This window comes from Molossus molossus, unplaced genomic scaffold (genome assembly GCF_014108415.1).
Source record: "Molossus molossus isolate mMolMol1 unplaced genomic scaffold, mMolMol1.p scaffold_m16_p_13, whole genome shotgun sequence".
Classification (NCBI taxonomy): Eukaryota; Metazoa; Chordata; class Mammalia; order Chiroptera; family Molossidae; genus Molossus; species Molossus molossus.
The window spans coordinates 90,306,979-90,371,177 of record NW_023425348.1 but is presented as its reverse complement, the minus strand read 5'-3'; the positions used below and the strand labels follow the sequence as shown (position 1 = coordinate 90,371,177).

Below are 64,199 nucleotides of genomic sequence, written 5' to 3'. Positions count from 1 at the left end.
GAGGCAATAGACAATGAGTCACTAGCCCCATTATACTGACAAGGAAACTGAGACCCAGAGAGGCAGAGTCACAGAAAGCCTCAGTGACAGGACTGGGCTTTGACCTCTGTCCACACACCTAGCTCTTTCCCTACCCACGTGTAGGTTGCATGGCCGAAAACAGGGGTCCTTCTTATTTTCTCTCTGTAGCCATTTATTGGACATTTACTGGCACTAGGCACTGTGCCAAATACTTGACATCGTTTCATTTGTTCCCCACAACATCCCTAGGAGGTGGGTTGGATTTTTTCCCACTTTAAAGATGAGGGAAATGGGGTCAAGAAAAACTAAAGCACCTGCCCAAGGTCACCGGCTTCTCAGAAGCAGATTGGAATTCAGTCTGGTGGTCTCAGCCCAAAGCCTGGTGGCCCCGCCCTGCCAGGAGGCTTCCAGACGGGGGTAGAGGGCTCATCTGCAATTCCTGGAAGAACTTCAGGGGTCCCTTGAAACCATTAAAGAGCATGTGGGCCCTGGACGGTTTGGCTCAGCAGTTAGAGTGTCGGCCTGCGGTCCAGAGAGATCCGGATTCAGTTCCCGCTAAGGGCAAGTACCTCAGTTGCAGTTTGTGGCCGGCCCCAGTTGGGGTCGTGTGGGTGGCAGCCACTCGATGTGTCTCTCTCACGTTGATGTTTCTCTCTCTTCCTCCCCCTCTCCCTCCCACTCTATCTGAAAATAAATGCAAAAATGTCCTTGGGTGGGGATTAAAAAAAAAAGAGCATGTGGGTGTCCATGTATGCACATGCGCACACACGTGTGCAAACATTAAGGAAAAGGGCATTGCTCTCAACAGCACTTCAAAGGAACTCGACTCAGAAAAGGCTCAGAACCACTGCTGCTGAGTAAAACCCTTGGCCTTCTGGGTCAGCGTTGCTGTGGCCTTGGGCAGGTCAGAACAGGAGGGTACATTTTTTTTGTTTTTTTCTTTATTGATTTGAGACATGAGAGGAAGGGAGGGAGAGAGATAGAAACATCGATGAGAGAGAACATCGATTGGCTGCCTCCTGCATGCCCCCCACTGGGGATCAGGCCCACAACCTGGGCATGTGCCCTGACCGGGAATTGAACTGGCAACCTCTTGGTGCATGGGTTGCGCTCAACCACTGAGCCACACCGACAGGGCCAGGAGGGTAAGTTTTATTTGAGAATGTGTTGGGTGGCTGTTTCAGGGTGGGTGGGTTGGTTAGTTGGTTTTTGTTTCTTTTTTTTTTTAATCCTCACCCGAGGATATTTTTCCATTTATCTTCAGATAGAGGGGGTGGGGGAGAGAGAGAGAGAAACATTGCGAGAGAGTCACATAGAAAGGTTGCCACCCACATGACCCCAACGAGGGCTGGGGACAAGCAGCAACCGAGGCACGTACCCTTGGCCGGAATTGAACCCGGGACTCTGGTCCACAGGCCGACTGACGCTCTAACCGCTGAGCCAAACCAGCCAGGGCTGGTTAATTGGTTTTAATGTTGGCTCTTTGGCCGTCAACAGCCCAGGAAGGTCATGCCCACTGCTCTGCCAGGCAGGCCCAGGCCTCCAGAGCCGACTGGTCCAGGCCTCCATGGCCTGGTGTCCCTTATCCACAGGCCTGAAACCTGACCTGTGTGCCAGGAGCTCTGCCACATTCTCTTGTCATGCAGTGGTTGATCTGGGGCCTTTCCACCCCTGGAGCAGCTCACAGGACACTCCCACCCCAGCAAGCTGAATCATATGGCCAGCAGCCAGGGCCAGCGAGGCCAAAGCCCCATCTCCACCCAAACCAACACCCATCCTGCTGTCCAAAGGGGCCGTCAGAGCACTGGGGCCCCCTCACCCCAGCCTAAAGGTCCAGCCAGCGGCAACAGAACCTTGGAGGGGACACGTCCTCTGAGGCCTCGCTGGGCCTCGGCCCACCCAGGTAAGAGGCCAGGAGTTGAGGAAACAGGTAGCTGAGTGGCAGAGGCGGACACTGGGCTTGCCCTGTGAGCAGGCAGCTGCCAGGGAGCACAGGTCTGCTGCAGGGAATGGGGGCACCCGTTGCCAACTCGGGCACTCTCCACCTGGAGTTCAAGACCACTCACTGGTGTGCACACAGCTGACTGCGGGGAGGGGGACACCATGTATCAGTTTCCTCATTTGTATGACAGGATTACTGAGAGATGGTGTCCAGGAAAGAAAGGGCCTTTCCACCAAGTCAAAGACAGCACTGGGGCCAGGAGAGGTGGTCAGCCCCCTGCCCTGCCCTAGCCCAGGCCCCTGAGGGGCAGCAGGGTATGGGAGAAAACTGAAGGGGCAAAGGTCAGGGGGCGGGCCCCCATGCTGAGTGCACCTTCCATGCTGAGTGCACCCCAACCTCCCAGCCCCTTACACCTTCAGCCGAGTGGCTCCCAGAACCCCCCTTCCTCCCAACACCCAACATGTGCCCATGTATCAGCCCCCACCTGCAGGACATCACCTGGTTGTCCTTTCCTTTCCTGCACTGCTCACCTGGTGCCCTCCCGGCCGCCCACTCACCCCACTCCAGCTCTGCCTCCACACAGGAGCCGCGACAACTGAACCCGCCCCTGCCCTGCAGGTACCCTTCACTGGCCTGAGGTGTTCGCAGGGGGCTTAAGAGACCCGCCGCCCTCCCAGTGTCTTCACTCAGCTGTGTTGTCTCTGACAGCAACTTGGGGCCACTCCACTTGCATGTCTATAGCCACACTGTCCCCTCTGCCAGAACCAATCCCATTGCCTCAAGGACTGTCCTCCAAAGGGCCTTTGCTTGACTTTCTCCCTGACCTCTCAGCGAGGGCAGGGAAGGTGCTCTGAGCCAGGGTGAGTAAAGTTGGATATACAGGCACACCTCATTTTATTGCCCTTCACAGGGGATCCATGTTTTTACAAATTGAAGACCCTCCACCAGCAACTCTAAAAAGATTAGGACTGCTTTATTAGGGTGGATATATCATGCTTTATTAGATATGGATATATCTCCGTATCTCCAAGGCACGCCAATACATCAAACCTTCAAATAACCCTCCGATCAGCCCCTGAAGGACCAAGGAAAGGATGTTCACATATCCAGACCACCTAGATCACCACTGCAGACCAATCCAGAGGCTAAGAATGCAGGACCAATTCTTCTCAAGAATACACTTTTTTTCTCACCTGAGGATATTTTTTTCATTTACTTTCAGACAGAATGGGAGAAGGAGAGAGCCCTGGCTGGTTTGGCTCAGCAGTTAGAGTATCAGCCCGAGGACCAAAGGGTCTTGGGTTCGAGTCCGGTCAAGGGCATGTACCTCAGTTGCAGTTTGGTCCCTGGCCCTGGTCGGGGTCTTGTGGGAAGCAAGGCAGTCGATGTGTCTCTCTCACATTGATGTTTCTGTTTCTCTCTCTCTCCCCCTCCCTCCCACTCTATCTGAATATAAATGGAAAAATATTCCAGGTGAGGATTAAAAAAAAAAAGAGGGAGAGAGAAAACACTGATGTGAGAGAGACACGTCGATTGGTTGCCCCCATACAACCCCAACCAAGGCCAGGGGCTGAACTGCAACTGAAGTACGTGCCCTTGACCAAAATTGAACCCTCGACTCCAACTGCTGAGCCAAACTGGCCAGGGCAAGAAGATACTTTTTATTATAAGAAATCACAAGAGGAGGGAGTGGGGGGAGGGATGAAATAAACCAAGAAACATATGCACCCGTATGTGTAACCAATGGACATAGACAACAATGTTGGGGGGAAGGAGGGTGTCAATGGGGGAAAAAGGAGAAACATTTGTAACAAAAATAAATTAATAAAAATTGCAGAAAGAAATCTCAGCTTTTCTTTCTTCTTCAGAACATTGTCTAGCTGTGTTTCTGGTTTGTAAACCCTAAGACCCTTGAATAAGTCTTCATCATTTCTAGCTAAAGCCTCTTGATTTCATCTACACTCGGTCAACATATCCCACAGAACTACGTTGAGGATTTTTATTACACCTGAAGCATCTGCCCCACCCCACCCTTAGTCTGTGAGCTCCTAACACAGCAGGGGCCTTATAATCACTGCTTGCTGCTTAGCACATGGCTTCCCAGAAACAAAAGGCAAAGGCCCAAGAGCAGGGCCTGCAGAAGGCAACAGCCCCCAGCCCCACATCCTGCTGGCTTCCCAGATCCCTGGCCACCCACAGTACACCCACCACTAGTCATGCCTTACCACCATCTTCTCCCCTCCACAGCTCAGCTAGCCTCTTCCAGGGAGCCCTCCTGGACTGAACCAGCACTGCCTCTACTGATGAAGCTCTTTTTGCCAATCAGATGGTCGCAAGGTGCCAGGGGCACTTCCTGGGAAGTGGGTGCTCCTGGGAAGAGCTCAACGGTCTGAAAAAATGCTGGGGCTGGGGCACAGCCTAGGTTAGGGGTTGCCTAGAGCCAAAGTTCTACCCTACAGTTTTTGGTCTAAATGAGATCAACCAGCACCCAGAGATCAAATGCAAAAGTCCTCAGTGTAAGCTAAGCTCTCATCTGCCTGGAGCCTTTCCAGACATGCTCCTTCTGCACAGACTGCCTTTCCCTTGCTCTTCAGACCACCGGCTCTTTCTTTGCTTTCAGACTGATGCTTCTAACACCTCCTTGAAGAGGCCTTTCCTGACTACCTCCTACATTTAATTAAGGTCCCTTATATTAATTAGTCCCACCTTCAGCCCCTACCCACTACCCTCACAGCTATGACTGTCATAACACCTGGGCCACAGCCAATCAGCAATTCAAAATTAAGGAGACAGACATGAACCAGAAGTGTTTATTGCAAAAATCTGGCCAAGGCTTCAACTGGGTGGCCCTGCTGGGGCTGGACTGGGTTCCTCTGCCCCTGGCTGAGCAGGTGTAACAGGAAAGGGTAGAAGGAGTATGTCTGGGCCCCGGGCCTCAGAGCTGCGAGAGGATGTTGGGAGCCAGGCTGCAGGTGAGGCCTGTGCCATCTGGCTCCACATTCAGGGACTTCACCACACCATCATCTATCACCATGGAGAACCTGCCAGAAAGAGGGCGGAGCCTTTACAACAGCCTTGGCTGGGAGGCTGGGAAAACAGAGGGTGGCAGGAGGATCCTCCCACTTTTACCTCTTGAGCCTTCGATTTCCAAAGAGGGACACCAACGAATCGTCCAGTAACAAATCTGTCTCCTAAGAAGAGAGGTAGAGAAAAGGGTCAGGAACCCCAAGGAAAGGCCAAGCTCCCCAGCTCCTCCCCACATTGGCCATGCCCCTCCTAATCCCTGCTTCCAAGGCCTGGCAAAGGGACCGCCCTGCAGGGTGGGGCTGGGGGTTGCACTCACCTTCCCAAAGGCCCCAGTGGGGTCAGCTAGGAGCCGAACCTAAAGAGAAAGTAAAAGTCACAAGAAACATCTCCTGCCTGGCCCCTGATCCCCTGCAGGATCCCCACCTCACCTTGCCTTCTGCGCTGTGGGCTCGTCCCCACTCTCCAGTCACAAAGACATCGTTAACACTCAGACATGCCACCACCTGGGCCCCCTTGGCCTTCAGAGCTCCAGCCTGCTCCACAAATCCTGGCAGGTGGGTCTGGAGGGAAAACCAAGAGTCAGCAAAGGGACAGATGCCTCTACCCCTCAGCCTGCCCTTCATCTCCAGGCTCTGCCCATTCCCCAGCTTTCCCGCCTTGCATCAGACCCCGAGAACTGTGCCCCCACAGCTCCTTTTTGCCTTGTTAGGGGTTGCCTAGAGCCAAAGTTCTACCCTAGGACTCATACTTAAGATTTCTGTGGTCAAGACCAGGAACTTCCGTAAGTATAATTATGTCTTATTTACCCAATTACCTTCCATAGTGCCTGTCAGCCAGCAGGATCAATAAGAGGTATCGGATTTCATTGTAATACCCTTTCTTCTACATTCCTTCTCACAACCTCTATTTGTTTTCTGAACACTCTGATATGCTTTTTTTTTCCTGTTAATCCTCACCCCAGGATATTTTTCCATTGCTTTTTAGAGAGGGGCGGGAGAGAAACATAGATGTGTGAGAGACACATCGATTGGTTGCCTCCTGAATGACCCCAATCAGGACCAGGGATCAAACCTACAATCCAGGGATATGCCCTTGGCCAGGAAATCGAACCCAGGACACTTCGGCCCATGGGTCAATGCTTTAACCGCTGAGCCAAATTGGCCAGGGCTCTGATATGCTTTTTTTTAAATTTTTTTCTTTATTGATTTTTAGAGAGAAGAAGGGAGAGGGAGAGAGGGACAGAAACATCAATGAAAAGAACACTGACCAGCCACCTCCTGCACACCCCGCACTGGAGACCGGGCCCACAACCTGGAACCACTGGGAACCGAACGCCCAAGCACTAAGCCATACGGGCTGGGATTTGATATGCTTTTTAACTGTCCTATCACCTGCATGCTATTGTTGCCAGCTGCCTCGAGACAACATGGAGGACTATTAATACAAACATGTACATAAGAACCCAACTGCTGAGCCCCAGAAGGGCAAGGCCTTACCTTGGAACAACCAGGGGTAAAGGCCCCTGGGACTCCAAACAGCACCCCCTTCTTGCCCTTGAACAGTTCTGCCAGGTTCACTTTGTTCCCAGGCTGCCCTTCAAACACCACCACAGATGGGATGGCATCTCCCACCTAGAGGCGAGGGCTCTGAGTTAAGGGTCAGGGAGTAGGGACAAGTAGGGAGCCAAGGGAAGGGCAGCAAACCAAGAGCCAGGGGGACAGAGGGCCTCTGGTAGCCGCCCAGTGAAACCAGAGTTGACACAAGGCAGGAAATCCAACCCTGTCAGACCTTCCAGAGGTCCCTCCCTGCTGCCTTCCCCTCTCCCCTCACTGCCTAGTTACCCCACATCCTCCAGGTTACAAGTTGGCCCCATTCCTCTTTGAGCCTGTTGGTGACAACAGAAAAAGGGAGAGAAGGCCTCCAAGGTGTTGCAAGGAGTTGAGTAACATGCTGAGTTACAGGAAAGAAGTGGGATAACTGGGCAGAAGGAGGGGAGTCAAGGGGAGGTGTAATTTGTGGGGGGGCCTGAAAAATGGAGGGAAAGGATCCTGGCCTGGTCTGTGTCCCACCCCCAAGATGAGAAAAAGGGAGGACAGCAGAAGGTGGGAAAGTTTTTTTGGGGGGAGGTGCAGGTCCCTACATCTGGGAAGTATAGAATAAAAGAAGGAATCTCTTGAGGGGGAAGGATCAAGTCCATCAGGGAGTGTGTGAGGGCCCCATGGGCAGGAGAAAGAGGAGGGAGAGTCAGGGGTGGGGGTGGAGGGTAGGATGAAGCAGCGGGAGGAGGTCTCAGAAGAGTGGGGGAGGGTAGTTCTATGGAGCTGGGGATGGTTCAAGATGAGAGGAGAGGAAGACTCAGCTAAAGGATGGGAATCAGCTGTGGGTGAAGTGGGACGGGGCTCTAAGACACAACACGTTCAGAAGATGGGGTGAGAGTGAGGCCCAATAACCTGACAAAAGCATGCAGGAGGGTACAGCGGGGATTCTGTATGGAGCCTGAAAAGGGGCCCTGGGGCAAAGGGGGGGAGCATGGTATTCAATTGCCTGAAAATGGTGGAGACCCCATCACAGGCTTTCGTAGTGAATGTTGGAAAGAAGGCTCGAAAGCCTCAGGGACCATCTCAGGAGAGGGTGCACGAAGCTCTTAAAACTGGCGAGAACGGTGGTGCAGCCACGGGTCTGTTGAGGGGATAAGGGGGACAGACGAGGAGAGGTGCATCTAGGGCGGCGGAGAGAGGTCCGCGGGGCAGGAAAAGGGGGAGACCAGGGGGGTTGGGGCTGGGAGCCAGTGCCTTCAGCAGGAGGGAGGGCATTGGAGAGATGAAGGGGGGGATCAAGAGGGAGTCAGGCCGGGCCGGACTGGGCCAGGGGTCACCTTGATCGGGGCCATAGCGACAGCGGCGCTTCTGAAACCGCGGGCTCTGCTGAGCGTCCACTCTAAGCCTTCCTCCAGGCACCCTCTGCCTCCCGCCGCTGCCGCACAACGGATGGAGGCCGCCCGAGCGAGTATCGAGCCGGATAGGCGGCCCAGGACGCACATCTCGGTCAGCCCCACACGACGTCTCCAGGCCACAGCCCCCGGCTCCGCCCCCGGCTCCGCCCCGCCCCCGTCGGAGGCGGGGCCTGGACCGCAGTGCCGCAGCGCTCCCCTGCAAAAGGCCGGGCCCAGCGGGCGCGGGGGCGGGCCGCTCCACCGTGCTCGATTTGCATTAGGGGCTGGGCAAGTGGGCGGTGCTTCCAGCCGCCGCACAGCTTATTAGCATACAAGGATGGGGTGCAGGTGTTTCGATGGGCCTACTTAACGGACTCCCGCAGTGTTACCGACCCTTAACCAAAAGCGACGGGCGGAAGACAAAGGATTCAGGCGCCTGCGTAGAAGTAAAACACGTTTATTTTACCTTCAACGAAGGCTCCTGCATTGCGGCTGTCTTACATACGATTCGCACTGTAAATGATTTGTAACGAGTGGGGGTTTGGCTCAGCCAAAACCACCGGGCCTGCACCGTAGCAACCTCCTGCCGAGATGCTTCCGGTAGCAACTCGTGATCCCACGAGGCGTCTGCGGAGTCTCCTTTCCCGGGAGCACCAGAAGTTCCAGCAAGTTCGCGGCTTCCGCTCCTCCCAGCCGTGCGATAGGAGAGCGCGGAGCGGCCCCGGAAGTGACGCAGCGGGGCGTCTGCTTTCTTCCGGTTCCGGCCGGGCGAAAGTGCTGTGGCGACATGAAGCTGCTCACCCACAATTTGCTGAGCTCGCACGTGCGAGGGGTGGGACCCCGTGGATTTCCCCTGCGCCTTGAGGTACCGCACCGCGACTCTCTGGCGCCCTTCCCCCGGGCGGGATAGGGGAACCAGGCGCCGGACCCTGCCTGACTAAACCCCTCCGCCCCGCAGGCCACCGAGGTCCGCATCATTCCTGTGGAGTTCAACCCCGACTTCGTGGCGCGTATGATACCCAAAGTGGAGTGGGCGGCGCTCCTGGAGGCGGCCGATAACGTGAGGACCCTCCCTCTGCCCGTGCACACTCTTCGGGGGGTGGTCCCACCACAGCCCTTTGCACCTGGCCAGGGTCGGGGATGCCCAGAGATTATTTAGGCCTCTTGCCCACAGTTGCGTCTGATCGAGGTGCCCAAAGGGCCGATTCAGGGATATGAAGAAGATGAGACATTTCTGAGGAAGATGCACCACGTGCTGCTGGAGGTGAGAACTGGCCTAGCACTTGCTTCAATGGCTAGCGGCCATCCTGGAGGCTGCCAGTGCTCAGCTGTTCCCCACTTCCCCGCAGGTGGAGGTGCTGGAGGGCACCCTGCAGTGCCCAGAGTCTGGACGTGTGTTCCCCATCACCCGCGGGATCCCCAATATGCTGCTGAATGATGAGGAAACCCAGACTTAATCGTGCAGGCGTCTGTTTTTCATACTGTGACCGTATCTTTGTTTATGTATATCCTGTCAGTTCTGTCACGTGTATCCCTAACTCTGGACCCAGTGACACGCCACACAGTGTTCTTGAGCTCGATATATTTTTTTTTCTCATTAAAGGTTTAAAACCAAAAGCGGTTTCTCTTTGCAACAAATATACATTAAAATAGAGTCTCTGTACAGCCAAGGGCTCTGGGCCCTGGCTTGCCCCATGTCCCTGCACCTCCCTGGCCAAACCCAAAAATAAATATAGTGTTATTGCTCTGCAGGGCATAGAGGCAGTGCTCTCCCTTCCCCCTGTGGAGGCTGGGTGGGAGCTGACGGGGACCCTGGCCACCCAGGGGTCCAGGGGCTGGAGCCTGCTTGGAGTTATTGCTTCAAGGGGGAGGCAGAATGCCCGATGCAAATGATGAGAGGAGCCAAGGGGGCAGGGGCCTTTGCTCTCCAAATTTCCCTCTGCTCTGGAGAGAGCGTCGGATTAAGCAGCAGCAAAAGCATCACCCACTGGGAGACTGTGGCCTCCGCTCCCTTCCCTCCCTGAGATCAGGCTTCTGCCCCCTTCCCCCACACATCCCCTGCAGCCCCCTATGGCTTCCGCAGCACCCCCTACACTCTGGGGGTACACTATGGCTTGCAAGGGGCAGCACTGTGCCCAGAGCCTGGACACACATTCCCAGCTTCTAACACCCCCAAGGAAGGGGGAGGGGAGGGCGTAGGGCCTGCTCCCAGGGGCTGATGGTATTGCCTAGGCCCTGCCAGCAGGCTGTGGCACTGCCCAGACCCCAGCTCTGCCCCCTTGGGGCTGACCCCATGCTTGATGGGTCCTGCTAGCACCCCCCACCTGTACCCACCCCTTGCCTCAGTCCATCATGGCCTCGAGCATTTCCAAGAACAACTTGTGCATGGGCACCTTGCCCTCCAGCTTCACCCCATAGAAATGGGCCAGCACTTTGCCCGCTGTCTGGCGAAGAAGTGGTAGTGTGAGCAGCAACCTGCCTGCCCGCCGCCTCTCAGCGCCCCCTCCGGGGCCTGCCCGGCCAGCTTCATACTCCAGCAGGGCCTCATGGAGAGCTTCTCGAAGCTGCTCCACAGCCTCAGCATCTTCTATGTGCACAGAGTCTGCAAAGAAGAGGGAGAGAACTGTAGACACGGGCCACCTCCAGAAAGAAGAGAGCCACATCTGCTTGGGCACTGAGGGTGGGGCCCAGAGGAGCCAGACACAAATTTGTTGATTGGCTGAAGCAGCACTCATTGTTCTGCTCATGAGCCAGGGCCTACCCTTTCGCAACTATGGTCCTCTCTGGTCCTCCCACCTTCCCTCCCACTAAATCGTCCACCTTTCCAGTAAGTATGGCTCTAGGGCTCAAAGTCATGTGCAGTCCCTGGGCCTACCCTCACCTTTGTGGCTTTAGGCAAGTCACAGTTCTTCCCTACATCTGTTTTCCATGTCTGCAAAATGGGACTGTGCCACCATCAGAGTTATAGAGGGCCTTCTCAAGACTTGTCAGGACCTACCCAGACTCACCTGAGTTGGCAAGGGCCAGGGCCTTCAGCAGGACATACTCCTCCCGCTCCAGTCGCAGGGCCTGCAGTCGCCGCACCAGCTGCAACAGGGCAGCCCCGAGTTCCCCCAGACCAGCTGCTCGTGCTCCCTCTTCATCCAGGACCAGGTCCTCAGCAAAGGCCAGCTCATCCTGCAGCGGCAGTGAGCGCTGGGCCACACCCAACACCAATACCTCCATCCATACGCTCTGCAGTACTGACATCTGGTCCGACAGTGACAGTGACGAGAAGCCTGGAGGACATTGGAAGCACACCTGGTTGAGGAGGTACCCTGGAGCCAGGCATGGCCTGGCCTACCCAGGGGAGCCCACATCACCTGGCCCTTTACCTGGGATGCTCTTGGCCCAGCTGATGGTGACCACAATCTCTCGGTCAAAGAGGTCACAGAGGGTAGCTACAGCTGGGAGGTGTCCATCAGGGCCCGCTGGGTCAGGCATGGCATACAGCTTCTCGGGCTCTACCACCAGCAGGTGGGACACCAGTGCATTCACTGGGGCTGCAGTGACAGTTGGAAGAAGCACTTGAATTCATCACCTTGCAGGCCCTTTGGGGTCAAACATCTTCCCAGAGTCAGCCCCCCGTGGCTTTCCTTACCAGCCACTGGTCAGCAAGCTCAGACAGCTTTCTCCGGGCAGGGCTCTCCCTATCGCCCAGGAGAAGCCAGTCTGCGAACAGGTTCCAAGTGTCAGAAAACCTTTCCCTGTTCCCAGCTGTACTACTCGGGGACTGACAGAAAAGGGTCTTTTCAAAAATGCTTTTTGGGGGAAATGGGTAAGTGAATAGATGGAAATTTGGGGCTCCAGTGCCCAAAATAACTGCCATCCTGGGTGAATGACACCAGACAGGCCTCTTGTGTCCTAGCCCAATCCCGACCCTCGAGCTCCAAGGACCCACAGCACTCACCTGTCTTCCGAGGGCCTCCAGCTACTGCCAGGGGTCCAGCAGGGAAGGGGCCTGGGAAGGGCAGTGGGTCCACCTCTGGTCGCCGCTTGTACTTCTGTCGCCCACCCCGGACACGGTCCAGACGTACCCCTTGAATTGTAGGACACGGCTGTGTCCTTGGGGCTGGGGGTGGCTGGCTTTACAGCCCAATCCATTCCACCAGAACGTCTCGGGCTTCACCCTCTCCAGCGCAACGCGCCCAGCTCCCCCAACCCTTGCCATGGCCCCTGCCTCGTACTCACCTTCTTTAAGCATGCCCACCCGCAGGCACTTGGTGAAGCGACAGGCCTGGCAGGCCTTGCGTCTCCTTTTGGTGATCTCACACTCATTGGAAGCAGGACAGCTGTACTCGATGCTCCCTGCCAGGAAGAGGCAGGGCTCCAGTGGCGGCCTCCCAGGGCCTGGAGGGGGCCCAGCAGACAGGAGAGCCCTGACTCGCCCCGGGCAAGCACAGGTCTGGGGAGAGCAGGAGGGCCGTGAGTGGGGCAGGGAAGCCCGGGGCAGTGAGGAGAATGGCTGCTGGGCTGGGGGCCCCTGTCTGGACGAAAGAAGGGCTGGGACCTGTAGAGTCAGGCTGCATCTGCCCCAATGGGCCTCTTATCAAGCCACATCTCTGGGCTCTACAGCCCTCATCTGCTCTTTTCAAGGGTTACAATGGCCTCTCTGATGCTACTCACAAAGGTCAATTCTCACCTTCATCTTATATGGCCGAAAGGAGCATCTAACACCATTGATCACATCCTACTCCCAGAAACACTAAAATACTTCTTTTGCTTTTAGGACACCTTCCTGGTTTTCCGCCCACCTCACTGGCCACTTTGTGGTTTCTGTGCATCTTCCTGTGCTCCTTCCAGTGAAGAACCTGGGCTGCCCTCGGTCCTCCTCTCCACTGACTCACTCCCATGGTGACTGCACCTAAGTCGTGGGCTGTCAAATGTATATCTCTTGCCTAGACCTGCCTGAACTTTAGACTCATATCCCGCTGCCTCCTCGACACTTTGCATGTCTGTCTAGAAGGCCTCAAATCTAACCTGTCCTAAATGGAGCCCGATCTACCCCTCCAAAACCCTCAATTCCATCCGTCCAGTTGCTCAAGCAGACATCAAGGAGACATCTTTGATTTTGTCTCACTCCCCAAATGCAACCCATCAACTGATCCTAGTGGGCTTTACCTTCTACTATGACCTCGTGCTCTGCCCTTGCCTATTTCAGTTCCTCTCCACACAGCAGCCAGAGGCATCCTATTAAACCTAAGTTAGATCCTGTCCCTCCCCTCCTCGAAACCCTGCAGTGATTTTCCTTCTCAGAGTAAAAGCCCAGTGAGCCCTGCGGCCTGAGGCCTGCACTCCTGCTCTTCACCCCTTTTGACCTCATCCTCCTTGCACTCTGCTCTGGCTCCAGGCTCCTAACGCAGGGCCCACGGCTCCCTTCCCTCCTTCAGATCTGTGCCTGTTGTCACCTCACGGAGGCTTCCCCAGCCACTCTGCAGTGATGAGAATGCCACATGGCCCCTCTGTGGACATCTCCAGCGCTTGCCCTGCTTGAGAGTTTCTCATCAGCTCCCAGCATCATCTAATATGCTATACAGGTACACATTTATCTTCTTTATTATCTGTCTCCTGGCTTGAGTGTTAGCTCCACGAGGGCCAGGACTGCCCCACTGTTTGAAACAAGACCTGGCTTGTAGTGGGCCCTCATAACTGGTGCATGGCAGCCCTCCCAGCCTCGCAGGGCTACTTCAAGGACTGAATGACACAACTAGCAGACATGCCCTCAGTGTGTTTCTCCTACACCCTACCCAGGTTTCCACACTCAGCTCAAGACACCTCCTCAGGGAAGCCCTCCAGAGCCCAGACCCAGCCAGGTTCCTTGGTACACACCCTGCTCCTCACCATCCAGCACGTTCACAGCTACACTATAACAATTGTGTGCAATTCATCGTTTTCTCTCTCCCCCCTCTGCTAGAATGTAAACTATTGGAGGACCAGAAGCCCTGCCTTAGTCCCCATGCCTGGAACAGTGGCCAAAGTTTGTGAAGTCTCTGGACGCTGCCTGGAGCCTATCCTGACACTTCTATACACCAACTGTGTGACCTTGAACAAGTCCCATTCCTAAGCCCTCAAACCCCAGGTTTTCTCATCTGTAAAAACATACTTCTTATAAAGGCAAGTTGTGAGAATTCAAAGGGGTAATTGAGGTAACACATAAATAACACCTAAATATACAATAAGTGATTACTATTTATGACTAGTGCTCAATCACTATCTGTCAAGTGAGTCAGCAGAGAATGAAGGACTCTAGGGTGGGCAGGAGACACCTGGATCTGAAGCTGTTGGCTCACTGGGCTTCAGAGACAGAAGGGAGCACAGAGGTTTCAGACCAGTGGGTCTTGGCAATGGCAAAGTCAAAACTCACTGGAATGTCACAATCATTCGTGAGGCACCTGTCCAAAGTTCAATTATTAGTAATAAGCAGAGATTGCAGCCTGGCATTTAAGAGCTCGACTCTGGACCTGAATTGACCCAAGTTCAAATCCTAGTTCTGCCATTTTCTACCTCTGGGACTTGGAAAAAGTTTTAAAACCTCTCTGAGCCCTGACCAGTTTTGCTCAATGGTTAGAATGTCAGCCCATGGACCGAAGGGTCGAGGGTTTGATTTCTAGTCAAGGGCACATACCTGGGTTGCAGGTTTGATCCCCAGCCCCAGCTGGGGTCGTTCGGGAGGCAACCAATCAATGTTTCTCTCTCACATCGATGTTTCTCTCTCCCTCCCTTACACTCTATCTAAAAATCAGTGGAGCTCTGACCAGTTTGCTCAATGGTTAGAGTGTCAGCCTGTGGACCAAAAGGTCTCGGGTTTAATTCCTGGTCAAGGGCACATGCCTGGGTTGCAGGTTCAATCCCTGGCCCCGGTCGGGGTTGTGCAGGAGGCAACCAATTGATGGGTCGCTCACATTGATGTTTCTCTCTTCCTCCTTCCTTCCCTCCCTCCCTTCCACTCTATCTAAAAAAAAATCAATGGAAAAATATCCTTGGGTGAGGACTAAATAAATAGAGAAAAATAAATAAAATCTCACTGGGCCTCAGTTATAACACTGCTGGCACCTTATAGGTTGCTGTGGGGATAACTGAGGTCATGAATGTAAAGGGGCACAGTGCCTGATAAGCATTCAAGGAACGTTCTAAAAAAGTATACATGGTATAGCCCCAAAGTAACCAGAGGTTTACATAAAAATATAAGTAACATGCACATTCCAAGTACTGCTTGTTACATCACCACTTTGCTCACTCACATTTTAATATGCTTTTCTGAGTGAGAAAAATTCCGAGTACTATTAGTAGGATGCCTAATAGTCATTTTAAAGTTAGGTGCTGAAATAGGATATAGCCCCTCTCAGCTATAAAACCCTACCCTGTGTGCTGGTGCTTTTTTGGGGAAATGAACATAAAGGGGAAGGGGGAGCTCTATGCTGGTGAAGGACCAGTAGCTGCCAGGAGCAAGAATAAAGTTTAGAAGCAGGCAGAGGCTGTCTTGAGTTTTTCAGAGCCACTGTGGAAGGTGCTGGGCCTGTCATACCCAGAAACTTAGGAGACTTCCCGGCTCCTCTCTCACATCCCATATCCAATCCATCAACACATCCTAGTGGCTCTATTTAACTTTTAAGAGAAAGAGCATTCCTTGGAGGTATGAGGGCCTGGGAACACCAGGCTGCCAACCCCAAGTGGTACTATGGCTGTCTGGGGTACTAGTGCCACTCAGCAGTGCACCAATTGGGTAGTGCCAGGCCCAGAGGGCAAAGGGCACAGAAGTGGGATAGGGGCTCACCCTGGATGGTCCTCTTGAAGAAGGCTTTGCAGGCCTCACAGGATGCCACACCATAGTGGTAGCCGGAGGCCACGTCCCCACAGACCAGGCAGAGGCGTTTAGGCAGGGAGCTGAGCACCAGCTTCCCACCACCCTGCTCACCAGGCCCAGCACCCTCCCCATCCTCCTCTTCCTTGTGGCCTGGGAGGTGGCGAGTGGGAGCTGGGCCAGGGGCCAGGGCTACAGGGGGCTCGGTCTCAGTCTCCGAGGAACCCTTTGGGCTGTCTGGGCTGGCTGGCTCTGCCTTGATGTAGAGAGGCTCAATGCCCACCACCTGGCTGGACATGGCGCTGGTCACCTGCGGGGAGAAACCTGTCAGGTCACGGAGGCGCTGGAATGGGGGATGGTGAGACACCCTGCCACCCTGGTTGCCCAACCCCAGGCCTAGGGCCAGGCTTTCAGTATCTGCAAGGGGGAAAGGAGGTACAGAGTCCAAGGAAGGGCTGCCCATGAAGAGGGCCACCCCCACAGTTGTTGCCATGGTAATAGAGTCTTCAGAGCCTCCAGGGTCAGTAACTGACAGCAAGTCTCCCACTTAGGAACCTGCAGGAGGCTTAGAAACCCTCTACTCCCACCCAGGGTAACCTTGGCCCCAGGCGACCTTCAACCCCATCTGGAATCCTCAATCAGAAATGATATACCTCTCAATTTTCTCCAGACAGGGACCTCAGTGATCTCCCTCTCACCTGGGAATCCTCCATTCAAGAGAGCAAACAGAGACACACAAACCCAAGGGCAGTTAATGTGCACACACACGTGTGTTCACACCCTCACACACTCCCACTCCCCTGGGTTCTCAGATGTCCTCAAATGCTCACTTTCACACATGGCCTTTACCAAACCCAATTCTTATCATGCTCACTCACTCCTCCCCAGTGCATACCCCCTAAACAAAGTCACACTCAAGACATAATCACACACTCACACTCTTACCATACCCCCCACCCTAATAGGCACAAACCCTTGTGGAAACACATTCAAAGCTTTCACACCTGACACACCGCTCTCTCCTGTCCCAGCAAACCCACTTCAAGGCACACAGACCCGCGCGGCACCACCTCCTTGCTCATCCCCCCTCACCCCACCGCCAACACATTCACTCTTACACTCCTGCTGCCGCAGTCCTCCACCTCCGGGGCGCCCCGCCCCCCCAACCCGCACACACCTACGGGAAGTTGCCTAAAGTTGCAGCGTTCTCCTCCCCCTCCGCCCGCGGGGGACCTCTATCAGGTTATCAGGAAGTAAATGGGGAGTGCCAAGGAGGAGGAAGTTCTCCCCTGCCGGTGCGATGACCTTTGACCCACAGACGAGGGTGGCCCTAGGCCCCATCGAGCGCCCCCACGTGGTCTTCAAAGCCCCTTCCTGGATGGGAACCCTCCCCGTCTTCCACCCCGGCCCGCCCCTGGGACTTCGGCAAGCTCCAGGTGCCGGATTGAACCCTGCCCTAGGGCTGGATCCGAGGCCCAAGACCGACCCTGGCTAGGATTTGCAGCCGGAGCCGAAGCCGGCCCCTGCCCCAGGCCGGCACACTAAGACCTGGACGCTGGATCCCACCCGGACCCTGACCTCGTCTGGCTCTCCACCGGGTCCCGGCCGTGACCCGGGCCGGTCCCGGAGCCGGACCCCGCTTGGAGCCCGCCCCCCGGCCGCCTCCCTGCCGCGCTCGCACATGGCCCCCGCCCCCTCCCGCCCACCTCCCCAGCGGCACTCCCCTCCGCCCCCGGACCTGGGGCTCCGGCAGGGCGGGCGGGCAGGCATGGGGGCCGAGCGGCCCAGAGCGCCGGGGTAAGCCGGGGGCCGCTGGCGGCCCCTCCTCCGCCGCCTCCTCGGGCCGCGCCGCCCCGCCGCGCCGCGTCCCTTCACTCGGAGGCGCCGCCGGCGGCTTGTAGGACACAAAAGGACATCGCAGCCGCTTCCTACTCTGCTTCCTCCAGCTGACAGCGGGGGCGGGGCCGGCCGTGCGCATGCAAAGCAGGGGGCGGGGCCAGGCGCCCTATGCTAATCAGACAAGTGGGACAGGCAGCGCTTGAAAGCCGGGACGAGTAGGGGAGGAGCAGGCGAAGCCAGCGGGCCGTCTTTCACGAAGGTCCCGCCCCGTCCCGCAAGCCACAGCGGCGCACTTGCGTACACGGCCGCCCAGGGGGCGTGATCAGAGGAGACGCCGAGAGGCTCCGAGAGGGGGTGGAGCCAAGAACGCTTTCACGTAACGAAGGAGGCGGGGCGCGCTGTGCGCGAGAGGAGTGGGCAAAGTCGCTCAGAGAGGCAGCAGACACATGTAAATGAGAGGGCCTGACTAGTGGAGAGGCTAATATATCTGCATTTGCATGAGGGGCGGAGCCTAGCATGCCCTAGCTGGAGGGCAAGTGCTGCCACTTTCCCTTTTTCCCTTTCGCCCAAGATAACACCATCGGGGGGATCTCGGACTGCAGACCCAATATCCCCACAAAGCTGCGAGATCCAGCATGGGAGAAGCAGACCTAAAATATGCAAGAAGTCCTGGATTTCGAGACCCGGGAAGGCGGAGCCGATAGAACCCCAACGGAAAACGCTCAAGGTCACTGCGGTGACCGAGTGAAGGTCACGGGGAAAGGCGGGGCCAGTGCGTCCCCCTCACGCAAACAGCCACGCACTGACTCACGGAGCTTGCACAGACTCTTTTATTTCTCTAGGGTTCAAATTCCACGTGGATAGGGTCGGGCTTGGTGGGGCAGGGCAGGGAGCGGGGCTGGAGTTGGGCAGTCACTCAAGCCTGAGGTGGTGCTCTCAGTCCAGGGACCTGTGTTGCCTCTTGTTCCGGCGCCCCTTGAGCCTTTCGATATATCGCTGCAGCTGCTTGGTCAGGATGTGATCCTTGCCTAGCCCTGACCGGTAGCCTGGAGGATAGAACTCCATTCAGGGCAGTTAGCTAGGGCATGGCCTCCCCAGCAGCAGATGCCACATGTGTGATTTGAGGAACCGGGGGTGGTTTGGGTTGGCAGGAGCTCTGAGGCTCGGAGCTGTGTTAGTTTGGTGAACTTTGGGTCTCCAAGATGCTGAGCCCTGCCAGTTTTGTTTCAGGTTATAGACCTGTGCCCCAAATAGATGGGGGATGCGGAGCAGGGCGGGATATTGAGATGGAGGATGAATGAAGGCAAAATTAAAGAAAATGTTGTGGGCCTGATCTAGGGCAGTGGTAGCGGGCAGCTTTTTGGCCACCTCATGAACCATTCATAATAAGCAGGACAAACCAGTGAAAGTTTACCCAAATAATCCACTGTCCAAAGGTTCTTTATATTATCCAGGGAAGGGGCCAAGGCCACACAAAGACTTGTTATCCCCATTGGGCAGATGGAGAAACAGCCTTAGAAAAGCCATTTCAGTTAGAGGCTACACTAAAGCTGGAGCCCAGGTCCCTCACATTTACCCCATGATCTGCCCACTGGGTCTCCCTTGTCCTATTCCCGAACTTTTTACTTTCTGTGGGGCACCTGGAATATTTGCATAGTAAGGGAATCTGACAAGGCAGACACATCCTGAAATTCCACTTGGCAGGGGCTCAAGCCCTGCAAAATCTCCCAAGATCTCCTGGGAGTTGGGGGAGGGACTCACTCCTGAGGGCTTTGGTGAGGATTTCCAGAGCTTCATTCTCCATGAGTTCCATCAGGGGCAGCGGCAGCTGAAGAGGCAGCAAGAGGCTCAGTTGTCCAAGGGACCCCAGCTCTGTCCACAGCTGAAATGCCTCACCTGCTGCCTCCAGCCCAAGACCCCCAACCAAACTACCTGCCCCTCCACCCTACAAACCACCCCATCCCCTTCATCCCTGAACCCCCGACTTGCCCATTCCCACCCCACTAAAATCCCCAGTCTTCCCGGGTGCCCCTAACCCTGTTCTGCTGCTCCACCCAGTAGGCTTGATGGGGCGTGCGCTTCAAGATACTGAGTGATGACATTGAGGAAGATATTTCTGGAAGAGAAAAGAGAGATCAGTCATCTGCAGACTGCTGGGCCTTTCCTGGAACAGAGATGTATGAGGTGGCATCTGGCAGGGAGAGTGGCCTTCAGAGAACAGCTCCAGATGCCACCTTAGTGGGAAACACTATGGGACAGTGGTTTACAACCCTGGGCTTTATTGTCTCACCCACCAAGGTTTTAGCTCTGACTGCCCCATTGTGAGAGACTTAGAGCCAGTGAGTGAAACTTTCTGACCGGCAGGTTCTTCATCTGTAAAATGAGGTAATAAGAATAACCCCTGGCCCTGGCAGGTAGCTCAGTTGGTTAGAGAGTCTTCCTGATACACCAAGGTTGCAGGTTCAATCCCTAGTTAGGGCACATACACGAATCAATCAATGAAACAACAAATTGATGTTTCTCCCTTCTTCACATTCTCTAAAATCAATAAAAAAAAATTTTAAAGAAAAAGAATAGACTCTGGCAGGTTTGGCTCAGCAGTTGGGGCATTGGCCTGCAGACCAGAGAGTCCTGGGTTCAGTTCCAGCTAGAGGCATGTACCAAAAAAAAAAAGAGAGAGAGAGAGAGAGAAAGAATAGCTCAGCCAGTGTGGCTCAGCAGTTGAACATCCACCCATGCAACCAAGAGGTCACCAGTTCAATTCCCGGTCAGGGTACATGCTTATGCAGTGGGCCCAGTCCTCAGTGGGGGGCATGCAGGAGGCAGCCAATCGATGTTCTCTCTTATCAATGTTTCTATCTCTCTCTCTCCCTCTTCCTTCCTCTCTAAAAATCAACAAAGAGCCCTGGCCGGTTTGGCTCAATGGTTAGAGCGTCAGCCCGCTGACCAATGAGTCTCGAGTTTGATTCTGGCGAAAAGCACGTACCTCAGTTGCAATTCGTTCCCAGCCCTGGATGGGGCAGCCACTCAGTGTGTCCCTTTCACGTCGATGTTTCTCTCTCTCTCTCTTCCTCTCTCTCCCTCCCACTCTATCTGAACAAAAATGGAAAAATGTCCTCATGTCAGGATAATCAATCAATCAATCAATCAACAAAGAAAAAAACTTTTAAAAAGAATTATCCCGTATGGAGGTTGTGAAGTTTATAAGCGATCATGCACCCTGGCCTGTTGACCTGGGTTGCAGGTTCAATCCCTGGCCCCAGTCTGGGTCATTTGGGAGGCAACCAATCGATGTGTCTCTCTCACATCAATGTTCCTCTCTCTCCCTCCCTCCCTCCTTTCCTCTCTCTCTCTGAAAACCAATGGAAAAACACCCTAGAGTGAGGATTAACAATAAATAAAGGTGTCCTGGCCGGTTTTTCTCAGTGGTTAGAGCGTCAGCCTGTGGTCCAGAGAGACCTGGGTTCAGTTCCCACTAAGGGCGCATACCTCGGTTGCAGTTTGTCCCCGGCCCTGGTTGGGTCATACTGGTGGCAACCACTCGATGTGTCCCTTTCACGTCCATGTTTCTCTCTCCCTCCCACTCTATCTGAACAAAAAATGGGAAAATGTCCTTGGGTGAGGATAAAAAAAAACAAATAAATAAAGGTGATCATGCAAGGTAAGCCCAGTGTCTAGCACACAGTAAGCACTCAATAAATGGCAGTTATTATATTGCTACCAGTTCCAATTATCTGATGAACAGCTGGAGGATAGGAAAAAGAGAGAGGAAAGTTCCAAAAAGTGCCCAGCATGAAGTAGGTACTTAACAACTGTCACCAACGACTGAATAAATGACAGACAGGCACCTCCTCAACCAGAGAAAACCAATCACAAGAAATTAACTCCTTCCTCTCAACCATCCATTAATGATTCCATTAATAGCACAGTCCAACTTTGTGGACTTTGAGCATTTTCCTGCTTGCCTCTCCAGGACCTGTGGTGCCCAGGCCACAGGACCTTGTATGACGCCTTCACGATAGGTGGCGCTCCAAGAATGTCTGGTTGATTTAAAGCATAAAAGACCAGCGCTGGGCGCCCCACCCAAGGAATCTGAGAAACTTGGATCCTACGACTCCCTGGCATTTTACACCAACAGAAATAGAGGCCCTGGCCAGCCCCTGCTCTGTGGGTGCCCACAGCCTAGTGAGGCCACACTGACCCATCTTGGTCCCAGGGAAATCCTCATCCCCTTCTAAATGTCTTCTTAGAGAGCTGCGAGGGCCGTCGTGGCGGTCTGGTTCCTCCTGCTTGGTGCAGACTTTGTCAATTCCGTCATTGCATTCTTCCCAGACGCCGTCAGAGTCGTGGCTGGTCTTCTGGTTGTACCACTGGCCAGTCTTGCTGTCTATGCTGCTGCTCTCTAGTTCAGAGTCCTCATAAACGCTAGTCAGCCGTGAGTTCAGCTTGGGCTGCGACAGCGTGGCTGTGCTCCACAGATTCCGGATATCACTCTTGGAGCTCGACTTGACTGAATCATGGCGGCCAGAAGACTTGTCAGATGCCTGTGGACCACATACAAGGAAAGCCCAGCGCACATGTCAGAATGGCTATCATCAATGAATCAACAAACAAGAGTTGGCAGAGAATGTGGAGAAAAGGAAGCCCTCGTGCACGGTTGGTGGGGATGCAGATTGGTGCAGCCACTGTGGAAAGCATTATGGAGTTACCTCAAAAAATTAAAAATGGAACTGCCTATGACCCAGTGATTCCACTTCTGGGAACATATTCAAAGAAACCCAAATCACTAATTCGAAAGAATACATACACCCCCATGTGCATTGCAGTGTTATTTACAATAGCCAAGATTTGGAAGCAGCCCAGGTGTCCAACAGTAGATGAGTGGATAAAAAAGCTGTAGTACATTTACATAATGGAATGCTACTTGGCTGAAGAAAGAAAGAAAGAAAGAAAGAAAGAAAGAAAGAAAGAAAGAAAGAAAGAAAGAAAGAAAGAAAGAAAGAAAGAAAGGAAGGAAGGAAGGAAGGAAGGAAGGAAGGAAGGAAGGGATCTTACCCTTTGTGACAACATGGATGGACCTGGAGAGCATTATGCTAAGTGAAATAAGCCATTCAGAGAAAGACAAGTACCATATGATTTCATTCATATGTGGAATCTAATAAACAAAATAAATTAACGAACAAAATAGAAACAGATTCACAGATAAAGAACAGACTGACAGTTGTCAGAGGGAAAGGGGGTTGCAGGGCTGGGTGAAAAATGTGAAGGGATTAAGGGAAAAAAACCTCTCAGACACCAGAACAGTCTGGTAATTACCAGAGGGAAAGGGGGGTGGGGGAGGTAGAAGAGGGTATAGGGGAGATAAATGGTGATGGAAGGAGACTTAATAAAAGTATATAGGTTTCAGGTGTACATATTATGCATTATAAAAGTGTATGCCTGAAACCTATATACTTTCATTAGCCAATATCACCCCCAATACATTCAATAAAAACAAAAACTAGGAAAGCCCAGGGTCTTGGGGAGTTGGGGAGGGGAGGAAGAGCAGGATGGGGAAGGGACGTGGGGACTGTTGGGAGCTGCCCCTAGTGGAGTGAATGACATGATAACTAAAGGCGCAGGTTGGATGAGTCTGGGGGCTGACAGGGTGAGGGGCTCAGGGAGAGTTCTTACTTTGAAAGGCGTTTCCTCCATGGTTCTGCCCCAACGGACTCAATCGCCACAGGCCTCGAGCAAGGAAGAGGGGGTCGCGTTCCAGGCAGGGGGAGGGGCAGGGTCCCGTTCCGGAATGGAGCTGAGAGTCTCGGGTAGGAAGAGTTCAACCTACAGCCCTCCACACTTGATACTATTATTTCTCCCTGCCCCCCTACCCCTTAATAGCTGTGCTGGGGTTGGAGACGCACAGCCCATCTGGGCAGATTCCTCGGCCGTAGCCTCCAAGCAGAGACGCAGGCCGATGACAGCCAAGAGGGCAGCGCCTCCACCGAACCGACGTGGGTGCAGAGGGAGTCGCGGCAGGTCCGCCGTCCCGGGACCGGCCTGACGCAAGCACCCCCACCCCTACTCGCGTCCTCGGAGCGCGCACGCCCGCAGCGGTACAGACTTTTTCGTTTATTGAGGCAGGCTTTGAGGCACAGTTGTGAGGGACAGGTCCAGCCGGGACAGCGAGACAGAAAGCCGTGGGGGTCTGGAGATGGATGGAGTGAGGAGAGGGCCAGGAGCTGGGGTGGCAGGCAAGCAACCTGGCCTGCTCCCCAGGCTCCAGTCCCATCGAAAAAGGGCTCTTTGGTCAATCAAGCAAAGCATGCAGGGGAGAGAGCAAGGAGGAAGCCCTCTGGGAGGCTGGGGCCGTGGTCCTTCCCCTACGCGGGCGCGTCTTTGTTGCGGAGGCGCCCGGGGCCCCGGGGCCGCGCGGGCTTCCTCGAGGGGTTGGGGGGTCGGCGGCGACCCCGTGGCGCGCGCGGCGGCGCGCAGCCGCGCTCGCTCTGCGTGTCCGAGGACTCGTCGATGAAGGCCAGGTTCTCGCTGGGGTAATCCAGCGCCGAGGCCGTGGGCGGGGTGGGCGGGGAGGGCGGCTCGGCCTTCTCCGGGGGCGCAGGGGATGGGGGCCTGCTGGCGGGCGGCGGTGGGGGCAAGAATGGCCGCTCCTTCTCGGGCGGCGGTGCTGCCGCGGTCCCGCCTCGCTGGGTCACCCGCGCGGTCACCGTGCCGGTCCAGCTGGCGGCCTGGGCCGTGAAGCCGCCCATCTGCGCGGGGAGGAAAAGCTGTCTTCGCCCAGTGGTCCTCGACCACCTCCGTAACCCCGGGAGCCTGCCCTTCGCCAGTCAAGCCTTGCTCCTCTTTCCCCTGATCTCCCGCCTCATCACCCAGCCTCACGATCCCCCCTTCTTCATCGCACAGAAGCGCCCTCTTCTCAGGGAGCTTTTCTAGAAAACCCGTTTTATTTCGGCTCTCCCTCCGGTGTCCCCAGAGACCTTGGAGCTCCCCGGCGGCGGTCGGGGTCGACGAGTGGGGTCACAAACTACAGATCATGCCATTAAATTTGAATTTCAGACAAACAACAAAAGTGTAGTATAAATATGTCCCATGCACTATCTGGGACATACTTATACTAAAATATTATTTGCTATTTATCTGAAATTCACATTTAACTGGGCTTCCTGCATTTTATTTGGTAAATCTGGCATCCCTATCCTTAAGAACAGAGAGGGAGTCCTCTGCAGACCTGTCTGAACTTATCCCTTTGTCCCTGGCTGGTGCATATTGTGGCTCACTCAGTCGCTGCCTGGAGGAGCCCACACTCTGGAAGGGAGGCAGGCTGGCCAAGCAACTACTTGGGTACAGCGCCTCAACGTCGCGGCACCGACCCAGGGGCGCCTACCTCTGCCCGAGTGCGGCGGGACACTACTCGCAGCCAGTTCCCAATGGTGGTGAGCACTGAAGCAAAGTAGGCAAGGCCCAGCAGGATCCAGAACCACACCAGCGGCTGATAGGCTGCAAAGTTCTGGTTCGGGTCGGCGCCTGGGATACCACCGGGGAGGGCAGAAAGAAGTTGTGGGACAAGCTTTGAGCCTGTAAGCCACTGTTTTACTGCCCCTCTTCCCAGCTCCCTGAAAGGATCCTCTCTCACCAGGACAAGGTATGCATCAGAGTGTGTGAATGTGTGCATAACTTGAAGGCCTACAAGATAAGCGCATGTGAATGGGAGTGCTCATGTGCAAGAATGTGAGCATGTATGAGGGGTGCACATTATTATATGTGTGAACATGCATGGAGGCACAGGCATGCAAGAATGTAAAGTGTGCGTGAGGTATTGCATCCATGCAAAAATGTGAGGGTCCATTCCGTGAGCAGATATAGGGTTGGAGCCATCTCGTTTGAGTGCACAAATGCCACCTGGAATTTGGAGGGAGAAGGAAAAGTACAGAGCCCCTGGGTAGGAATAAGGTGGGTAGGGAAATGCAGCACAAGAAAGGTGGCCTCACCAGCCACATAGTCCCCGAACCCCACCGTGGTGAGCGTCACTACGACAAAGTAGATGGCCTCGAGCTTGCTCCAGCCCTCCACATAGCAGAACACGAACGTGGGGGTGAGGACAAAGAGCAGGCATCCGATCAGCAGAAAGAGCACCGCCGATAAAACTCGCACCAGTTCCTTGGGCACGTGCCACTTCTGCAGGGAGGGGCAGTAGGCAGGACCCCAGAGTCGCCAAAACCTCCACTCTCACACCTCACACCCCTTCCTCTGGGAGCCTTGGGGAGGCTCCTGCAATTCAGGGCCCGCGCTCTCGTGCTGGGAGGGGACTTAGGAAAGGTATCCCAAGCCCAGGGAGGGGACATAGGAAAGGTATCCCAAGTCCAACACAAGGGCATGGAGCAGCTCACCAGGAAGATGGCTTCAATATGACCGATGCCTCGGCGCAGGGAGGAGCCCAGCCGGTCTCCGACCCCTGCCAGCAGGATCCCAAACAGAGGGATTCCCACCAGTGCATAAAAGATGCAGAAGAGGCGTCCAGTATCTGTGCGCAGGGCTGCATTGCCATAGCCTGGGCAGAAGGGCCGTGCAGGAGGTCTAGGGGCTACCCCGCATCTCCCTATCTCCCCCTGCACCTTCCCCCATAAGAGAGCCCAGCCACTCCTTGCCCCCCTCCACACGCCCAGTCCCCTCCCCCACCGATGGTGGTGATGATGGTGCCTGAGAAAAAGAATGCGCGGCCCAGGTCCCAGGCTGAGTAGTTGCTGTGACTGGTTGAGTTGATATCAGGGTTCGCACCCCCTCCCAGGGCATCAGCCACCTCCTGCAGGACAAGGCGCAGAAGGAGGAGCCTTAGTCCTTCCTCCAGTCCTGGCCAACCTCCTGGCCCTCCAATCTCCAGATGCTTCCCTTCCTACCCCTCCCAGCTCTACCCTTCTCTCTGGTCTTCCTGAAGGCAGTCCTTTTGAGCAGACATTGCAAATTGGGTGACCCAATTTTGCTTGATCTCCACGTTGTTTTAGAAACATGTATCTGCCCCCTAATCTCACACAACAGATTTCCAATTTTACAGTGGTCAGGAGCACAGACTCTGGGACCAGGCTATCTGGTTTCAAATCTTGGTGCTATGTGAACGTAGGCAAGTTAACTGCATCAACAAGCGGAGGTGATGACAGCAGACCTCACATGCTGAGTTGTTGTTAAAACACTCACAGCAAAGCAAGCACTGTGTATTTGCTGAATTAGTCCCCACGTAGTGACCATGCCTAGTGACTTCCAGCTTTCCACAGACCCACCACTCCCATTGCCCCATAGAAGCTGAATTTGCATCCCTTGCCTTCGAGAACATGATGAAAGTTAGGGACCCTCCCTCCAGGCAGTTTGATATACCATCAACATTTTCATCCAATATTTGTAGATTGGTAGACACACAAACCCCTGCCCACCCTGCTGAACCCTGCGCCACATAGTAGGTGCTCAGTAAACATGATTAAATTAGTGAAATGGACACATGTCTGCCCCTCTTGCCAGCCTGCAGGTCCCTCAGAGCAGGGTCTTTGTTTTGAAGTCAGAGCACAGTGAGGAGGGGGTGCAGTGGGGCCCTTCCCCAAAGAGCACTGAGTCAAGACACAAAGGCAGGGAGTGTGAGGGATTTACACCACACCTCTCTCTTCCTGCAGTCCTCATTGGCAAGACCCTTTCCAAAGTCCTGGTCCTAGGCAGGAGCCCCAAGTTCCCCATAGTCCCTGCTGTCTGCAGAATAGAATCCCAAATCCCCAGCCCGGGCTTTAAGCCCCTTTTCAATCTGGTCCCAACCTCCTCTTCCCGTTTTCTCTCCTGAATCTCTCATTTGAGAACCTAAGTTAAGGTGACCTTAGTCCCAGATTTCTGAGACAATCTCATTTCCTGTCATAACATTTTAAAAATAAAGCCAAGAAGTGAACTGTATGATTCAAAGTGACTGGATTTTGATTTTGCAACACTTCTCCAGTAAATTCACTACTTAAGGGGGAAAAAAATCCTTTGTCATTCTGTGTGTTCTAATTTTCCTTTCAAATGACTGGGCATCTGCAAAATTCGAGTTCTACAGCCATTTATTCATTTCTCCCTTCATTCCAGCTTCCACACTTTTGCCCATGTGTTCCTCTGCCTGTGGTTCTTGCAACCCAAGCACACCTCTCCAAATCCCACCCCTCTCTCCTGCCTCATTTCAATTCCCAGCTCTTCCCAAAGGCCCCTGGCACCTCCCTCCTTGCCCCCAGCACCTAGTCCACGGCCCAGTATACAACAAGCAGTTAGCAAAAAGGCAGTAAGGAAAGCTCCCTCCACTGAATTCTACAGCGATCTGTCCATGGATCTGTCCCTTTGCCCAAATGTGACACCCTCTAAGGCACAGCCTGCATCTGTCCCACCCCAACATCTATTTCCCTGCTCACCCTGCATTGTATGGCATAGCACCTAGTTCACAGTAGGTGCCTACTTGCTGTATGACTAATTGTGGGAGAGAAATAGAGCAGCTGTTGCCCATTCTCCTTCTAGTTTCTGCCCTTCCTTTTCTTCTTTTTTAACCAGGAAAAAAAAGGAACTCTATTGTGAAGATAAAATAGGTCGATTCCCTCCCTCCCTCTGCCCTGTGTTCTGGTCAGACACATTCTTCTGCCCTGGCCTCTCTGAGCCTCTCTCTCTCTCTCTCTCTCTCTCTCTCTCTCTCTCTCTCTGATTCTAGAAGTGTCTAGAGACAATATCAGGCTGCCTTGTGTCCTGGCCCCACACCATCCTCATCTCTGCTCTGGGTCCTGCCACAGTGGGAATCTGCTGGAACACAGGGGCCTCCATGCTGATGGCTCCTCCCTCCAAAAGAATAGACAGGGAAGGAGGAGTAATCTTTCCCAAAGTAATAAACACGCATTTATTGAAGTCAAATCTTAGGTTTTGAATATGACCATGACTCAGAAATCAGAGAAAGCCATAGCAGTGTGGACGGACAGTAACCCGGAAGACAAGCCCAGCACTTTCTTTAGTCAGTGGACCAAAGCTGAGCCTGTCTCTGACTTGCCCTCCCTCTAACCTCTACATCATAAGCATGTGTCCTGGGGCAAAAAGGTGCTTTACCTCACATTCATGATGGCATGTATAAGCTTAGGAGATCCTAGAACCCTTCAAAATCATCTGTATGTTTATATGTGCACTTTTCTGGGGTGAAGTGTGTTCACAGTGTTCCTGGGCTTCTCTAAGGTATATGTGACTCCAAGGAAGTATAGGAACCAGTGTAGGGTTGCCATATTAAAACAAAATTTTTTTTCCTTTATTGATTTTTAGAGAGAAAGAAAGGGAGAGAGAGAAAGAGAGAAACATCGATGAGAGAGAACATCGATTGGCTGCCTGTCCCCCTCCCCCCCCTCATGCCCACCACTGGGGATTTGGCCCACAACCCAGGCATGTGCCCTGACTGGGTCGAACTGGCAACCTTCAGGTACATGGGTCAATGCTCGACCAGTGAGCAACACCAGCTGGTATTGCCAGATTTAACAAATAAAAATGTTGCATGGGACACAGTTATATTTTAAAACTATTCATTGTCTAGCTGAAATTCACATTTAACTGGGTGTCCTGGATTTTGTCTGGTAACCCTAAACCAGTGAGTGAGACCTGTGAAAATGTAACACATCTCATGTGCTACAGCCATTTATTCATTTCTTCCTGCTTTCATTCCTTCAGCCACCCTCCACACTGAGGAGACCTTCCAGGAGCACAATCCAATGCCAGGCACAACAAGGAAAACCAGTGCCCCTGGGACACCATATTGAAAACAGAGACCTGATCCCACCCTCTGTCCTGCACCCCCAGTGGCACCCAGCCCTCAGGGGTGCCAGTCTGGAAGCAGCTCCCCAGCACATGGCCCCACAGGCATGCAGCTAGTGCCAGGGGGTCATGGGTGAGTGCTGAAGGGGCTCTTGCCCACCCACACACCTTGATGAAGAGCCCCAGGTCCTGGTCGCTCATACATGGATGGTCCCTCAGGAACTTCTCTCGGACCTCCCCCAGCGCCCTCTGGGCCTGCTGCTCCTGGGGCTGCTCCAGGGCCTGGAACACCAGGGCACCAGACACCAAGTAGAGCAGGACCAGTGCCAGCAGTGCCAGTAGTGTGGTGCTGCGCATGGCGTGCCCAGGGGCCTGGCCAACTCCACTGCCCACTTGGGGAGGCCGGGCAGGAGGCTCCTGGAGGGCTGCGGTCACTGTGGGCAGAACCAGGGATGCTTGGATCAATAACCTGGCCAAATACCCCTATACCCTCTTCCAACCCTACCAGCCCAATGATCCTTGGAGCCTCCAGCCCTACTGCCCACAGATACCCTCTCCTCACATCCCTCCGGCTGGACACTTGGTACCAGGACACACCCAGTCCTCCCCCCACTTCGGTCCTCCCCCTTACCTCCACTGCCCGGCCCTCAGCCCCTGTCGGGGACTCCAGGGTGTGAGAAGAGAAGAGGGCACCGGGGAGGGAAAGGGAGGAGAGTGGAAGAGGGAGAGACTGAGCCTGCTGAAGAAGAGGCAGGGCGAGCAGGGAGAAGCCGGCTGGCAGGGGCTGGGGAGCCGGCCTCCCGGGAGGAGGCTGAGTGGGCCCAGAGGCACTCAACAGAAAAGCGGGAGGAAAGGCGGGATTGCACAGGGTGGGGACAGGGATGGCTGGTCCCGGTTCTTCCGCTGCTGCTGCTGCTGCTGCTGCTGCCGCCGCCGCCGCAGCACCTTCGTGACTTCTCCCTCTCCTCCCGCCTCTGCTGGCATCGCTGCTAGCGTGATGGGCTGGGCAGGGAGCCTCCAGGGTCCCCCAGCATCCCCCGGGCTTTCGAGGAACCCAGGGATGGGTCCGGTCCCTGCGCAGATGCGAGGCAGGGGAGGGGTAGGGAAGGGAGGGTACGGGGTTCCGGGAAGGAGCAGGGCGGGGGCAATACGCCGGACCAGTGCAGCATCCCCCGGGGCGGCTGTCAGCCCCAGGACGGCGGGCAGCGGTGCCCAAATGCAAACACGCTGCACAAAGCCCGGCGCGCCCACGCTCCGCCCTGCAGCTCCGGCCACCCGGCTGCTCGGGCTGCACGCACACGCTCCACCTGCCCTCTCCCCAGGCTGGCCGGCGCACCCGGTAGCAGGGGCAGACGCACAGGCCGAGGCTCCGCAGAGGGCCACTCAGACGTGTGCCCATACTCGAGAACGCACCTCAGACCCGGGGCCCCAGGCAGCGGCCCGCTGCCGACACACGACACACGACACACTGCACACCCACCACTCACTCCCGCCGCCTCCCGCGTCTTCATGCTGACGCCTCGGAGCGTGGGAGCGGCTGGACGCGCGGCCCTCCCGATTCTCGGAGACGCCCACGCGTGTACAGGAGGCGGCGCCCCACCCTGAGGGTCACCTCCTGCTCGCCCTGCCCCGAAGTCTTGCCCGCACTGCCCCCGCACCCCTCCGCCCCATACTCACTGTTGGCCCGGTTGCGGCTGAGGCTGCAACCCGGGCTCCACGCGCAGCCTCGCGGGTGCCGGGTGCCGGCTGGGCCGCGGAGGCAGCAGCGAGGCAGAGGCAGGCGGCCGCTGGGGCTGGGACCCCGCTCCTGCCCGCCTGAAGCCCCCCTCCTACAGCGTTTAACCCCTCCAGCGCCGCGCCTCCCTTTGGCCGCGCCCTTGCTGCAGCGTCGGAAGCCCCTAACCTGTGGCTGCCCTGTGCCCTAATTCCACCGGGTCCCTGGAGACGAGTGGCAAAGGAGCCCGATAGGAGTTGCTGCTGGGTCCGGCCTGGAGTGTCAGAAGAGAGCCCTGGTACTGCCCCGCCAGCAAGCCATTGTGGGCAGCAGCACCGCCCTGGTCTGGACAGCATCCTGCTCACCTCTCTGGCCAAGCGCCACACCCATCTCCCAGGCTCACTGTAGAATAGGAAGGGCCCTCATCTCCCCGCCCCTAAACACTTCTGAGGGAGGGGATCCTGCCAAAGGGTGAGGGATCCACTCAGGCAAGTTGGAGTTGGCCCAGGCAGTGGGGCCATTCTGGAAAGTCATGTTGGGGTACCTCCTGTCCTTGTTCCTGTACCCCGTCCCTTGGTCCTCACCTCATGCCATCCCAGCATGGACCGGTGCCAGCACTCCCTCCCCCGCTGCTTCAACTGCAGGGCTCCTCTCTACTCTTACCCACCTTACAATCCCCATCTCTCCAAAGACCTTGCCCTTGCCTGGGGTCCTCAGGCCTCAGGGTGGGTGGTTAAAGCATGAGCTCTAAGGCTGACCACCCTCTACCAGTGGGGGTGGTGGGAGGGGCTAGACATGTTACTAAACTCTGGAGCGGGCAGGTCCCCACTTACAGAAAAGTGATGTTAATTCTCACCTAAGGGTGCTATTCTGAGCATTAAAGAGGTCAGTATTTGTAAGCCAGGCACACACAACAAAGTGCCCTACAAATGTCAGCAATTTTCTGTTCAACAAAAAGTGATTGTGCCCTCTCCAGAAGCCTGAAAGCCTGGTGTCCAGGACAGACCCAAGTGAAGGGTTCCGAGACAGGCTTAGTGCTAGGCCCCAGGGACTCCAAGGAGCTGCAACAGTCAGGTCTGTGTGCAGGAGACAGACCCTCCTATAAACAACTCCCAGACGTGGGACAAACTTGCCAAGGCTATGGCAGCAGAGGGTAGTGACTGTGCTATTAGGGGCGGCCAGAGAAGGGGACCCCAGGACCACCAGGAAGACTGTGTGGGGGCAGCCCATCCTACCAGCCAAATCCACATCTGGTAGGGAAATAGGAACTGCTCAGTTATGGGCCAACTCTTCCTTCACAGGCCCCGGAGTAACCCCTGGACCTGAAGGCCAGGTCGGATGTGATGACAGGGAAGTAGGGTCTCCAGAAATCCCGATCCACTTGGGGATGAGAAGCATAATAGCCACATAATCACAGTGCCATGGGACCCAAGAGGGGACAAGGTTCCCTGACCTAGAGAGGGGAGGCTTCTAAAAAGAACTGACATTTGAAGCAGATCTTAAGGAAAGAGTAGAAATTATTCAAGTAGGGAGGGGACTGGACTAAGAGCAGGGGTCTGCTGTCTCCCTTCCCCTCAGACTGCAGGCTCTTCCTTTCTGTGTCCTTCAGCCTGGGGAGGCAAGCGGCTCCTGCCAGTCCAGCAGCCCCCTTCAAGGGCCAGTGTCTGATCAGCCTTCGGCCAAACAGACAAGGTTCGCGGAGCACAAATAACTGGCAGATAGTGGACGGCCATGGGGCACAGACACTTTATTGAGTGGCAGACACAGGAGAGGTAGCTGGCTCCAGCATAGAAGCGGAGGTGGCAGGTCATGCCAGGGTGCTGTGCGCATCTGGCAGTCAGGGCCATGCCCCCATCCTAGGGGACGGCACAAACTCACTACAAGAGAAGTAGCAAGGAGCCGGCCAGGGGAGGAGGTGGCCACAGCCCCTGGGATCCTGGGCAAGAAGCAGCAGATAAACTTGGCACAGGGGCCTGGGGTGGGAGGGATTGGGGTCTGAGTGTTTGGGGAGAGGTGGAGGGCGATCACGTCTGTGGAGTGGAATAGAGGCTGTGGTGGTGGCTGCCTGCGCCCAGCACCTGGGAGAAGAGCAGAGGAGTGGTCCGCGTCTGGCTGCCCCCATACCAGCCTGGCTCCCGCCCGATGGCGCCATACCAGCTGCCTGAGCTGAGGCTGCCTGACATGCTGCAGACAGAGAAAAAGGGTCAGTTCCACGGCAGTGACCAGGGCCATATTCACAAGAGTTGGGGTAGGGAGAGAGGCTTGGAACAGAGCCAGTGACCCAGACATTCCAGGAACCAGAGCTTGAGCACTGCAGACTGTAGCAAACTGCATCCTCAGAGCAAGGGGTGGGGGGCAGAGGGGCCCCCACCTAGTACAGACAGAAACAAAGGCCACAGTAGGTGCTGGGGCTGGATGACAAGACCTGGCTCTACGTCCCCATGGCTCCACAGAGCACGCCAGGAGCTCAGGGGTCCTGAGGTGAGGCTGAGGCTCCTACCTGGTGCTCTCCCCCCGGCCATGGCCATGCTCCCAGGAGCAGCTCTCTTCCTCGCAGTGCCCCGCCCGGTCAAAGAAGTAGGAACGGGAGCCAAAGACCTGCCCATTGAGGATGCGGCTGGTGCTCTGAGGGAGGAAGCAGCCATTGATGCTCTGTTCTGCCCCCACTGGCCTCCCACAACCATCCCAGGCCCCAGCCCAGGGTGTCCCAGTATTACCCCCTACACTGGCCCTCACCAGGTCCTGTGGAGGCCGGTGCACCCGGAAGAAGCCCACCAGCAGGGTAGTGGGCAGCAGCTCCCAAACAAAGAGGATGAGGCCAAACACCAGGTAGCCTTTGTTCCCCAGGTCATTCACCAAGTCTGCCTGTGGTAAAGCAGGAGCTTATGCCAATCTGCAATTGTGCCAGTGGGGCACCTGGACAGGGCCCAGGAGCCATGGCTGGCTACTAAGGAGGCAGTAGACATGCCGAATGCCCACCTGATCAGAGACGTTGTACCAGTCATAATCGAAGGCATCCAGCCGGCTCTGGGGAGCCAAGGCCAGGGCCGCCAGGTTGTAGCAGGCCCGACTCGCATAGAGAAGGACCATGGCACCACCCATTGCAGCTGCCTGGCACACACTGGTCCCCTAGCACAGATGACAACAGGGGACCCTCAGGGAGGGGAAGCTCCAGCTTCCCCTCTACCCTGAAGACCAATGCCCAAGACACCCCAAAAATGCCAGGCATTAGGATTATGACCCTACCTTGGCCTCCAGGTAGATGCTGGTGGAGGGTGCCCGCCGGGCAACAAGGCAGAGACAGGCAGCAAGAGAGAGAGCGCAGATAACAAACAGGGAGTCGCTCACCAGGACACGCACCAGCAGAAGGGCCCAGGGTTGTGCCCGGCGCCTCCGGGACAGCACAGCACACAGCACATTCACCAGCAGAAAGAGCAGCGAGGCCCCCACGAAGGCCCCTCGGACAGCCAGCCTGCAGCCCACAGCACAGTCAGCCCCAGGTCACTGCCCTTGGTGCTCATCCACCACCCAACCTCCCCCTGGAGACCACAGGATCAATCAGAACCTCAGGTCTTCCAGTCTGAACCTTGTTCCTCCAGTTTTACAGATGGAGAAACTGAGGCCCAAGGAGGCCAGAAGGTAACTGACAGCTGTGGCACAGTGAAAGGAACACTAACTTGGGTATCAGAAATCTGGGCTTAAACCCTGGTTCTGCCTCCCGTCATATCTATGACCTTGAACATGTTGCATTATCTTTCTAGGCCTCGGTTTCTTCATCTCTCAAGTGGAGGTAATAACAGTCTCACATATAAGTTGTAAAAACTAAAGACGTCTGTGAAAGTTGTTAATAAACGAAGATGTGGTATAAACGACAGGAGTATCACCACCCAAAGTCACCCAGAAATGGTTTGGCTTCGGAGCTTCCAAAGGCTGGAGCCTCCAGCTCTTCCTCTGTCATGGATGACACGGGTACCCTCTGCCCTAACTGCTTCTATTATTGTTGCCCTTCACATATGCAACACCTCTGCTGAGACATCTGTGCTAGGTGCTCCACTTTTCCATGCTCTTTCACAAACATTCCCTGAGTTGTCCTCACCTTAGCCCTGCCATGGGGGAAGGGATAGACACCAGGCTGCTCCTGGCCTGGAGGTTGAGCCCACCAGTGTCCTGAGTACTTACAAGCCTCGGCTCATCTCTGGCCGACGCTTCGCCTTGGCCTTGAACACCACCTGGGAGCAGAGATGCCCATCATTCCTTTGGGCCCTTGAGGCTTGCCACCCCACAGCCCACCCCCACCCAGTTACCATGGTTACCTGGGCAAAGTAGAGATTCATAAGCGTCAGTGTGAAGAACTGCAGGCAGACAGGGCAACAGTAGAGAAGCCAAAAGGGCAGAGGCCCCAGATGGTTGGCTCGGGGGGTATCTCGGAAGTAGAAGGAGAAGAGGGTGGTACGCAAGGCAGCCCAGAGCAGACAGAGCGCCAGGAACACCGTCTGATAGCTGAGACGCTTGTGCCCGTACAGGAGCACCAGCCAGAGCTGGGCATAGACGGAAAAGAACAGCAGGGCATACAGAGTGGTGTAGGCCGCGGTCAGCCCCAGGGTCACGGCCGGTGGCAGCGCAGGCACCAGACCAGCAGCAGGCACCAGGCCAGACAGGTTACTCTCCATGTCAGGGAGGGAGGCCTGAATCCTGAGAGAAATGGAGGGGCTGGCAGGAGGCCAGGGAAATAAAAATAAATATGGAGGGGTGGGAGTTGCAGGGTGCAGAGACAGAGATGGGGAGTTCAGATGGAAAGAAGTTGTGGCCAGGCCCTTCCCTGAAACAGAGGGACACTCGCCCTTGCAGCGGGGCACTGGCGGCCTGGGGCCTGGGCCTGGGCCCTTCACTCAGGAGCGTGGAAGGAGTCTCTCTTCTCCAGGGCTGGGGGTGGAGGTGGGGAGTGTCGCCTCCCTGGGCCAGTCCCAGAGCCAGGAGCTTGGGGGTGCAGAGGCTGAAGGAGAGGGGTCCTTGGCTTTGGTCGCTCCAGACGTCCCGGCAGGAGGGGGAGAGCCGACCGACGCCTGTTGGCTCTGGACAGCGGCCGCTGTGTGGGGCGCTGAACAACCGGCTCTCCCCCTCCTCAAAATGCGGGCTCTCTCCCCTCCAATAATCCGGATGGGGTTGGGGGGGGCTCTGCCTTCAGTCCTCGGGATTCCGTACGCTGCCTCCGACCCACCCCCCACTGCGTCCACTCTGCAGCCGCGGGAGGCGGGAGGAGGTCGACGCCAGGCCCTCAGTCCGCCTCAGGGGGAGCCGGCTCCGGTCGCTGGGACCTGGGGCTCCCGGGCTCCGGCTCCCCGGCTCCTGCGGCTCCGCCCCCTCCTGCGCCTGCGCGGGCGCCGTTCGCTACGCAAATTGCGCAGGGTCTAACCCCGGCTCCGCAACCTCACGCTGCGCCCGGCGCGTAGTCCTTCCAGAATGGGTGCGGGCTACGCCGCCGGCGGGCGCCAAGGGTTACGAGAGGCGGCGGGCGGCGGCGGTGCTGGGGCAGCACTGCGTTCAGCCGGGGTGTGCCATGCCCGTGGCCAGCCGCCCTTGCTTGTTTACGGGGCCGCCTGTTCCGACGCTTCTCTTCCCCATTCCCAAACCGAGATTGCGCCGCCAGGCCGAGGGCGGCAACGGCCTCCCCCCGCCCGGTCTCTGAAGAAAACTTCCGCCCACAGCCAAGATGGCCGCCAGGCCCCGCCCTCTGGGCCTGAACGCGCCAGGCCCCGCAGCCCCCGGGAGGCCCGCCTGCTCTGCGCCCTCGCCGGCCGCGGTTCCGCTCACCTGGCCCGCCGCTGCCAGGCGCCAAGTCCCCGCGAGTCCTACGGCCACCCTCACAGGGGCCCTTATCCCTTCTGCGCCGGGACAGTCATCCTGCCTGGGAGGAGGCTCCTCGCTTATCTCGAGTGCTCCCCAGATGCGCGGGGAGTGGTGCCCCTGATGCGTGCGGTGTGAGCTGTCCACAGTGGGGAGGAGGAGGGACAACAGCACCAACAGTGTGTCCTACGCTGAACCTCAGTTATGGCTTTGCTAAGTGCTTTCACCCACAGTGGTCACCACTCGGTTTACAAAGTTCACTGGACCCTTGAGGGAGGTGTCATTATCCCCATTTTACAGGGGCGGATACTAAAGCCAAGAGGGGCTGAGGAACTTGTCAACAGAAGCTAGCCCCAGGTCCCAGATTCTCTGGGGACCCCAGATAACCCCTCATCTGCTCCCACGCACGCCCAGGTACGAGGAAGTCCGGAGCAGAGCATCGGAGACCAGGAAGAGGAGGAAGGCGGTGGGCGGGGAGCGGGTCCGGCCGCATGGGCGGGGCCCGAGCCAACAGTGGCTCCGCCTCTGGGCCGGCCTTGGTGACATTGCGATCGCTGATTGGGTCTGGTCGGTGACAGTTCCCGTTGCCTAGGCAACTAGAGCCGGGCTCCCTCAGTGCTAGAGGTAGGCGCAGGCTCGGGTCAGGGGCCTCGAGATCGGGCTTGGGGTGAGTCTTGCGTGCCCCCTTCACGGCGGGTCGAGTCTAGGCCTGGGTAGGGGTCTGGGGCTCCACAGCATCAGGGTTCCGGTAGAAGATTTAGGTCCTGGGTGGACAGGCTGAGCTCCTTGCCCAGCCGCACTCGGAGGACAGAGGGGGGGCTGGGAGGTAGGGCGGACCTGGGTTTCTAAGGTGGGAGAGAGAACCAGGGGCTCCTGCTTCCCCACCCCTGCCAGCCACTGTTTGCCCCAGCTGTGCCATAACTGCCTACCATCCTTGCCCCTACAGCCCAGAGCATGTTCCAGATCCCAGAGTTTGAGCAGAGTGAGCAGGAAGACTCCAGCTCTGAAGATAGGGGCCTGGGCCCCAGGCCCAGAGGGGACCAGTCCCCAGGCCCCAGCAAGCACGAGAGTACGGCCCCAGGCCCCCTGGGGGAAGCTGGTCACCAGCAGGGCCAGCCTGCCAGCGGCAGCCACCATGGAGGTAGGCACCCCCCTCCTCAACCACCTGCCTGTCCACTTTGCCTCCACCCCAGTAGCTCCCTGCACTTCAGCCTCACCCCTACTCAACTGGGTGGCCTTGAGTGAGTCCCTAACCTCTCTGGCGCCTCAGCTTTCCTCTACTGTAAAACAGCAATTAATCACCACCATTGCAGAGCTGTTAGGATGATTAGCAGAACATATAGGAAGCACTTAATTATAGTGCTGGTGCTTAGGAAATGCTTAAAGAATGTAACTGTTAGTGTAAGACCACAACAGAAATCACTGAGAGGCAGGCAGTGAAGCAGAAAGGGGAAATGACTTGCCTAAGGTCACAGTTGTTTGCTGGTTCCTTTGGGTAAAGTAGGGCTTAAGCCTCTGGGGTGCCTGCCCCACACTTTGAGCCCCCAGGTCTATTATTTCTCACCATGTGGCTAATACCCACACCAAGGTTATCCTTGCCAGTTGCAAGGGGCGAGTGACCCCAAGGGGCAGACAGCCATCCAAGGCAGCTGGTCTGGTGGGGGTGGGGAAGCATAGGCTGGATGGAAGGGTGGGCACTGGAGGGCAGTGGCCATTTCTCAGTCTCCACATCCCAGGGCCCAGCACAGGCCTTGGCACCTCAAAAAACCACTGAGATCTTCTGAAAACAAAAACCATGTCCCCCTAGTCCTGGCCAGTGTGGCTCTGATGGTTGGAATGTGGTCTGGTGTACCAAAAGGTGGTTCAGGCCGCGAGCGGGAGGCTACCAATCAATGATCGATGTTTCTCTCTCTCCCTCCCTTCCTCTCTAAAAGAATCCCTTGCCTGCTGAAGCCTAAATGACACTCTTCCCATTTTCAGGAGCAAAAAGGCTTCTTCAGGCCTCTTCCTTGGCCCTTTCTCTCTCCCTCTCTCTCTCTCTCTCTCTCTCTCTCTCTCTCCCACACACACACACACACACACACACACACGCTGTCAAAGTGAACTCCACACTTTGTTTAACTTCCAGATCTTTGCACTTGCTGTATTTCTGCTCACAACAGCTTTCCACTCCCACCTGGCTGTTTCTCCTCTCTATCAGGTATTTAATCTGTGCCCTGTGCTGTCCCAGCTGCCAGGGGCACATCAGTGAACAGAAGAGATAAAAGTCCCTGCCCCTGTGGACCTATATTCTAGTCAGTGGGGGAGACAAGCCATAAACAAACAAGTAGATGATATAGTGAGCTAGAAGATGACTGCTGCCCATTGTGAAACAGTTTTTTCTTTCTTCGGATCAGGAGTACTGGGGGCCAGGGGAGTGATTTGAATTGAGGTGGCCTTGGTGAGAAGCACCATTTGAGCAAAGGGATGAGGCGTGAACCATGGGCTCTCTGTGGAGAGATCCTGAAGGGATGGGCTGGGTGAATGCAAAGGCCCTGAGGCCAGTGTGGCCTGAGGGGACAGAGTGAGAGGAGGGAATTGGAGAGGTAGAAATTAAAGGAGGGGGAAGGGCAACTGGGCAGGGCCTTGAAGGCAATGTAAGGGCTTTGGCTTTTCCTTTGAATGAAAACATGGGAGGGCTTTGAGTGGAGCCAAGTGATTTCATTTAGGCATCAAGAGGGTCACCAGGAGCTGGTTAGGAGGTGGTGGTGAGCTGTGGGCGGCTTGGGACAGAGTTATTGATGATGACCTGGTTTAGGTAATGGGAGTGAGGGGAGGGGTGGAGAAGGTCAAGGAATGGCTAGGAAGTGTGAAGGACCACTTCTGCTCTGTGAATGAAGAGCAGAGTGGCAAAGGAGAGCTAGGGTAACCTCCTGTACAAACTAGGGGTGTGACCGGGGCAGGGGATGCCTGAGGCCTGGAAGGGAATGCTGGCACATGCTGAGAAATTAGATTTAGTGAGGAGGGCATGAGAATGGTCTGAAGCAGCAAAAAGGAACCAAGGGGATGCCAGGGCCAGCCATGAGGGGGGCTGCCCAGGAGAAAACAGAAACCACTGAAGAGGACTGCACAGGATTCCTTAAACTTTTGACCTATTTTTCAATGTCTAAAAAGTAAGTGATTTTTCCATAAAAGATCCCCAAGTGCCAAAGACCTGCCAGAGCCACTGCCCTCCTCTAGGTGGGCAGGGTCCCTTTACTTTTCATGCTCCCCGCCACCTGGTCCCTGCTGGACTGTGTCCCCAGGGCAGGGACTTCAGCCACCGTGTGCTGTGAAGGGCTGGTGCGTGGTGAGCTGTGGGTGTGTGGATGGTGGAGAGGGAAGGAAAGACACCCAGTGGGAGAGAAAGCTCAGCAATAGGCACCAGGGCCAGATGCAGGGTTGAAACACAGCTTTACCTTTTATTAGCAGGTTGGGCTTGAACAGGATAGTTAACTCACTCTGCCTCAGTTTCCTTATCTGTTAAATGTGAATAGAATCAGTCATAGGGTTGCAGTGAGGATCTGATGAGTTAATACAGGAAAAGTGCTTTGAAACAGTGCCTGGAACAAAGGAGTGTATGCTGTTCTTACTATTATTGTGATCATTGTTATTATTGTTACTACCAGTTGGCCCATGCTCTGAGCAGACTGAGGGTTGCCATTCATTCAGCAGAGAGGTCGACATGAGTAACCAATACCGCCCCCTGCCCCAGTGGCAGACAAGTGAAGTATAGGTTAGAACCAGAATGTAAGGGCTTAAAAGCCATGCCAAGGTGTTTGGACTTTATCTCATAAGCAATAGGGAGCCATTGAAGGTTTCAGGCAGAGGATAGACATAGCTGGGTTTAGAGCAGAGGTTGACAAACCATAGCCACAGGTTAAATCCCTCTTTTTAGACCATGAGCTAAGAATGGTTAGGGTTGGTTTTTTAGACCATGAGCTAAGAATGGTTAGGGTTGGTTTTTTCCCAAGAATGGTTTTTGTATTTGTAAACAGTTAGCAACAATCCAAGAACAAGATTTCATAACATGAAAATAGTATGAAATTCCAGTTTTCATGTTCATAAATAAAATACAGTGTTAGTGGAGTACAGCACTTCACAGTCGTTTACAGAGTGTTTATGGCTCTTTCAAGCACGACCACAAAGCTGTGTAGTGGCACAGACTGTGGTGTGCAGTGCCCCAAATATTTCCTCTCTGACCCTTACAGAAAACATCTGCCAGCCCTTGCTTTCTGATTTCTTCAGCTCTGAGCAAGGTGGGGGGTATATGTTCTTTCCAGACCAATAAGGGGCTTAGGTACCCCACATGGCTTTAGGATACACAGGAGGCCGGCTGGGGCCTGCTAGAAGCTACGTGAGCTATGTGCTGCTCTGCCGGCAGGCAGTAGAGAGCAGGATCCAAACTCCTAATGGCAGAGTTTCACTGCCTCGCCGTGCGCAGGCCACTGTTAAATTAGGTCTGCGAGGATGCTCACAGAAGCCTGACCCGGGATGTGTTCAATCCTACCCACTTATCTGGAAGCCCAACGGGGTAAATAACTTAAAGCTTTGCTGGGGCATCGGGGATCTCCAGTCACAGGCCCCTCCCACTACCCCACACCAGCCCCAGACTTACTCTGGAAGGATGGTGTGAGTGGGCAGGCCTACGCAGCCACCCATGCTCCCACCCAGACAGGAGCCATGCCCCCTCACTTTTCCTCACCTTAGGAAGTGGGAAGAGGCCACCTCTGCCCTGCCCAGGGGTGTGTAGGGGTGAGTTGATTAAGGGTGTGGTGGTTCAGATGGCATGTTCCCTCCCCACAGGTTCACAAAAATCCCCCAGTTTTTTTCCAGTAAATAGAATACTCTTGAAAATCCCAGTGTGTCATTCTGACAATGGCTGGTTTGGCATTGCTAAACCCACTGCTTTGGTGAAAATCCTCCACCCCATAGGCTAGGCTCCAGGTAGAGCCGACACAAGCGGAAAGCCCAGGGCACATTTCCCAACCTGGGCCCCCAGTGGGGAGCCTGAGGCATGAGAATGAAAGATACAGGCCCTGAAGCCAGACTCATTAGGTTTGGATTTCTGCTCTGCTACCTACTGGCTGAGTGACCTTGGGCAAGTTGCTTACCCTCTCTGTGCCTTAGTTTTCTCCTCTGTCAAATGGGGGTAGTGAGTAATCTCCCTGCTAGGTTGTGATAAGGGCATAATGAATGAATGCACATGAAGCACTTCCAAGTGACACTCCCAAGTGTTCTGCTGTGATTCCTGCGTCAGGAGGCAGTGCCCAGACTAAATGCCCATCTGCAAATCACTCACCTTCCTTCTCTCAGGGCTGGTCTGTCAAGTGTGGTGGCTGTTTGGGTTCTTAGAGCTAGTAAAAGACAATAACAGCTGATATTTCCTGAGCACTAAAATGGCCACCTTGGCACTTCAGACAAGTTCCCAACGTCTAGGTACCTTCATTTCCTCATCTGTGAAAGAGGGAGAATTGGCATCTACCTCACGGGGAAAGCGGGAGGCTTCCGGATGTGAAAGCAGGAATGTGGTTGAGCTGGGACCCACCTGGCTACTGCCCTTGTCTCACTGCTCACGTCCCACGGAACTGGAAAGTAGTCTGCAGATGGGCCTGATCCTATCAGGGGTCTGTTCCCAGCTCCTCTGGTCCCTATCCCCAGCCCCCACTCCTGATTTAGCTGCCTGTTCCCCACTGCCACTTCAATCCTCAAAGGCTTTGTGGTGTCCCTACCTGACCTCAGGCCTGGGCTTTGGTGAAGCTCAGAACAGCCGGGCACTCTGACCTTACCCTCTTGGCCTACGCCTTTCTGGATCCAGCCCTCTGTTCCCTTCTTGGCTTTCTCAGCTATATATCTAAAGCTGGGACCCTTGGAGGTCCTGCAGTCCCTGGAGCTGACCCACAGGGGTCTGGCTGAAGGTATTCTGGAGGGAGGACAAGATACTGTTATTCCCTGGCTTCACAGCCTGGCCTAAATCTTGCTTCCTTCAAAATGCTGCCTCTGACAGACATGCCTGCCATGGACGCTGGACACATTCTCCACACCTGTTCCAGGACTCTCTTCCACTCCATTACTTAGGTCTGGATTTTTGCTCCTGGGAGAGATTTTATTGGTCTGGATATGGGAGTGGGGTTGGCAGGAGTGGGGGGATGGCACATAGTACACAAGTCAAACTCCCAACTCAGTAGAATAATGACCCACTGAATAATGACCCATCATATACTTTCAGCTCACAAAGCACTTTCAGGCTCCATTGTTTGTGACCTTTACACAGTCAGTGGTAGTAAAGGTTAGGTTTATCCCCGCAAGGAGGTGAAGACACAGGTTCAGAGAGCTGAAGGGTGGTTGGACAAGGGAAGACATGAAGCCCAAGGGATAAACATTGGACTTTGGATTCCAACAAACCTCTAGGCACTTCCTCAGAACTTCACAGCTATGTGACCCTGGGCGAGTCCTGACCTCTGTAAGCCTGTTTTCTGTAGAACACAGGCAATGTTATTGCTCACTTCCCAGAATGGCTAGGACAATGAGGCAATGCCCAGGGCCTAGCACACAGTAAGTTCTCCATAAATATTACCTAAAAAAGTCAACAGACCGGTCAAGACATTTTCTCCAAAGCAGGTGCTGTGGGCGGTACACTAGCTACTGAGGCTTCTGGTTCTCCAGGGTTTCCTGGAGGCCACAGCAGTGAAACATGAGCGCCAGCAGGTCGCTTGCAGAGCTAGAATTCAGCCTTGCCTGGCCGGGGCAGGATACCTCCTCATGCAGGGGACTGGTCTCCTCTGCTGGAGGATGGAGATGATTCAAGAGCTAACAACCCATGGGCTTACTACAGGCCCCCATGGCCTTGCACTAATAACTATAACTTACTATTTATTATGCCCTTATTTTGTGTCAGGCACAAAGAAAAGTCCTTTTATACACTAAGGCCCTAACCCATTATTGGGGCTCAATTAAGATTTGTGGAGTTAATGAGAAGTTAATTCAAATCTTCACAAAAGCCCCAGGAGCTTCCCTCGATTTACATGAGGGAACTGGAGCTCTGAAAGGTATAATCTGATGTGCACACAAGTACATCAGGGGGCCAGTGGAACTAAGGCTGGGGGCGCAGAGGAGTCGAGATTCACGTCATCCCCGCCCCGTCGACCCTCTGCAGGCGCTGGGTCTGCGGAGCCCCGGAGTCGCCACAGTTCCTACCCCACGGGGGCCGAGGAGGATGATGAGACGGAGGAGGAGGAGCCCAGCCCCTTCCGTGGCCGCTCACGCTCAGCGCCTCCCAACCTCTGGGCTGCACAGCGCTACGGCCGCGAGCTCCGGAGAATGAGCGACGAATTCCAGGGTTCCTTTAAGGTGAGCGCGGCGCGGGCAAAGGGGGGGACCGGTGCCGGAGCGTGCGGGGAGCTGTACTTCCAGGTTACCTCCCGCGGGGCTGTGCCGTCCGAATCCCAGGGCATGCTGGCATCTGTAGTCCTGGGCCCCCCCCCCCCACACACACACCTGGTTTTCCTGAGCCCCAAAGCATGCCGGGATCTGTAGTCCAGGCCCCCTCCAGAAGGCCGGGATCTGGAGTCCCCAAATCCATGGGACGGAATGCATGCGGGCATCAGTGTTCCCAACCGGCCCCCTCCAGGCGTCCGTGTTCTTTCCTTCAACTTCGGACCACTTCTTTAATCCTTGCGGTCCCGCCTTCCAGATGGTCGATCCCCGGCTCTCGCGCTCACACACGGGGTCTTAGGCGCCCACTCTCCCCGCCCCCAGCACGGAGCGTGCCTTACCCGTCCCCTTCCTAAGGGCCCAGACCAGCGGCCTCTCGGCTTAGGAAAGTGGCCTGGAGACCCCTCGGCACGGGGATGCCGGAGTGTGGTCTTTATCTTCTCCCGACTCGGGCCGGTAATTCGTGTAACCCTTTCCTCCCTCCCGAAGGGCCTTCCTCGCCCGAAGAGCGCGGGCACAGCAACGCAGATGCGGCAGAACTCCAGCTGGACGCGCTTCTTCCAGTGGTGGAATCGGAACTCGGGGAGGGGAGGCTCGGCCTCCTCGCAGTGACCTCCCTGACCGCAGCCGAGGCCCGCCCCGCGCGCCGCCCCGGCCGCCATCTTGGGTGCGGGCGGAAGTCGCCCCGCAGACCTATGCAGAAGGGGTCCGGTCTCTCCCTTCGGGAGGAGGCGCTGACCCAGAGCCGATTCCCTTCCGGTGTGTGCGGGACCACCGGGGGTTTGTTCTCATCGGCAGTTTTGAGGTTTTTCCGCCCCAAGCCGCTGGAAGTGGGCTGCTCCGGGCGCCTGCGCCAGGTAGCTGGTCGGGATAACTTCACCGGAACCCTGTCCTCCGCGGTGACCCCGCGGGCGGACGCTCGCCACGAAATGTACCAATAAAGCCCACATCTGTGCCGCCAGTCTCCTGTCAACCGGTGGCTTCGCCAGCATTGACAATTTCAGAAGATGCCAGTTTTATATACAGTATAAGGGAAACTTGGGCTCTGAGTGACTTATCCTGGGGCCGAGACCGGGAAGGGGTCAGGGCGGCGAGCAGAGCCAGGGCGCCTTGGCTCCCGGGAAGCGGAGCGCAGTCGGCCCCAGGGACCTCCAGGCCCTTATCTCTAATCTGATAATTGGGAACCGCAGGCCCAGCGGCCGCAGGAATTCCGTGCTCTGCAAACCGTGCCGCCGTTCTCCAGGGAGGGTCATTTGTTCTTATTTGGGTCAGTCCTTTAGAACAGCTACTGTGTGGCCGGCCTGGGGCCAGCGCTGCTAAGGAGCCAGCTGGGCGCGCAGGACGCGGGAGGGGGCGGCGGAAGGCTCGGCCAAGGGCTGTGAATAGAGTAGTAACTAGGGACCCAGAGAAGCTTCACCAGGACCTGGGAGCAGAGCTCTGAGCTCAATTCCAGATTTATTTGCGCCCCCTATAGATCAGCCAGTGGTTTGTGCTGGGTATACAGAGATGAATTAAGACACAGCCGGTGAGTTGGAGCTGGGACTTGAAGGGAGATGGGAAGGGCGCTGTTATGGGCAGAGGAAAGAATGGACCCATGGAAGGATGGGGCGGCCGCAGAGGCCAGACTTCTGGGGGCTCATATGTCAAACTCAGGAGTTTGGAATTTAGCCTGGTCTTGGAGGACCACGGACTGACCTGTAGTGTTTCTGTAAGTGAAGGCAAGCCAAAAAGATAAGGGTTGGCTGCTGAGGGGCCTGGACACACAATGCAGTGGGCATATTTGGGGATAGGACAAGGACTGACCGCAGAAGCAGGGAAGGCCTGGGCAATGGTATTGACTCTGAGGGCCCCGGGCTCAGAGTAGAGGTCCCCTGCCCTAGGAGAGCCCTACTCTGGAAGTCCTGTTTCTCTGGCCTCCCCACCCCACCTGTTTGCCCGAGGCTGCAGCAAAAACAAACGAAGAAAACACTCAATTGGCAGGAGATAAGCCCAGATAAGAGGCTGCCTTCCTCTGTAGGAGGGAGGCAGTCAGCCTGGGAAGCTCCGCCAGGAAGCTGGGAGAGGCCTTGAAGGAGTGCCAGCCTGACCCTGCTGCAGAGCCCAGCCGCACCCTTGCTGCCCGGTCTCTGCCAGTCCACGCTGTCCCGAGACAGGAAGGGGAGGCATGGAGCAGGTCCTCCAGGCTCACTGTAGACCATCTGCCATAGAGGATTCAGACCTGCCCTGCCTCCAGGTCAGGATGTCTTGAGTTGGCCTGGCACACGTGACTTCTTTCTGGGCCTCAGTTTCCTCATCTGTAAAACAGGCATAACATCTCCCTCACAGGGATGAGGGGGTGCTGGGTCTCCCAGCCCGTGTCTGTGACTGCCAGCTTCCCATCTCCCAAGGGTCACTGCCAGGCCCACCCACTTCCACCTATCGCTGCCCAGCTCCTCCAATGTTGGACAGGTCCAGAGCTGCCCAGTTCCACCCCTAGTCCATCTCCCAACACAGCCAACTGCCTGCATGGAGCCCAGAACAGCCTCAGGGGAAGATGCTGGGCCCTTGGGTCATATCAGGCAAAGGGAAGGGGGGCAGGGAAGGCTTCCTGAAGCCAAGGCCTGAGCCTCCATGAAGAGAGGACAAGAGCTTAGAAGGGAGAAAAGGTCCAGGAACAGAGGGCACAAAGGCAAAAAAGCCAAAGGGAGGCCACAGGGCCTCTGGTGTCAGGTTATTGGGAAGGTCTGCAGGCCCCGAGCCAGGAGGTCTCAGATTCAAACCCAGCAACCCGTCACTAGGGCCTGACCTCAAGCCCACAGTGCCCACAAGCCCATTTTATAGATCAGAAAACAGGCCCCCAGGAGAAGTGGCCCAGGACTCAGGGTCCTCTCTAGCACTGCCCCAGCCCAAACCACGCTGCACACAGGGTCCCTGAAATCCACTTTTATTCATGTAAAAAAAGTCCCCAGAGAATAGAGAAAGAATGTGACCCCTACTTCCCAGAGCTCTAGGTCTCCACACGGTGTTCCCAAGGGAAGTGGGGGAGATAATTCCCACTCTGGGGTGTGGGTGTCATGGGGGGCGAGGGTCCTACCCAAGCTCTTTTGGCCCCAAGTGACCCAGTACCTTCTCTAGGACTAAGGGCAGGAAGGAGGGGCTAGGGACTAATGGGGCCCCAAGAGGGTGAAGGAAGGAAGTTAGTGTGGGGTGCTCGCCTCAGTTTAAAAAAATAAAATTTCTAAAGATAAAAAGTTTTTTTAAAAAGGCATTAGTGTCTTAGCTTCCGGCCCTCCTCCCAGTGCCCACCCTGGCCCTGTGGCCACCTCTTGCTCAGCCAGTTCAGAGCTTCGTATTCTCCTCTTGGCTCTCCGAGTCAGCGCCGGATAGGTGCCCACTGCTCCCAGGCGCATGACCATTGCTGGCACAGGCCACCAGATGTCCGTCCCCCAGCCCCTCCGGCGTCTCGCCCAGCAGGCTCCGGCGGATCTCCTGGGGCAGCCTGGCCCGCTGCTCCTGACATTCCTGGGCTAGCTGAGCCAGCAGCTGTGGGAGGAGGAGGAGACTCACAGGACAGGCCACCTAGCATGCTGCCTGCCATCCAAGTGCCCACCTCACCAAGGACTCACCTTGGGTTCCTCTTCCACCAGCTGCTGTAGGACCTGCTGCTGCCCAGCCATGAGGCGTTCATGCCGCTGCTTCTGGGCCTCCTCCAGCTGTCAGTGGGGGGACAAGAGCTCAGCTGAGGGTCTCTAAGGGAGGGGCCAGGCTCCTAGGGTTGTGTGGCCTGGGTTCTGAGACACCAATCCTTATGGCAAATGCTCTAGGCCCAGACTCCAAAGCAATGGAGCACTGTTCTAGACAGTTGGCTTTGGAGATGGTGCAGGCTTGAGGGGCTGTGAGGTCCAGAGGCAAAGGTTCTCAAAACCCCTCTTGGGCACTGCCCCAAGGAGATGGGTTTCTGATGACTGAAGGAAGAGGGGTGGGCTAGAGCAGCAGCTGAGCCTTACCCGACGGATAGAGTTGACCGACTCAGTGATATGGCGACGGTTAATCTCTGTCAGTTCCCTGTACAGGAGCAAGGCAGGATGTGTTCAGTGCCAGGCACCCAGCCCTGCCTGCCCCGCACCCAGTGGCTCCCGGCCTCGATGCCCTTACGCCTCCTTCTTATGTTTCTCCCTTGTCTTGGCCTCCGAGATACTATTGTGGCGTTTCCTATCCAGGATCTTCTGCAGCTCCTTCTTCTCCCTGGAGGAGCCAGTGGGGGAGGGGAGGCTCAGTGGCAGGACTGGGGCTCTGCCCTCATCCTGGCACCAGGGAGTACGCTGCCCCACCCACACAAGGTCCTCTGCCTTCACCTGTCGTTCATCTCCTTCAGCCTCTTGACCTGAGTCGTGTGAGCATCCAGGACAATCTCCCTGAGCCGCTGCAGAGCCTGTGGACACAGGTGAGACAGGCTGATGACATGTGCGTCCAAGAAGCAGGCACTCGCTTACCACCACGAACCCCTCACCTGTCTCAGGTGCTCCATCCTCCGCTCCGCTTCGGCATCCGCCTGGGCCTCCCGCAGCTCCAGCAGACTCTGCACCTGTCGCTTCTGGAACTCTCGATACCGCTTCATCTCCTCCTCCTCCTCCCTCTCATCCTCCCTGCCTCTGTGTGAAGAACGCCGCTGGGTGATGCTCAGTCATCACATGAACTTGGGCTGGGAGGGCGGAGGGTGGCATGGCATACCCCAGCCAGCCGTGAGGGGTACCAGCCCCGGGGCAGGGTTTATTATGCCAGTGAGGGGCCCATTCCCTTCACCCAAATAATGGGAGCCTGGGGCAAGTCTCTCAAAACATGCTCCTCAGGGGTATCCTCCAGTGAGGTACTATTGCTCCCATGTGGGAACAGGGTGGAACTGAGCAAGGGAAGCCTCCTCTCTTCGTTGCACCAAACCCTCCTGGGGGTCAAGGAGAAGCCCTCGGCCATCTTCCGAGCCCAGCTAGTGCAGGAGAAACTCTCGTGCACCCCACCGCCCACAGGCGGACCGGACACTCACAGGACTCCTGGCCGATGCCGGCACCTGTTCTCCGCCTGGGCCTGAGCCAAGCTGTCCAGTAACCGGCGAGTGAGAGCAAATGCCTTGCGCTGATGCTTCTTGTGCAGCTCCCTCAGGTCCCGCTCTTGCCGGCTCCGGAGCTTCACCAGAGCCTTGTGGCCTCGAAGCTCGTCCAACGGGGCCACAACCACCTCTGTGAGCAGCAGAGCAAAGGCTGGCTGGGCTGGGGCCAGGTCAACCCTACAGGAGCCCCGCACACCCTCCAGGAGTGGTCCTGCCTCCTTGGGTAGCTCCACCCCAGAACAGGGCCCACCTCCTTGGACAGTCCCAGCACCCTAAGGCCAGCCCCTACCTGACAGGATACTGGCAATGAGATCATCCCGCTGACCTGGAGAGCAGAGGCCGCACGGTGAGAAGCGAGAGAGGACAGTGGGGCTGCTCCCCTCAGGCCACCCCAGACTCAGGCTGCCCCTTACCTGGGCTGCTAAGGGAAGGGCTGGTGGGGGAGGTGACAGGGCCTGGGGGCCGGCGGGGAGAGGTGTCTAGTGGGCTGGGTGTGGGGTTTGGGGTCAGCTGGGAGCCCTGCTGCTGACACTGGGTCTCCTGGCATGTCTCCGGGCCAGCCTGAGCCTGTGGGGAGAAAGCAGAATGCTCTTTCCAGAAACGCTGTTCTCTCCATGCCCTTCACAACCTCCTGGGGCTGCCCACTGCCCCTGGTCTGCCTGCCCCTGCCCGGCTGGCCCTGGATTCCTCCTCTGTAACATACAGCTGTTAAGACAACTACACGAGAATCAAGACATGTAAGACAAGCATGTCTAAGCCCCTTTTTACATGGGTTGGGGAAGGTCATGTGAGATGGTGTCTCTAGGATGCTGGGCCCCACTGCATGTACTCAGGAACTCCCAGACTGTTCTGGAAAGCCTTGGCCCAGCCCCAAGTCTCCTTATGTCTCCAAGTCCCCCTCCACCCTTGCCCGCAGCAGCTCATCTTCCTAGCTGCTTAGCTTCTGATTAAATCAACGAAGGAAGTGAGTGCAGAGTGGGCACCAGCCTCTGGCTAACAGCTTCAAGAAGCTGCCTCTCCCCTGCCTGCTGCAGGCCCCATGGGGCTGGATCGAGCTGTGCGGGCGAGCTTCTGCTCCTGACCGCTCCCCACAGAAGCCTCTGACATTTCATGGCTCATAGGACCCATTTTAAAAGCTTCTGTGACTTCTGACTGCCCTGGTGAAGCGGCAGAACCCCGCAGCCCAGCTCTGACCCTGCGTGCAGCTGGAGGAATCTGGCCCGGGTTTGTCCCGAAGGCCTCTCCCATGCAGAAGGGTTGGCTTCCACCTCCTTAAGCTGCGGAGCGCACCCCAGGGCCACCGAGCTGACGGAGCAGCCCCACGCTGTGCAGCTTGGCGGAAAGGCCAAGGCTCGGAGGCCCAGGCCAGGGCTTTTTGACCCAGAGCCTCAGTGTCTCCATCTCTTCCCTGGGGACGGCAAGCTCAGGAGGCAGGAGGGTTATGAGCCAAGTTGGTGAAAAGAGCTCACACCTGGCCCGGCGTGAGCTGCTGCTCAGCATTCACTTGGCTTTATTTTCTGGTTTGGGTGAGAGAAGAATTCAGAAAGGGGACCAGGCCTTCCAGGTAGAGGGAAGGGGATGGGTAAATAACACTGACGTTGCTGTCGGGCGATGAACAGTCCCGCTCCCTCTTGGGAAAGGAGCCAGGTCACCCGCTGGGAGTGGGGTGCCAGTGGAAGGGGTTGGCACCAGCGGAGGAGAGCAGGGAAGGCTGTAGGTGCCTCTCCCCCGGGGCCGGCCCAGTTCAGCCTTCACCACAACCACCACCCACCCCACCCCAGCAGACCCCACGGTCCAGAGTCTGAGCCCAGTTGCCTCCCTCCTACCCCTAGCCTGCCCTGGCTCACCTCCCTCTCGCCAATGAGGGCAGCCAGCTGCTTGGCCCTCTGGTCCATCAGGCTGACGTGCTTAATCGGATTGATCAGGGCCTCTGCGTAGTCTGCGTAGGGGCAGAGGCAAAGGATCTTAGAGTCAGAACCCCAGGGCCACCCCCTCCCACCAGCTCTGGTCTCATGGAGGAACTGCAGAACCCACCGTCAATTGGGGCCACTCAGCCCAGCCATTCTCAGACCCAGGGGGCGCCCTTGTCCCCCACACCATCTGGCCGGCCCCTGCAGCTCACCCTGGTGGTCGTCAGGGATGTAGTCGGAGGCCTCCGTGTAGATGAGCAGGGCCGGCAGGCACAGTGGCTGGTTGGCCTCGTTTCTTAGGCAGATGTAGTGGTATCCTGGGGGGTGGGAGGGCAAGGTGAATGGGCCCCAATAGGTCCCCACACACACTGCCCCCAGGGCTGCCCAGAGCCCAAATGGCCTCACCTGAGCGGATGGCAGAGACAGGCAGGATCCGGTGCCCCACGAATTTGCCACCCTCCTCAAAGGCCGCGATGCGCAGCGAAGCCAGAGTGGGCAGCACCACCTGAGGGCCCAGACTGGTGCTAAGCCACGGAGCTGATCCATGGCCAACAGTCAGCCACAGCTGACCACAGCCACCAAGGCCAACACTCAGAGGGGATCCTCAGACGAGCTGCCCCAATGACTAACCATCAGTCACCATCAATACCAAGTCAGTGGTACACCCACACCTCCATGGCAAGGCCAGATGGACAGTCAGCAGCCATCAGAATCCTGAGCCAAGAGAACAGGCTGACCCACCACTCCCAGCACCACTAGGGGGGGACAGGTCAGGTCTGGTGATCACCAGCTTAGGACCTGTAGAGTAAGCCAGGAGTCTGGGATGGAGGCCGTACCCCACCCCCGCTGGACACTGAGTTCAGTCCATTTGGGAGGCCGGGAGGAGCAGGTGTGAGCCTGTGGCTGATCTCGGGCAAGTCCTTCTGCCCAGAAGATGGGGCAAGCTGTGCCCACTCCTCTTGGGAGGCCGTGAGACCTCCTGCTATCTCACCTTCCTGTCCTCTTCACTCACCGCAGAGGACAGGGAGCCCAAGCCTGACCCTGGGACATGCAAGACCTTCCCCACCTTCCACCCCTGACTGCCACCAGTGCACCTGGTTCCTGTCCCCTCCCCCCAGGAGAGCCCAGCAGGTCTGGGCGGGTGCCAGGCTCACCTTGGGGAAGTCAAAGGGCTCCTCATCCCACACGGGGTTGAAAGAGTTCCCCTGAGAGGTCCGAGTTCGGAACTTGCGACGCGTGTCGACGGGGAGGCCGAACATATCCACCTCCACGTAGATGCTCACCTTCCTGTCGGACAGGAACTGTCCGGAGATCACCTGGGGGAGCCAGGAGGGTGAGGCAGCTGCTGGGAGTCCCAACCCCAGGACACCCTGGCCCGAGCCCTCCCTGGTTCCACCTTGACCCGCAAGGCATTGGCCACGATGCCGTCCACGATGACCTCGGTGAAGGGGTCAAAAGACTTGTCTGGCCGCCTCATGAACTCAGGCTTGAGCAGGTAGCCACTGCGCCCATTGTACTCGAACACGCCTGCGTTGAGCTGCATCGCCACATCTGGGGGCGACACAGGGAGGGGGAGGGTCAGCAGGTCAGGGGTCAAGAGTCAGGAAGGACAGTGTCATGCAGAAGGGGATCAGTGATCATTAGGGTCAGAGCAAATGGTTTCCGGGCCCACAATTAGGAAAGATCAGACAGAGGGAAGGATCTAGGGTCCACCAGGGTCAGGAGTTGAGGTTAGCCAAGATCTTAGTTCTGTTTGGGAATCTGGGATTAGTCAGAGGTCCGTTCAGACAAAATTAGCAGGATCATGGGGCAGAGATCAAGGGTCAAGGTGGGCCAGTGCGTACCCAGGGTCTGAAAGTTGAGTGCCACGAGCTGGCAGCCCACATTCCAGAAGAGCTGGGGCATGTAGTTCGATGAGTCCACACGGGTGCCCTTGGGGTAGATGCGGCTGAGCTGCTGCTTGTTGTATCTGAGGTGGGCAGTTAAGGGCCATGCTGTGCACTCGCCCACCTCCGGCCTCCAGCCCAGTGCTGTGGGCCCCGCCCTGGCTCCTGTGAACCCACCTCCCGGCCTGGGCTCAAGGTGCCCCCTTGGGCCTCCACTTCTCAGCCTAGCCCCTGAGCAGTCTCCCAGACTCCCCCCAAACCCAGACGGGACTGCTGGAGCATCAGAACCCTGTGCGGGTGGCACAGCAGGCTCAGAGAATCTGAGCCAGCCTCTGAGTGCCCTCAGCCTGGCGCAATGGCCCCAATGCCACCAAAGGATACTCCACAAACTCCATAGGGCTCTTGGTCAGCTGTTCCATGGCCTTGGTCTCCACGAAGGATGACATCTCGAAGCACTTGTTCCTCTCTGGGGATGGGTAACGGGAGGGGGTCAGGCCTGGCAGGGCCAAGCTGGATCCCACTTCGACCATCTCCCACCCCACTTACTTCGAGCAGCCTCAAAGGACTTGAACTTGACAGGCTCGATGTAGTTGACGAGTGTTGACATTTCCTCAGTAGCATTGACCTCACTGCTAGCAGTACCCTGTGACCCCCAAACGCAGGTTCAGCAGTGTCATGTCCCCCAGCCACCAGCTGAAAGTTCCCTCACCTGCCCTGCACCATGAAGGAGGCTCTGACCCTCTTCCCACCCAGGAGCCTCAGCCAGGGCACCAACCCCTCCGTGGGCCCAACTGCCCCGAAGTCTTCCTGGGGCCTAGCCCAACTGCCCCGAAGTCTTCCTGAATCTCATCCTCCTGGTCTGCCTCCTGCCTCCCCAATTATGGAAGCTGGAACTTCTCACTCAGTTCCAGGGGTTCAAACACCCACATGCAGACAGGCCCTGGGCTTCTCCTCCCCAGCCAGTGTTTCCAACCACCACCTTGCCATCTCCTCTTGGGGGCTCACAAGGCTCAAACTCAACTCCTGCACTCTGAGCTCAGCAGCCCGTCCACCCTTCCCCACTCTGGGCCGCTCCCAAATCCGACCACATGGTTGACTTGTCTGTCACCTCCACTCCTGAGAACTCAACACTGTCCTTGTCTGCAGGGGCCTCCTGGACACTCGGGCCCTACTTCAACTGCCTTCTTCCCCAAATCTGCTCGCCTAACCTCCCGCCAGCTTGGACTCCCGTTCCTCCCCTCCCCGGTCCACGCCAGGAGCATAATTTCACACTTGCGTCCATGCTTGTTTATCTAAGACACCTCCCCTCTCCACACGCCCTCCCCTCCCCCACCAAACTCCAGGAGAGCAGGGAATGTCTGGCCAGGGCCAAAGCCAGCCCCCAGTGCTGTGCCCGGCACAGTCAGCGCTCAGCCAGTGCTCTCCTGCTTCCCACCGGCAGGCCAGACCTCATCTGTGGTCGGCTTTTTGGGGTCTGACTGTTCCTCCTCTTCATCCTCCTCCTCCTCCTCCTCACGGTCAGCAGGTCCAAGATCAGGGCCCCGCTGTGGCCCCTCCTCACCCAGAGACTTCCGAGGCTCCAGGCTGGGTTTCTCTAGGCCTGCCTCCTCCCCGTTGCTCAGGCCGGGGCAGCTGTCGGAGCTGGGGGACCCTGCAGAGAATGGGGTCACAGGGGGTCGGGGGTCAGGGCACACACACAGACACTCAGCAGCCAGGAGCGGTTGTGCCATTGTGTGTGGAGATGACTCAGTTGGGAAGTAAAGGGGACTCAGGACAGTGTGGCTGGGGAGAGGGGAGAGGGCAGAGGTCAGGAATTGGATGTGGTGGTGAAGCAGAGGGGGTCAAAGGTCAGGGTCTGGAGTTATCACATTAGGGAGGGAGGTAGGGGGCTCAGAAGGATGAGAAGCAGGAACTTGGGTACAGCAGCTTTGACAGTAAGGGTGAAGGACAACATGGTGAAATTCCAAGTCAGGGGTCAGTCAGGGGTCAGAGGTAAGGAGGACTTCAATAAAATCAGAGGTCAAGAGGGCAGACTGAGTGGGTGTCACAGGCGTCAGAAGTCTGAGGATCACGCTCAAAGCGTGTGGATGTGGTTCACTGAGGCAGAGGTCAGAGTTCAGAGGCACAGCCAGCTGCAGTGAGGGCTGCTGGGAGCCTGAGGTTGACGGGCCAGGAGTTGGACGGTTCCGTGCGGTGAGTGCCTGGGGCCGGGGTCAGAGGTCCCATCCTCGGCTAGGAGGTGAGGAGGGGCTTGGTGAGGGGATGGGAGCAGAAGGGAGGGTTGAATTCAGTGGGGGGTTCCGGCCAGGATGGGGTCGAGGGTCTGGCCAGGCTCATACCGAGCTGGGGCGAGGAGGGTTCCGTGGCGGCGGAGCTCTCGCTCAGCGCCGAGTTACTCTGCTCCAGCGGCCGCTTGCGCACAGAGCTGCTGGGGACGCCAGTGCTGGGCCGGTGCCGCTTCTTGTTCTTCACTAGGATGCGGCCCATCAGGTCCTGGGGGCTGGGCAAGGGGACGCCCGGGGCCAGCTGGTGGGCACAGACAGGTCAGGGCCTGCTGGGGCACCCTCACCCCCCACGCCCCCCACGGCTCCCAGTCCCCGTACCGGGTACTTGTCCAGTGGGTCAATGAGTAGCGCATCCCCGAAGATAGAGCGACAGTACTCGGCCATCTTGGCCTGCTGCTTTGCCCTGTGGGGCCAATGTTAGAGGTCAGAGGTCACAGGAGCAGTCCAAGAGGCCACAGTGGGAGGTGTCTCTGGGTTGATCAGGAGCCACTCACGAGTCCACGTGGTTCTCGAAGGAGAGGATGACCGGGTAGGGCGAGGTCTTGAAGGCGGTCTCAGCGATGGCCTCCAGCACATCCCGCAGTGGCACCTCCGTGGTCATGGTGAAACCGTGGGTGATAAAGGGCTCCTCCTCCGGCGGCCGCCCTTTCCACACATCCAGCTCCACACAGCGGCAGCCCCACAGCAGCGCCTGGCGGTACATCTCCACCGACGAGGTCCCAGCCAGCTGTCCCGCTGGAGGCAAGGCTCTGTCACCGCAGCCCCTCCCCCTCCTCCCCAGGCCCTGCCGAACCAGGCCAGGCTGGGGACAGACAGCCCCCTGGCAGCCAGGCCCAGCTGGGCCTTGGTACACTCTGTCCGGCAGCCCCTGATCACGCCTTAATTCACTGTGGACCGCCACCCTCTCTTCAGAGCAGGGCCCAGATCCCACCCAGCCCCTGGAACCCGCGCACGCTGGTCAAAGTCAGCATCTACCAGTGCTGGCTGACGGGTTGGTTCCTTCACCAGGATCACTCTCTCTCACCTAAATATCCACCATCTCCCATCCCACCAGGGAGTCACCCAACACCCTCATGGCCCCTCACTTCCCTTTCCTCCCTCTACACAGCTCCGTCACCTCCTGCCTGAGGACAGCGGGCCCCTCCCTGCTTCCCATCCAATCTCTGCAGAGCACCTGGCGTCATCCTTCTAAAAACATACCAGGTCACGTCACCTCCCCCAACTCAACACCCTCCAAAAAGCCTTTCTTGACCATGTAGGATACATCCAAATTCCTTCCCTGTTGGGTCTAACCCTACCTCCCTCTCAGCCCCCTCTCACCTCACCTGCCCCAGCCCCCACCCCAGCCCGCTTCCCTGCCTCCTCTTCTCGGCCTCCTCTCTGCTTCTTAAAAACACCAAGCAGTCTATTCTGGGCCTTTGCACAGGCTATTCCTTCCCAAAGCCAGCTGATAAAGGCCTCAGCCCTTCCCCCAGGAAACCTTCCAGACCACCCATGAGACACACCCACACAGAGAAGCCATGGTCCCCCAGGGCAGGCTGTCTGTTCCCTGCCTGCATACCTAGTACTGGCCACCCCAAACGGAGGGAGGCAGTGTACGGGCTAGAAGGCAAAGGTCACAGATGCCACTCCTCCCTCCAGCCAGGGGAGGGCAGCTCGCTCACCTGTGAGATAGGTGTTGTGTGAGGAGTTGATGAAGTAGGCGCTCAGCGGCTGGGTCATGTCTGCACTCAGATCCAGGGCCTCTAGGGGCAGGATGCCGTTCTCCTCACCGCCCAGGTAGCGGCTGAAGCCCTCCATGGACATCTGGTCTGAGGGCCGGGTAGGGTCAACAGGGTCAGGGTCAGCTGGCCCTCTCTCCCAGTCCCTGCCCTCCCTCCCACCCCAGCTGGCTCACCTCGCTCCAGGAACTGCTGGTTGGGCTCATACTTCTCAATGAGCAGCCGGGTCTGGGAGGGCCCCAGCGGTGGGTACAGCACTTCATTGAGTCTTGGGTCCCGTTGCTTCTGGTTGATGAAGTCCATGAGCTGCTCCAGCGTCAGGTATGGCTTACCCTTGGCACCTCTAGAAGGTGCAGAAAGCCAAGTCACACTGAAGCCTCACCAGCCCCTGCCCCAAGCCCTCACCCTGGCAGAGGGAGTTGGTACCCACTGACTGGGACCTGGGCAAATCACTGCCTCTCTGCGTCTGTTTCCCCATCCACTCGACACTGGCACAGGCACTAGCAAGGGCTGTGGAAGCCACCAAGTGCTTGGTCTGCCAATCCATGCCTCTAGATCCTGGACCCAATTTCAGACTCGCTGTGTGAGCTCAGGCAAGTCCACAACAGTTTAAGCCAGTTGGTTCTTGTCCCCAGCATGGGCCAATGAAAGCAACCCGAGCAAAGGGTCAGCAGAGAACCGTCAACAGGGCTGTGGGAAAAGCGGCTCTGAGCTCTGCCATCGCCCCGCGCACTGGGACCCCAAGAGCACCACTCCCCCTCCTAGGCTGGGAGGAACCCCGAGCAGAGGTTGCTGTGGAGTCCTGGGGGCTGGTGAGCAGGCCCAGTCCTGCTCACATCTCCAGCAGGATCTTGTCAATGTCCGGCCGAAGACACAACTTGTTCAGGAACCGTTCAAAGATTTCCAAGGAAAACTCATCAGGCCGGATGGACTCGCTCTGGGGGCCAAGGAGTATGGGGTGAGAACCCAGGGGCAGCCAGCCCCAAAAGAGCCCACTATTACCCCCACCTGGCCCCTGCCCCCAGCCCCCTCACCCGGTTAAAATTGAGGCCACAGGACTCCAGTGCAGTCTCTACCCGCTTCTTGTCTGCTGAGAACATCTTCAGGATGCTGAACAGGTGGGAGGGGCCAAGGTCAGTGGTGACAAAGGTCACCAAGATCAGGGCAGGAGAGAAGGTGCTGAGGGGAAAGATGCTTACTTCTTAACTGGGATCCGTCCATCCTGGTTTACCTGCAGCTTCAGTTTTGTGTATCTGGGGAGACAGGCAGAAGGGTTATGTCCTGGGAACGGCTACCTGCACCCCCATGCCCCCCAGGCAAGCCTGGGGCTCACGCTTTGCGCAGGAAGGTGTTCCTGGAGGCGTTCTGAGCCAAGATGTTCATAGCCAGCTTGAACAGCTCCTCAGCCCAGACCTGAGGGGTCAGGATGCAGAGGGAGAGGGTGAGTGAGGGCCAGAGGGGCTGGCCCAGCCACAGCCCATGGCCAGACCTGGGTGTGGTACACAGTAAGTGCTTAACTGCTTTGTCAGAGGACGGTTAGAATTAGGGGTAGAGAACAGCCTAGTATACAACAGGCTCTCACTAAGTGGTGGCTGACTCAGCAAGTGACAAGTGAGACCCCCCCTGGACAACCTTGCAGCCCCAGCACACCTTGGCTGTGTCATCCTGCACGGCCATGAAGTTCAAGAATGTTGTGTTCACTGGGTCTGGCCCAGCCACCACTGTCATCAGCTTCTCTTCTAGCCGGGCATCAGGCCCCCCAAAACCCAGCACCTCGCGGATCTTGGGGTCCTGAGTAGGTGAGAGCCAAGGGTGAGAAGCAGTATCCCCATCCCCCACCACCTCACTCCCATGCTTATTCCTGGGCTCCAACACTCACCCTGGGCAGGCGGGCATAACGACCCGTCCGCGTGTCCCTGATGGAACTGATGTCCAGTGTGTCCACCTCCTGGTGAAACCAGATGCCAGGGGGAGTCTCAGAGGCCACAGGGAGAGATCTCAGAGCCCCCAAGTCCCCCACCCAGGCCAAAGAGTGGCCACCCCCTGCTGTCACCCATGCCTCAGCCCCTGCCCTTAGCACTTCCTGTCCAGCAAGCCATGGGAAAGGTCAGCCAGCAGGTAGGGGTCTGGGGCAGGGACCGCAGACCTGAGTGAGCTGCCTCAGCACCTGCCCTCACCATGTTGGGTCCTGTCCAGTATAGGAAGAAGCCATTGGAGTCCACTCGCAAGGTCACCAGGTTCTGACTGGAGGCTTCCTGGGGATGGGATGGGACAACTGGGGTCAAGGAGTGAGGGCTGCAGCCCAGGCTTGGTCCTTGGACCCCCTGTGGCCATCCAGGGCACTGTTTCTGACAATGAGCAAAGAGAAAACCTCACCCAGCCCAAAGGTCCTTTGTGGCTCCCCACAGTCCTTAGGACAAAGCAGAGGTCTTGGGGGTGTCATCTGGGGTTCTGACACCCCTCCCAGCATCACCTCTCTCTCGCTTAAGACTGTTACATGAACCACTAACTCCTTTCCCCACTTCCAGCTTCTGCATCATTGCTCCTTTGCTAAGATGTCCTTTCCTTCCTTCTCTACCCAGGAAATCTGACCCACCTGCCTGGGGAGGCCTCCCTGGACCCCAATCTTGGGCTTGATTTCCCCAGAAGTCTGAGAGATCCCTGAAGCTTGCAGCACCCCTCAGCCCCACTGGGAATATTTATGAGATGAAAGCAGAGGGTTCAGAAATCTGACCCTCGCCTGGCTGGTGTGGCTAAGTAGTTGAGCATCGACCCATGCACCAAGAGGTCGCTGGTTCAATTCCCGGTCAGGGCACATGCCCAGGTTGTGGGCCCAATCCCCAGTGGGGGGCATGCAGGAGGCAGCCAATCCATGTTCTCTCTCATCGATGTTTCTATCTCTCTCTCCCTCTCCCTCCCTCTCTCTCTAAAAATCAATAAACAAGAAAATAAATAAATAAAATTGTCCCTCATTAGGAAAAAAAAAAAAATCTGACCCTCACAGTTCTTCTGTGGCCCTAGGGGCCCCATGACAACCAGCGTCCCCTTACGTCTGTCTTCAAGTCCATTACCCACACCGCACCCCACAGCTCACCCCATCCTACAGAGCACGGCCTGAGTAACTCCAGCAGGGGATTTACTCTGCCCTCAGAAGCAGAATGAAATCTGTCCTCCCTCAAACAGCCCTGCAGGGGGCAGGGAAGGGTGTGCTGGCCCCATTTTCTGAGAAGGGCCTGGTTCTGGGCATACTCCCAGGGCCACCCCAGGCAACTGAGGACAGCAGCCAGCGGGGAGGTCAAGAGGGACTTAGGCCCTGGCCGGTTTGGCTCAGCAGTTAGAGCATCGGCCTGTGGTCCAGAGAGACCCGGGTTCGGTTCCTGCTAAGGGCACGTACCTCAGTTGCAGTTGGTCCCCGGCCCTGGTTGGGTTGTGCGGGTGGCAGACACTCGATGTGTCCTTTTCATGTCTCTCTCTCTCTCTCTCTCTCTCTCTCTCTCTCCCCCCTCCCTCTTTCCCTCCCTCCCTCCCGCTCTATCTGAACAAAAAATGGAAAAAAGTTCTCGGGTAAGGATAAAAAAAAAAAAAAAAGAGGGACTTAGACTTGGCCAGGGCCTGAGTGGCCAAGTAGCCACAGCTAGAACTCTCCTGCCCCAGCAGGAGACCCCACTTCACCTTGGTTTCACCCCCCAAAACTGCTGCTTGCTGTCTGGCAGTCAGATCATCAATACAACAGCTTCCCTCACATTGTCCTTACTGTGTGCCAGGTCCATTTCTAAGTACTTAATATCCAGGCGCTCACTTAGCCCTAACAACACTGCGTGGCGTGCACGATTATTCTTCCCATGTCACAAATGAGCAGACTGAGGCCCAGAGAGGCTACAAAGCTTGTGAAAGGTCAAGAGGAGGGTTTGCAGCAGGCAGTCCGGCTCCAGAGCCCTGCGTCCTAGGAAGCAGGGAGCCAGGACCCTTGCCCAGCTCTCAGCTTCAGGCCTCAGCTGCAATCCGTGTGGGGCCTGAGATTAGTCTCCACTCTCCAGACTCAGTTTCCTCTTCTGGAAGATGGGACCACACCAGCCCCGCCCATCTCAGGCTTTGCTTACAAAGGGCAGGAAGTTGATCCGGGGGCAGAGAGGACGGGGGCCCTGGAACTTTGGGGAAGCTTGAGCCTCCTCACCTCACTGTGCTAACAAACATCCTCAGCCCCTCTTTGGGATTCCCAACCCTGCTCTGGGACCCAGGACACCCAAATAGTGTGAGGAGGGGAGAGTTCTGTAGTAATGCCCTCAGTGCCTCTCTCTTCCCCTCACCAGGGGTTTGGCCTTCAAAGGAAGCCCAGGCCCCCTGCTCTCTGGCCCCAAGTCCTTGTCAGCAACCCCCACCCCACCCCCAAGGCCCTCTCCCTGTTCCCACTTCCTTATTTGGGTTTATCACACTGGAAGGAAAAAGGGAAACTTTTCCCCTCAGGCCGTCTGGGGGAAGGGGTCTCCCCAGGCCCCTGGGGCTTCCAGGCACCCTCTATGGCACACCTGCTGCCTGAGGCCACGCCCCCGGCCCCTCCCCACAGCTCCCACGCCTACCCGCCCCACCCAGCCGGAAAGGAGCCCAGGGACTTCCAGGCCTCTGGCCTGACTGGGTAGGAGCAGCAAGGAAGCTCAGGCAGGCCGGGTGGCGCCCCTGGGGAAGGAGGGGCCCAGAGGCCAGAGGAGGGGGCGGTGTGAAATGAGGGTGGGGCACAGAACTGGGGCCGGAGTTGCAGGTGAAGGCTGAGGCAAGGCGGGTAAAAAGGGGGCTAGGATTTATTGGGGTTCAAAGTCTGATATTAAGGAGTGGAGCCCAAAGTTCCCCTGGAGTGGAGGAAGTTGGGGGGCAAAGTCTCTACCAGGGGGTGACTTGGTGGTACCACCCGAGGTGGGAGCTGGGCTGGGATCCAAAGCAAGGCAAAGGGGTGCCAACCAAAATAGGGTGAAAAAGTGATGAATGGAGAAGACTGTTCAGAGTAGGTCACTGGAAAGAGTAGGGTCCCAGCAGCACCCACCCAGAATGGAGGTGCACCTGGGCCAGATTGGGGGTCAGAGTCCTCGAACCAAAGAGTCCAGTACTGGGCAAGGGTCTGGGGACCAGACGAGGGTTGGAGGAACCGGAATTAGATCGGCAAGGAGGGGTAGGAAGGGCGAGTGAAAAGGGGGGCCGGGATTTATTGGGGTTCGAAGTCTCCGGGCCAAGGAGTGTAAAGCCAAATTTTCCGCAGCTGAGGGACTGGGGTGAGGGGGTGGGGGGGCAAAATCTTCATTACAGGGACGATTGGGGACTCAAGTTTCCAGAGCACAGCCAGTCTGGGATGGGCGAGGCGGGGGGGACCATGGCCAGGCCAGGCTGGGATGGGGGTCCTCGGCATCTGGTCGAGCTTCAGTGATGGAGTCCCCGGATCTAGGCGGAGCAGGGGTCTCCGCACTTACCTCGTCCCATTTGATGAACTTACTCCCGCGCCGCAGGGTCTCCACCACGGTGGGCGGCTCCAGCTGCAGCGCGTGGACGCCGGGCCTGGCGCCCGCCATGGCCGGGCGCGGGGCAGGCCGGGGACCCACGGAGCCCCGACGGGGACCGACGGCGCCGGTGCTCCCTCCGTGCGCTCCCGGGCGGCCCGCTTCGTCAGCGTCCGCCTGCCCGCCAGTCTGTCCAGGACAGACCAGAGAATCGGCGGGGCCCGGGCGGGGCGGGGCGGGGGCGGGGCCACAGCGGCCCCGCCCCCTTTTACCGCGTTGGGCCCGCCCGCCTCGCGTCGGCTCCCCCTGGCGGCTGGGGCGGCGACTGCAGCCAGTGTGGGGATTGGGGCTGGGGCATACCTGAAACCCCGGCACTTTCCTGGGGGGCTCGCTTGGATGAGCCCGGTGTGAGGCGAGGACACTTGGGACCAGGGGCGTTGTGGGTGCAGCTGGAGGGACTGGGTGTAGAGGCGCTGCTGAAGGCCAGGGTCAGCTCGCTAAGGTTTCTGAGGGGTGGAGATGGGGTTGCCACTGGAGGGCCAGACTTGTGCCAGGGGGTGCAGAGCCCTGCGTCCCCATCCCACTCCTGCAGCACTTAACCGAGTGCAGAAAAGCCACTCCCACCCCACTCCCTCTGCCCTCACTGCCTTAACCCCTCCTGCAGCAGCGTGGTCCCCCCTCCCTGGGAGCACTTAGTCAGTTATCGGGCCTCCCACCGCAGGCACCCCTCTTCAGAGACCTCCTTTGAGGACCCAAGCATACTGGCCTTTCAGAGAGAGCCTAGGAACAGCCCCTTGTGCTGCAGACCCCAGTGACCCAACCTGGAACCTGTCCTCCGGAGACTGCTTACTAAAAACTACGAAGGGGACAGCTCGTCGTTTGCCCAGAGGGGTCAGAAGCCTCCGAGGTGTCCAGGAACAGGAGGATTGCAGAGGGGCTCTGCAATGCCAGGCTCACAGCAAGTGCCCTGAAATCTGTGTTCCAGGGATGGATGGGGCTACAGCCCCTCCCGCAGGGCTTGGCTGGGGGGGCTCCTGCCTCGGGGCCCCTGTGGGAGCCCCCCCAATACAGAGGCAGAGGCAGCAGCAAGTTTAAAGTAGAACTCATCCAGAGGGGCCAGCCAAGTCACCTAGAAACCCAGAAAGAGACGGAGCTGGTTCTGGGGGAGGAGGGGTCAGCCAAGGAGGAGTGTGCCCTGCAGGACTCTTTGCCCCAGGCTCTCATATCCCTAAGGGGAGTCCTGCCTGGAACTGGCCCTCCTCAAAATCCCAACCATGTTGAACACCAACTCTAACCTAAGAAATCTCCTTATCTTTGGCCAAGGCCTTGTATGGTGTGACTGTTCTCCACTTGAGGCCCAGAGAGGGGAAGGGACTCGCCCAAGGTCACACAGCTCTGTAGGAGGTTTTCAGCCCTCTGACTTGAAGGCCAATTTGTGATCCCTC

At 56.8% G+C, this 64,199-nt stretch overlaps 8 protein-coding genes across 19 annotated transcripts; 2 read left to right on the top strand and 6 right to left on the bottom strand.

Annotated features, from left to right (window-relative positions):
* Positions 1-4,759: 4,759 nt before the first annotated feature.
* Positions 4,760-8,530, bottom strand: PRDX5 (peroxiredoxin 5). Of its 2 annotated transcripts, none has more exons than XM_036258333.1 (6): positions 8,389-8,530; positions 6,487-6,621; positions 5,419-5,550; positions 5,307-5,345; positions 5,093-5,154; positions 4,760-5,004 (listed from the first exon to the last, which is right to left on the bottom strand). In XM_036258333.1, exons 1-6 carry the CDS (start codon positions 8,407-8,409, stop codon positions 4,899-4,901), a joined length of 495 nt encoding a protein of 164 aa, XP_036114226.1. In that variant the 5' UTR covers positions 8,410-8,530; the 3' UTR covers positions 4,760-4,898. The 2 variants fall into 2 exon arrangements, with proteins under 2 accessions (XP_036114226.1, XP_036114225.1); XM_036258332.1 differs by lacking the exon at positions 8,389-8,530 and adding an exon at positions 7,866-8,080.
* Positions 8,531-8,578: 48 nt separating this feature from the next.
* Positions 8,579-9,768, top strand: TRMT112 (tRNA methyltransferase subunit 11-2). Its single transcript, XM_036258334.1, has 4 exons — positions 8,579-8,787; positions 8,881-8,982; positions 9,097-9,186; positions 9,272-9,768. Exons 1-4 carry the CDS (start codon positions 8,710-8,712, stop codon positions 9,377-9,379), a joined length of 378 nt encoding a protein of 125 aa, XP_036114227.1. The 5' UTR covers positions 8,579-8,709; the 3' UTR covers positions 9,380-9,768.
* Positions 9,497-17,707, bottom strand: ESRRA (estrogen related receptor alpha). 5 transcript variants are annotated; one of them, XM_036258329.1, is made up of 8 exons: positions 16,940-17,256; positions 16,416-16,469; positions 15,736-16,072; positions 12,153-12,269; positions 11,872-12,000; positions 11,297-11,464; positions 10,931-11,200; positions 9,497-10,524 (listed from the first exon to the last, which is right to left on the bottom strand). In XM_036258329.1, the coding sequence occupies exons 3-8, from the start codon at positions 16,058-16,060 to the stop codon at positions 10,265-10,267; spliced, it is 1,269 nt and encodes a 422-aa protein (XP_036114222.1). In that variant the 5' UTR covers positions 16,061-16,072; positions 16,416-16,469; positions 16,940-17,256; the 3' UTR covers positions 9,497-10,264. The 5 variants fall into 5 exon arrangements, with proteins under 5 accessions (XP_036114222.1, XP_036114220.1, XP_036114223.1 ...); XM_036258327.1 differs by lacking the exons at positions 16,416-16,469; positions 16,940-17,256 and adding an exon at positions 17,501-17,707; XM_036258330.1 differs by lacking the exon at positions 16,416-16,469.
* Positions 17,708-18,537: 830 nt separating this feature from the next.
* Positions 18,538-23,320, bottom strand: CATSPERZ (catsper channel auxiliary subunit zeta). The gene is made up of 5 exons (XM_036259672.1): positions 23,275-23,320; positions 21,803-22,145; positions 19,638-19,717; positions 19,363-19,429; positions 18,538-18,647 (listed from the first exon to the last, which is right to left on the bottom strand). Exons 1-5 carry the CDS (start codon positions 23,293-23,295, stop codon positions 18,538-18,540), a joined length of 621 nt encoding a protein of 206 aa, XP_036115565.1. The 5' UTR covers positions 23,296-23,320.
* A 392-nt stretch (positions 23,321-23,712) lies between these two features.
* KCNK4 (potassium two pore domain channel subfamily K member 4) lies at positions 23,713-29,805 on the bottom strand. The gene is made up of 6 exons (XM_036259904.1): positions 29,545-29,805; positions 26,275-26,398; positions 25,986-26,146; positions 25,587-25,773; positions 24,983-25,122; positions 23,713-24,347 (listed from the first exon to the last, which is right to left on the bottom strand). The coding sequence occupies exons 1-6, from the start codon at positions 29,731-29,733 to the stop codon at positions 23,964-23,966; spliced, it is 1,185 nt and encodes a 394-aa protein (XP_036115797.1). The 5' UTR covers positions 29,734-29,805; the 3' UTR covers positions 23,713-23,963.
* Positions 29,806-32,822: 3,017 nt separating this feature from the next.
* GPR137 (G protein-coupled receptor 137) lies at positions 32,823-36,993 on the bottom strand. Of its 4 annotated transcripts, none has more exons than XM_036258594.1 (8): positions 36,902-36,993; positions 35,404-35,800; positions 35,270-35,319; positions 34,337-34,562; positions 34,070-34,219; positions 33,827-33,955; positions 33,591-33,715; positions 32,823-33,274 (listed from the first exon to the last, which is right to left on the bottom strand). In XM_036258594.1, exons 2-8 carry the CDS (start codon positions 35,758-35,760, stop codon positions 33,115-33,117), a joined length of 1,197 nt encoding a protein of 398 aa, XP_036114487.1. In that variant the 5' UTR covers positions 35,761-35,800; positions 36,902-36,993; the 3' UTR covers positions 32,823-33,114. The 4 variants fall into 4 exon arrangements, with proteins under 4 accessions (XP_036114487.1, XP_036114486.1, XP_036114490.1 ...); XM_036258595.1 differs by having other exon boundaries at positions 33,061-33,274; positions 34,439-34,562; XM_036258593.1 differs by lacking the exon at positions 36,902-36,993 and having other exon boundaries at positions 35,404-36,553.
* A 242-nt stretch (positions 36,994-37,235) lies between these two features.
* On the top strand, positions 37,236-45,576 carry BAD (BCL2 associated agonist of cell death). Of its 3 annotated transcripts, none has more exons than XM_036258600.1 (4): positions 37,236-37,348; positions 37,881-38,075; positions 44,109-44,302; positions 44,876-45,576. In XM_036258600.1, the coding sequence occupies exons 2-4, from the start codon at positions 37,889-37,891 to the stop codon at positions 44,996-44,998; spliced, it is 504 nt and encodes a 167-aa protein (XP_036114493.1). In that variant the 5' UTR covers positions 37,236-37,348; positions 37,881-37,888; the 3' UTR covers positions 44,999-45,576. The 3 variants fall into 3 exon arrangements, with proteins under 3 accessions (XP_036114493.1, XP_036114491.1, XP_036114492.1); XM_036258598.1 differs by lacking the exon at positions 37,236-37,348 and adding an exon at positions 37,518-37,601 and having other exon boundaries at positions 44,876-45,572; XM_036258599.1 differs by lacking the exon at positions 37,236-37,348 and adding an exon at positions 37,522-37,558 and having other exon boundaries at positions 44,876-45,575.
* Positions 45,577-46,638: 1,062 nt separating this feature from the next.
* On the bottom strand, positions 46,639-62,826 carry PLCB3 (phospholipase C beta 3). 2 transcript variants are annotated; one of them, XM_036259141.1, is made up of 32 exons: positions 62,728-62,826; positions 59,449-59,526; positions 59,151-59,219; positions 58,922-59,062; positions 58,605-58,684; positions 58,471-58,524; positions 58,306-58,381; positions 58,108-58,208; positions 57,448-57,614; positions 57,215-57,361; positions 56,045-56,285; positions 55,869-55,953; positions 55,605-55,791; positions 54,714-54,916; positions 53,812-53,908; positions 53,647-53,731; positions 53,224-53,348; positions 52,776-52,930; positions 52,534-52,695; positions 51,785-51,884; positions 51,592-51,696; positions 51,317-51,408; positions 49,883-50,036; positions 49,759-49,794; positions 49,407-49,599; positions 48,876-49,017; positions 48,721-48,797; positions 48,521-48,610; positions 48,373-48,430; positions 47,992-48,078; positions 47,689-47,908; positions 46,639-46,680 (listed from the first exon to the last, which is right to left on the bottom strand). In XM_036259141.1, the coding sequence occupies exons 1-31, from the start codon at positions 62,824-62,826 to the stop codon at positions 47,705-47,707; spliced, it is 3,690 nt and encodes a 1,229-aa protein (XP_036115034.1). In that variant the 3' UTR covers positions 46,639-46,680; positions 47,689-47,704. The 2 variants fall into 2 exon arrangements, with proteins under 2 accessions (XP_036115034.1, XP_036115033.1); XM_036259140.1 differs by lacking the exon at positions 46,639-46,680 and having other exon boundaries at positions 47,303-47,908.
* Between the last annotated feature and the right edge of the window lie 1,373 nt (positions 62,827-64,199).

Bases quoted from the DNA above. Each gene is read 5' to 3' on its own strand.
- PRDX5 (XM_036258332.1), bottom strand. From the start codon at position 8,030: ATGTGCGTCCTGGGCCGCCTATCCGGCTCGATACTCGCTCGGGCGGCC. The intron at 6,622-7,865 runs GTGACCCCTGGC...CCTCGCCTCTAG, and splicing joins TCGCTATGGCCCCGATCAAG to GTGGGAGATGCCATCCCATC. The intron at 5,346-5,418 runs GTGAGGTGGGGA...CTTTCTCTTTAG, and splicing joins CCCACAGCGCAGAAGGCAAG to GTTCGGCTCCTAGCTGACCC.
- TRMT112 (XM_036258334.1), top strand. From the start codon at position 8,710: ATGAAGCTGCTCACCCACAATTTGCTGAGCTCGCACGTGCGAGGGGTG. The intron at 8,983-9,096 runs GTGAGGACCCTC...TCTTGCCCACAG, and splicing joins TCCTGGAGGCGGCCGATAAC to TTGCGTCTGATCGAGGTGCC. The intron at 9,187-9,271 runs GTGAGAACTGGC...ACTTCCCCGCAG, and splicing joins TGCACCACGTGCTGCTGGAG to GTGGAGGTGCTGGAGGGCAC.
- ESRRA (XM_036258326.1), bottom strand. From the start codon at position 16,255: ATGGCAACAACTGTGGGGGTGGCCCTCTTCATGGGCAGCCCTTCCTTG. The intron at 12,001-12,152 runs GTGAGTACGAGG...CTACAATTCAAG, and splicing joins GGTGGGCATGCTTAAAGAAG to GGGTACGTCTGGACCGTGTC. The intron at 11,465-11,871 runs GTGAGTGCTGTG...CTGTCACTGCAG, and splicing joins TGGAGGCCCTCGGAAGACAG to CCCCAGTGAATGCACTGGTG.
- CATSPERZ (XM_036259672.1), bottom strand. From the start codon at position 23,295: ATGGAGGAAACGCCTTTCAAA. The intron at 19,718-21,802 runs GTCAGTGTGGCC...TTTCTCTTCCAG, and splicing joins TTTCCCTGGGACCAAGATGG to AAATATCTTCCTCAATGTCA. The intron at 18,648-19,362 runs GTGAGTCCCTCC...TCTATCCTCCAG, and splicing joins CCTCACCAAAGCCCTCAGGA to GCTACCGGTCAGGGCTAGGC.
- KCNK4 (XM_036259904.1), bottom strand. From the start codon at position 29,733: ATGCGCAGCACCACACTACTGGCACTGCTGGCACTGGTCCTGCTCTAC. The intron at 26,399-29,544 runs GTGTGTGGGTGG...CTTGTCCTGCAG, and splicing joins ACCTGGGGCTCTTCATCAAG to GAGGTGGCTGATGCCCTGGG. The intron at 25,774-25,985 runs GTGAGCTGCTCC...CCCTCCCTGCAG, and splicing joins ATATTGAAGCCATCTTCCTG to AAGTGGCACGTGCCCAAGGA.
- GPR137 (XM_036258597.1), bottom strand. From the start codon at position 35,760: ATGGAGAGTAACCTGTCTGGCCTGGTGCCTGCTGCTGGTCTGGTGCCT. The intron at 35,320-35,403 runs GTAACCATGGTA...CTCTGCTCCCAG, and splicing joins TGAATCTCTACTTTGCCCAG to GTGGTGTTCAAGGCCAAGGC. The intron at 34,563-35,269 runs GTAAGTACTCAG...TGTGGGCTGCAG, and splicing joins CCAGAGATGAGCCGAGGCTT to GCTGGCTGTCCGAGGGGCCT.
- BAD (XM_036258600.1), top strand. From the start codon at position 37,889: ATGTTCCAGATCCCAGAGTTTGAGCAGAGTGAGCAGGAAGACTCCAGC. The intron at 38,076-44,108 runs GTAGGCACCCCC...GACCCTCTGCAG, and splicing joins CAGCGGCAGCCACCATGGAG to GCGCTGGGTCTGCGGAGCCC. The intron at 44,303-44,875 runs GTGAGCGCGGCG...TCCCTCCCGAAG, and splicing joins AATTCCAGGGTTCCTTTAAG to GGCCTTCCTCGCCCGAAGAG.
- PLCB3 (XM_036259141.1), bottom strand. From the start codon at position 62,826: ATGGCGGGCGCCAGGCCCGGCGTCCACGCGCTGCAGCTGGAGCCGCCC. The intron at 59,220-59,448 runs GTGAGGGCAGGT...TGGTTTCACCAG, and splicing joins ACTGGACAGGACCCAACATG to GAGGTGGACACACTGGACAT. The intron at 57,615-58,107 runs GTGAGCAGGACT...TGCACCTTCTAG, and splicing joins GACAAGATCCTGCTGGAGAT to AGGTGCCAAGGGTAAGCCAT.